General features: G+C 53.7%; 5 protein-coding genes and 1 long non-coding RNA gene across 14 annotated transcripts; 2 read left to right on the forward strand and 4 right to left on the reverse strand.

The window, feature by feature from the left end:
• Positions 1 to 6,000: 6,000 nt before the first annotated feature.
• On the forward strand, positions 6,001 to 20,611 carry Pgap3 (post-GPI attachment to proteins phospholipase 3). 2 transcript variants are annotated; one of them, XM_047547042.1, is made up of 8 exons: positions 6,001 to 6,255; positions 7,544 to 7,641; positions 8,836 to 8,988; positions 17,152 to 17,214; positions 17,788 to 17,849; positions 18,208 to 18,344; positions 18,590 to 18,794; positions 18,969 to 20,611. In XM_047547042.1, exons 1-8 carry the CDS (start codon positions 6,075 to 6,077, stop codon positions 19,030 to 19,032), a joined length of 963 nt encoding a protein of 320 aa, XP_047402998.1. In that variant the 5' UTR covers positions 6,001 to 6,074; the 3' UTR covers positions 19,033 to 20,611. The 2 variants fall into 2 exon arrangements, with proteins under 2 accessions (XP_047402998.1, XP_047402999.1); XM_047547043.1 differs by lacking the exons at positions 17,788 to 17,849; positions 18,208 to 18,344; positions 18,590 to 18,794; positions 18,969 to 20,611 and adding an exon at positions 17,540 to 17,780.
• Positions 20,612 to 21,193: 582 nt separating this feature from the next.
• Pnmt (phenylethanolamine N-methyltransferase) lies at positions 21,194 to 24,308 on the reverse strand. 2 transcript variants are annotated; one of them, XM_047547045.1, is made up of 5 exons: positions 24,184 to 24,308; positions 23,749 to 23,916; positions 22,971 to 23,173; positions 21,835 to 22,042; positions 21,194 to 21,720 (listed from the first exon to the last, which is right to left on the reverse strand). In XM_047547045.1, the coding sequence occupies exons 3-5, from the start codon at positions 23,170 to 23,172 to the stop codon at positions 21,273 to 21,275; spliced, it is 858 nt and encodes a 285-aa protein (XP_047403001.1). In that variant the 5' UTR covers position 23,173; positions 23,749 to 23,916; positions 24,184 to 24,308; the 3' UTR covers positions 21,194 to 21,272. The 2 variants fall into 2 exon arrangements, with proteins under 2 accessions (XP_047403001.1, XP_047403000.1); XM_047547044.1 differs by lacking the exons at positions 23,749 to 23,916; positions 24,184 to 24,308 and adding an exon at positions 23,461 to 23,485.
• A 597-nt stretch (positions 24,309 to 24,905) lies between these two features.
• Positions 24,906 to 26,149, reverse strand: Tcap (titin-cap). Its single transcript, XM_047545814.1, has 2 exons — positions 25,989 to 26,149; positions 24,906 to 25,759 (listed from the first exon to the last, which is right to left on the reverse strand). Exons 1-2 carry the CDS (start codon positions 26,096 to 26,098, stop codon positions 25,366 to 25,368), a joined length of 504 nt encoding a protein of 167 aa, XP_047401770.1. The 5' UTR covers positions 26,099 to 26,149; the 3' UTR covers positions 24,906 to 25,365.
• A 1,635-nt stretch (positions 26,150 to 27,784) lies between these two features.
• On the reverse strand, positions 27,785 to 49,865 carry Stard3 (StAR related lipid transfer domain containing 3). Of its 3 annotated transcripts, none has more exons than XM_047546062.1 (15): positions 49,753 to 49,865; positions 36,729 to 37,001; positions 33,824 to 33,901; positions 33,402 to 33,479; positions 33,226 to 33,279; positions 32,750 to 32,867; positions 32,451 to 32,549; positions 32,188 to 32,243; positions 31,740 to 31,832; positions 31,072 to 31,134; positions 30,824 to 30,919; positions 30,305 to 30,384; positions 30,122 to 30,226; positions 28,953 to 29,046; positions 27,785 to 28,504 (listed from the first exon to the last, which is right to left on the reverse strand). In XM_047546062.1, the coding sequence occupies exons 2-15, from the start codon at positions 36,948 to 36,950 to the stop codon at positions 28,400 to 28,402; spliced, it is 1,341 nt and encodes a 446-aa protein (XP_047402018.1). In that variant the 5' UTR covers positions 36,951 to 37,001; positions 49,753 to 49,865; the 3' UTR covers positions 27,785 to 28,399. The 3 variants fall into 3 exon arrangements, with proteins under 3 accessions (XP_047402018.1, XP_047402020.1, XP_047402019.1); XM_047546064.1 differs by lacking the exon at positions 49,753 to 49,865 and adding an exon at positions 37,277 to 37,298; XM_047546063.1 differs by lacking the exon at positions 49,753 to 49,865 and adding an exon at positions 37,102 to 37,245.
• Positions 29,384 to 35,793, forward strand: LOC124980484 (uncharacterized). Of its 2 annotated transcripts, none has more exons than XR_007107814.1 (5): positions 29,384 to 29,676; positions 32,743 to 32,840; positions 33,379 to 33,575; positions 33,878 to 33,977; positions 34,424 to 35,793. It is a non-coding gene; the product is annotated as an uncharacterized LOC124980484 (long non-coding RNA). The 2 variants fall into 2 exon arrangements; XR_007107813.1 differs by having other exon boundaries at positions 29,390 to 29,676; positions 33,418 to 33,575.
• A 749-nt stretch (positions 49,866 to 50,614) lies between the features above and the next one.
• Ppp1r1b (protein phosphatase 1 regulatory inhibitor subunit 1B) lies at positions 50,615 to 59,563 on the reverse strand. Of its 4 annotated transcripts, XM_047547239.1 has the most exons (8): positions 59,335 to 59,467; positions 58,916 to 59,063; positions 57,241 to 57,301; positions 56,915 to 56,937; positions 56,430 to 56,505; positions 53,000 to 53,200; positions 51,498 to 51,617; positions 50,615 to 51,409 (listed from the first exon to the last, which is right to left on the reverse strand). In XM_047547239.1, exons 2-8 carry the CDS (start codon positions 58,994 to 58,996, stop codon positions 51,360 to 51,362), a joined length of 612 nt encoding a protein of 203 aa, XP_047403195.1. In that variant the 5' UTR covers positions 58,997 to 59,063; positions 59,335 to 59,467; the 3' UTR covers positions 50,615 to 51,359. The 4 variants fall into 4 exon arrangements, with proteins under 4 accessions (XP_047403195.1, XP_047403193.1, XP_047403196.1 ...); XM_047547237.1 differs by having other exon boundaries at positions 58,916 to 59,543; XM_047547240.1 differs by lacking the exons at positions 58,916 to 59,063; positions 59,335 to 59,467 and adding an exon at positions 57,464 to 58,190.
• Positions 59,564 to 66,161: the final 6,598 nt, after the last annotated feature.

The raw sequence follows: 66,161 nt of genomic DNA on the forward strand, positions 1-66,161 counted from the left end.
GTCTCACTCTTTTGCCCAGACTGATCTCAAACTCATGGACTCGAGAAATCCTCCTGCTTCGGTTGTTTTGAGAAAGGGTTTCACTGTTTCCCAGATTGGTCGCAAACTCCTGAACTCAGAGCAATCCTCTTGCCTCAGTCTCCTGAGTAGATGGAACTTGCCACTCCTGAGTACAAGTGCTTGCTACTGCTCAGTTTCTGGTTAATGCTTTAGGATTTGGTTTGAGGGTAGTAACCCCTTAAACCTCCCTACTCATCCCTTGATAGATTCATTGAGCCATCCCTTTCTGAATTCCAGATTCCTTGTTCCATGGGCTCTGAGTCTTCCTGCTCCTCTAGGCCCTTCAGGACCCCAATCTCACCTTCCCTGTTTCCGGGGGTCTAGAGCACTGGGGTACAAATGAGGACACTCTCACCTCTGGCTTTTGGTGTTACAAAGACAAGACTAAGAAACTTTCAGAAACTTACAGCTATGGCAATCCCAAAGTCCTTCTTGGGGGACAATTCCAGTTTCAGATGATTTCACTCACTAAACCTACCTCGTTGATCCTGCTCTTTCCTTGCCCTGTGTACCCAATCATTCCTGGAGATCTATCGACTCCTCTTTCAATACACTGATGCTTTTTCTACCACTGGGCAGTCTAAGCCTCTATCATTTCTCCTTTGGGCTAAAGTACCACTTTTTTGGCCCCTTTCCCACAGCAGCCAAATAAATATTTTGAACTTAAACCAGATCATGTAATTCCCCCTGACTGAAATACCCCTCAAATGGTCTTTCATTGCCTCCAATTTCCACAAGACTCATGAGACCAGAAAGGGCCTGGCCTCTGGTTGCTGCTTCAGTCTCACAGCATGACAGCCACAGAGGCTTCTTTTCTGTTTTTCAAAGATGCCAAGCTTGTTTCTGCCTGAGGGCCTTTGCACTGACCCTTCCCTCAACTTACAGGTAACCGCCCCCGGGGCTTTGCAGGGCTAGTTCTTTCTGGTCATGCAGGTTTCAGCTTAAAAGACCTTCTATGGTCACCAATTCAAAATAGTCTTCCCTTCCCTGCCTGCTGTCACTATTCCATTAACCATCATCTGTCACCCAACACTTGTCCATCCACAAAACTGTTCTTTTTACATCTTTTCTTTTCTCCCCCCCCCGCCCCCCAGTGCTGGAGATGCAGCCCAGGGTCTTGCACATTCTGGGCAGGCACTCTATCACAGCTACATCCCCAGCCCTCTTTTCTTTCTGTATGTATGTATTGGTATTGGGGATTAAACCCGGGGCACTCAACCACTGAGCCGCATCCCCAGCCCTTTTTTGTATTTTATTTAGAGACAAGGTCTCACTGAGTTGCTTAGGGCCTCACTAAATTGCCAAGTCTGGCTTCAAACTCACAATCCTCCTGCCTCAGCCTCCCAAATCACTGGAATTACAAGCATGCACCATAGGGCTCGGCTCTTTATTTTTAACTGAGGGTATATGCAGACCACTGATACAAAATTTAGTAGTACAAGGTTAAAAAGTATCCTTCACTCCCTGTTGCCCAAACACACAGTTCCACTTTTCCCCAAAGACAATAACTATTTCCACTTTCTTATATATCTTTCTAGATATATTCCCTAAAATAACAACTATATATTCTGCTTTTCTTCATGAGTAACGTATGTATGTGACTGTGTGCATGTATGCATGTATGTGTGTGTATGTGTGTGTGTGTGTGTGTGTATATAAAGCACCCCTGAGTTCAATCCCCAGTGTGTGTTTGTGTGTGAAGATCTTTCCATGCCAGTATATTACAAATCTGCCCCATTCCTATTGATTTGTATTCATCATTAATTGAAGGAAATTCATACCCTATTAATGAGCATTTCATTATTATTATTTTTTGTTATTCAAAAATGACGAATGCTGCCACAAATAGCTTTGTACTTACACCATTTGCACTCGTGTAGGTATACCTGGGAACGAAATTGCTGAGTTAGAGAGTGTTCATATTTTCCAGTCTGAGTGCCACGCTATCCTATGGAGTGGCCCTACTAATGGATATGGAGAATAAGAAATTCCAAAAATAATGAGGCCTGAGAAAAAGAAAAGGGAGTAAAAAGGAAGGCCACGCATTGACAGCTGTCATCTCACAAGAAGAATGTTTTCCAGATGCTGGTTGCAGGCACAGAGGATGTTCTATCATCCTCAAAAGAAAACAGTCTCTAGGAGGCCTTATCTCCTCCAAAGCAAAATCCTTTTGGGGCACTGTCCACAGACCTTGACCAAAAGGCACACATTCCTGACTAAGCAAAACTGACGTATGTTCACTAGACCACCCCTCAAAATAACCTGCATAAACCCAGTCCCTTTCTTTGTTCGGGGGCTCATTTTCCACCAGGAGTATGGAACCACGGGCACCATTTCATCCCCCTGAATAAAGAGCTGAGTGACGCATGAGGTTCACATCCTGCCCCATCTTTTTGTGCTAACACCTACAATGTGTCCTTCCCTTAGCAGTGGCATTATCTTGGTCTTTTGTCCGATACCTGTGTCCCTCCTCTTACTGTGAGAAGGAACAGTGCCTTGTTCATCGTTCTGTCTCCAAAGTGTTGCACAGTGCAAACCTTAATAAATATTTGATGTATAAGTATACCTCACGGTAGACAATCACCAGTGTTTGTTCTTTTGCTCTAAGGAAATGGTCAGCTTGCCATTGAACCCTTACCATAGTGTATGATTTGCTTTGTCTATAATGGGAACTATTTCTTTTTTCTTTTCTTTTCTTTCTTTCTTTCTTTTTTTTTTTTTTTTTTTTTGTACCAAGGATTTAACCCAAGGGCACTTAACCAATGAGTTACATCCCCAACTTTATTTATGTATTTATGTATTTATTTTGAGACAGGGTTTAAATAGGTTACTTACAGCCTCTCTAAGTTGCTGAGGTTGACTTTGAACCTGCAATCCTCCTGCCTCAGCCTCCGGAGCTGCTGGGATTACAGGCATGTGCCACCACACCTGGGTTTCATTCATGATTGATGATTGGAGCAGCCTCCTGTCTACAAAATAGAAGGCTTCCACTGGGCAATAGCAGGAGAGTGGATTTTGTAAGGCAAGAACAAGGGACCAGAACTATAGGGGAAAAGCCAATTTGATTAACATCAGATTTGTGTGTGTGTGTGCTGGGAATTGAATTCAGCTAGGGTTCATGCAGGCTAGGCAAATGCTTTACCACTGAGTTATATACCCCCAGCTTATATCAGGTTACTTTTTGGTAAGGATTAAAGCAGTGGGGAATTCCTTACTACACTCACTCAGAAATCTGTTCTGGGGCTGGGGTTGTGACTCAGTGGTAGAACGCTTGCCTAGCATGAGTGAGGCACTGGGTTTGAGTCTCAGCACCACATATAAATAAAAGAATGAAATAAAGATTCATCAGCAACTAAAAAATATTTTTTTACAAAAGAAATCTGTTCTCAAAAATAGCTGATCTGGGGCTGGGGAGATAGCTCAACTGGTAGAGTGCTTGCCTCGCAAGCACAAGGCCCTGAGTTCGATCCCCAGTACCGCAAAAAAAAAAAAAAAAAAAAAAAAAAAAAAAATATATATATATATATATATATATATAGCTGATCTGTTTTGGGATCTATTTGCTTCTCTAATGATTATGTGGCATTTAGCACACACACACACACACACATCTATATTTAGTTACAGATGGACATGATATCTTTATTTATTTATCTTTATGTGCTGCTGAGGATTGAACCTCACACATACAAGGCAAGTGCTCTACCACTGAGCTACAATCCCAGCACCAAGGAACTCCATTTTGCTCTTGTATGCTGGGGTCCAGTGCAGGAGCTCAGTCCAAACAATGGCCTCCCACAATTTCGTTTAACAACTCTATCTCCCAACAGGATAACAGTACAGATGTCTTTAAGAGAATTGTGTTCTCTGTCAAGCATGTAGGCATGTAGGTACTCAGGGGTCTATGAAGTACTTTAATCGTGAACAAATTTTCATAAATGTAACAATATTTAAGTTATTAACAGCAACTCAATTCAACTATATTTATAATTTTTATTTAATACGTGATATTGCTACATTTCAATATAAGATGAGACCTTCAAAATTGGAACCTGAGGAGCTGGGGATGTAGCTCAGTTGTAGAGAACCTGCCTAGCATGTGCAAGCTTCTGGGTTTGAAAAAAAAGTTGAAACTTAAAAGTTTTGAAAGAGTCGTATCTGTACCTAGAAGTTCTCTCAACGGAAGAATACTTATTTGACAGGACTTCATCCTCTTTGATCCCAGATGTCCTCATCTTTAAATGGGATTCTTCATAAAAAGATTTGTCTTGATGGGTGCGGTGGTGCACACCTGTAATCCAGCTTCTCAGGAGACTGAGGCAGGAGGATTGCGAGTTCAAAGCCACCCTGGCAAAAGTGAGGTACTAAGCAACTCCTTGAGTCCCTATCTCTAAATAAAATACAAAATAGGGCTGGGGATGTGGCTCAGTGGTCGAGTGCCCCTGAGTTCAATCCCTAGTATAACCCCCCCGCAAAAAAAAGTTCCATCCCAACACAGTAAGGACAAAAAAAAAAAAAAAAAAAAAAAAAAAGTGTTATGAAAGGACTAATAGGTCAAAGGCAAAGAAGTATTGGCACTTGATTGTTTCCAACCAGCTGCTGAAGGGCTGAGCAGTTTATTCATTTCAACTTCCCAGTGAGCATCAACTAGGCACTTAACTCCAGGGCACATTATTCATGTCATATTTAACTTGAATAAGTGTTATCCACAGAAAATAAAATGTGAATCATGTGTCCTGGCCTTGCTTAGTAGCATAGTGCTAAAGCTAAGGGCTCAGGAAATGTTTGCTAGGTGAGTGAATGAATGGAGGCAAATGTTAACTTCTTGCTTATTCCACCACCTCCCCAAACCTAATTTTCCTTCCAGGATACAAAGGAAAAATTTGACAAGGAGTGAGGAGAGTTGGGGAGGAAGAAAGGCAATCATTAGCTACATGACGTCAATGCTTTAGTGAGTTTTGTGTGGGATGCTGGTGGTCGTTGTGGGAGGTGTGGGGAACTACTAAAGCAAGCATCTGAATTTCAATGGTCCCCATAATTTTGTCCTGAAAATATTACAGTTCTTTTATCTCACTGTGTAAGTGTGCTGGTGATTTCACAGTCCCAGATTAAGTAATGAGTGAGCTTTATGTTGAATTATATTGTTCAGTCAGTAAAAGAAGAACGTGCACTTTGCTCCCACCTTAAGGCTAGTTTTATGCTAGTGCTGGAAGTAGAGTAGTGAGCCAAACAGGAAAAGTACCCTATCCGACCCTCATGAGGAAAACAGACCATCACTCTCCAGATGTTAGCAATCACCCTAGGAGCTGGTGTTTACATTAATAATGGAAGAATAAGCAATAGTGAGAGAGTGATACAAATAAGACAAAGACAGACTTGAGGGACATAGCCCTTTGAAGGATCTGGAGCAAGAGAGTGAAGATGACCAGAGAGCAGGAGCCAGATTAAGCAAGGCTTGTGAAGTTTGTATTCTATCCTGAAGGCAATTATTGGGACCTAGTAAAGAACTCTAAGAAGGAAAGTGATGTGGTCAAGTTTGAGTTTTGGAAATGGATCCCGGACTGGAGGATGCAAAAGTAGAAGCAAGGAAACCCTCTGAGAGGCTACTGCAGTTGTCTCACCGACAAATTATGTCTTTAACCAAAGTGGTGCCAGAAGAGATGGAGAGAAGTAAGTAGACTGTGCCAGGTACATTTGGGAATTGAAATCCAACAGGACAGGTGACAAAAACAGCCCTACTTCAAACAAAAGAGCCCCTAGAGAAGAAGGAAAAAATTCACTTTCTTCTCCTGAACCCACCAGGTGTCCCCTTTCCCTTAACTTTCAACTCTATATATGGAAATGGCAGTGGAATGAGGGGCGGGGCAGGCGAGAAAAATCCGGGAACCTTTATTTAAAGTAGGTGGACGTCAGCGGAGAGTACAACGATGAACACAGGTACTTCCGGTTACTCCGGAAGGGGAGGCTTCATATGCTCCTGAGTTCCTCCCTCGGAGGCCAGCTAGAGTGACGGTATGGCGGGCCGAGCGGCGCGGCTAGTGCTGCTAGCCGGGGCAGCCGCGCTAGCAAGCGGCTCTCAGGGCGACCGCGAGCCGGTGTACCGCGACTGCGTGCTTCAGTGCGAGGAGCGGAACTGCTCAGGGAGCGCACTGAGGCACTTCCGCTCCCGCCAGCCAATCTACATGAGTCTGACAGGTAAGCCCCGCCCACTAGAAACCCCGCCCATTTGGCTGTGGCCCCGCCCATTTCACCCTAGGTGCTCTGCAATCTCTGACTCTTGGTTTCCCCTCAAGGTTCCCTGTGAGTGTGAGTAACTCCAGGGTTATGGGGGTCTCAGCAGCTGTCTGACTTTCCCAGAAGCTTTTACTTTCTATTTAGTCAGTCATGCCGGTTACTTATTAAGTACTTTTTGCATACAAGGCCCTGGATTGACACAGTAATCAGAACAGGGTCTTTTACCTTGGGAGCTTATTAAGTACATCCTACATACAAGGCCCTGGATTGACACAGTAATCAGACAAGGGTCTTTTACGTTGGGAGCTTTCAGTCCCCACGGAGGACAGTAGCCTTCCCAAACAAAGAATGATTTGAGTCCTAAAGGACCTTTAGATTAAGCACTAGATGCATTTGGGAGAGGAAGGAAGAAATTCTGACGCTGATGGGGTGGGGCAGGGATCATTTGGGAATATTTGTGAAGGAGGGTCTTCCAGATAGTTAACCTTAAATTTGGACCCGTGACCATATTGGGCAAGGAACCAACAAACTGAGTATCTACCGTGTGACAGGTGTCACAATAGGTCAGTTAACTTTCACCACAACCCTTTGAGGTAGTTTCTCTATCTTAGATGGGGAAGTTAAATACCCTGCCTGAGGTCATATAGGTGGTAAATATTTACTAGTTTGACCACAAGCTTGCCCTCTTTTCTACTCCTTTCTGTTCCAGACAGAGGGACTAGAGAAAGTGGAGGGCCTGGGCAGACCTGGGCACACCTAGCAGCTTGGTTTACCCAGGGACCAAGGAACATGAAAAGGAATAGTGGTGGTGAAGGTGGAAAGGTGATTTAGAACCTCAAAAGTCAGGGTGAAGGATTTGGGTTCATTTTCATAGCAGGGACAAGACAGCAAGGACTTTTCCTGGTAAGTAAAAGTAAATCCTGTGTTCAGGTAGAACAAACATAAACCCAGTTCTCCATAGATAAGGCTATCAGATGCCAACATCTCCATCTTGGACCAAAGGAGATGAAACATCTGTATTTGCTCACTACATATCTACCCCTAAAATATAGTTACATATATACATATCCCTGGCCATTGAGTCCACTATCTCTCTTCTGTCCAAGTGGGAAGCTAGAATTTTGAGATTTCTTCTGGTTCTCTCCAACTTGCACACTCCCTTGGCCTGCATTTGTGCTTGGACTACATTCACGACCCCTCTGTGCCTCTCTCAGCTGGAGAGTACACAGGCCAAATTTGTCTATTTCAGGCTGGACTTGTCGTGACGACTGTAAGTATGAGTGTATGTGGGTCACTGTTGACCTGTACCTCCAGGAAGGTCACAGAGTGCCTCAGTTCCATGGCAAGGTGAGTCAGAGGGTAAGGGAAGAACATGGTGGTAGTATGGTGGGAGTTAGATGCCCTGCAGTTGGCCCACACTGTCCAAGCTATTTGAGGTATGGGGTGACAGATGTGTATTTAAGTCAGGTACCTGTTCTTCTCAGAATCTGCTGGTTTTCATATAATTTGATGATGTCCTGCTTCTAAATATGGAGTAATGAGTTCTGAGAAGCTTTGGAGTCTCCTCAGAGAGTGGTCCCGAACTTCCTGGGGTGCCCATCCTGCTTCAGCAACAAATTCCTTGACTTCTATGACATGTTTTCTGTTGCTTCTCCAATACATATCTGGATCAATAGTAATATCCCTCAGATTTCTCAGTGAGGCAGCTTTTCTTGTGCTTTTTGATCCAGTATTACCTTGTTCTAACTCATTGAAGTTAACAGAAACTGTTGTCCCCAGTTTGCCACAAAGTGAGCTGATGCTCAGAGTACTGGGTCATTAGCAGAGGAGGGATTGGGATTGGTTTCTGGAGTACTGGGTTAGTAGCAGAGGAGGGATTGGGACTGGTTTCTGGATGGCAGGTCTGTGCTGTTTCCACCATGCCATAAGCCATCTCCACTGCCCCACTGGTATTCCCAGAGACAGGGCTGACATGTTTTCCAGAATAGGGGATCCTGTTCTTAGCCAGGGACTGGAGAGAAGAATTGACCTGGAGAGAACCCGAGGCTTTGGCCAAAGTTCAGAACTGAGACCTATAGATGCAGCATGTTCAGAAAAGGTTGATTGAAGCCTGGTACAGTGGCACTTACCTGTAATCCCAGTGACTCAGGAGGCTGAGTCAGGAGAATTGCATGTACAAGGCCAGCCTCAGCAACTTAGTGAGAACCTGTCTCAAAAGTCCTGCTGAGGGCTGGGGATATAGCTCAGATGGTACAGTGCTTGCCTCAAAAGCACAAGACCCTAGGTTCAACCCCAGCACCGCAAAAAAAAAAAAAAAACCCACTGAGGTTGCACTTTGTGGTAAAGTGCCTATGGGTTTGATCCAGAATACCAAAAAAGATAAAAGAGAAAAGGGCTGGGGATATAGCTCAGCAGTAGTGCACTTACCTAGCATGTATGAGCCCTGAATTCCATCCCCAGAGCCTCCCCCCACAAATAAAAAGATTGGGCCTCTTAGGGGTTGCCTGTCCCTCAGGTCCCCTCCATCTGCTCCTTTTTCAGTGGCCTTTCTCCCGGTTCCTGTTCTTCCAAGAGCCAGCTTCTGCGATGGCCTCTTTCCTCAATGGCTTGGCCAGCCTGATGATGCTCTGTCGCTACCGCACTTCTGTGCCAGCCTCCTCTCCTATGTACCACACCTGTGTGGCCTTCGCCTGGGTAGGTAACCTGGCAGGATGCCTGCTGTGTGCTTCATCGAGGAAGGGGGAACTCTTAGATTCCCACTGACACCCAACCAGGCTTCCACCCAGCCAGCTTCTCCTCTGTTTCCAGGGCTGAAGTAGCAACTGTGGGCAGTCAGGCCTGGAGAGAAGACAGGGAGGGTGCTGAATCAAGCTTTACCTTTCTAGAACAGTCTAGAAGTTTGTTTGGGAAGTAAGGAGGAAAGAAACATTGTTATTGTTCTCAGAGGAAGCTACCAAAAGACCCAGTGGGGTAGTTTATAAGCACAGAAGTGAAATAGATAAAAGGCAGCAGACTGGGACCATGGGCTTTGGAAAGGTTCACTCTGGAGGACTTGGAGTGATCCCAATTCCAGCCCAGGCCTGTAGGCAGCAGCAGCTACAGCACTCTTTCTAGAGCTCAGCCTGTCTTAGTGTATCCCAGGGGAAGCCAAGGTGTGTGCCATCCAAGTACAAAAAGGCTGTCAGCCTCCTGGTGAGGCTGGTCTTTGAAGAACCAGTATCCAGGGGCTGGAATTGTGTGAAAAATGTGAACTAAAGCACAGACAGGAACTGTGACCATGTTGGGGAGGGGTGGAAAGTAAGAGATTGCAATGACTCTCTAGATCAGAGCCACCCTGCTAGACCTTAGGGCAAAAGTCCCCACTCACCTTCCTGCCATCAGAGCCACCACTCATTCACATATTTAGCTTGTACTATATGCCAGGCACTTTGTTGGGTGCTGGGGAATCCAGAAGTATATAAAAACAGATAGATTCCTGCCCTCTGGTACTAATCACACATTCTTACAGTCGAATGTAAAAGTACAGCTATGGAAAGGTGCAGTGGAAGCTGGGCATAGTGGTGCACGCCTGTAATCCCAGCTACTCGGGAGGCTGAAGCAAGAGCATCACAAGTTCAAGGCCAACCTGGGCAACTTAGCAAGACCTTATCTCAAAAGCAATGGGGATGTAGCTCAGTGGTAGAGTGCCCCTGGGTTCAGTCCCTATTATCAAAAAAGAAAAAAAGAAGGAAAAGATGCAGTGGAAGAGAGTTGCTGTAGGGTGTGTGAAGGGGCAGGACCAGTACAGGGCAGTCAGGAGAGGCTTCCCTGAGGAAGCGGCACGGTAGGTAAGATGGGAATGATGAGTGAAAGTTACCAGTACATTTGAACAGAAGACAGAATGTGCACAGGCAGGAGAGGATGAGGGTCGTTGGAGGGCCTGAAAGACAGGAGACCTGACAGATAGGAAGTCAGGAGGCATCTAGTGGAAGACAGGTGGGCAGGTGGGCAGTGGCCGAGCCAGTCCCTGGAGAGCCTAACACTTCAGATCTTAACTCTCAGTGTCAGGAAGCACCAAGAGAGTCTTATTCCATTTATTCATTCATTTAGTTTTGGTGTTGGGGATTGAAGTAAGGAGTGATTTACCACTGCGCCATAGCCCCAGCCCTTTTCATTTTTGTTTTTGTCTTGAGCCAGTCAGTGTCTCCCTAAATTACTAAAGCTGGCCTCAAACTTCTTTTTTTTTTTTTTTTTTTTTTTGTGGTGCTGGGGATTGAACCCAGGGCTTTGTGCTTGCAAGGCAAGCACTCTACCCACTGAGCTATATTCCCAGTCCCTAAAGAACTTGTTTTGTGGTGCTGGGGATCGAACCCAGGGCCTTGTGCTTGCAAGGCAAACACACTACCAACTGAGCTATCTCCCCAGCCCCTGCCTCAAACTTCTGATCCTCCTACCTCAGCCTCCCAAGTCCCTGGGCTTACAGATGTGCTCCACTGTGCCTGGCTTGCTGAGGGATTTTAAGTGAGGGTAGGGAGAGAAATGGTGTCAGAATAGCTTTGCCCTTTGGAAACCTTGTTTTGCCTGCTGTGTGGAGGACTGGTTGGAGGGCAGGGTGGGTGTTGGGGGCCGTGGTAGCATTAGCATATGCCCAGCCACTGGACTAGAGGGGTGTTCTGGGTCTTAGGCATTAAAGAGAAGTACATTTTATCTGTGTTTTGGAGATGACATTAAAACTTTTAAAAATTTTATTTAACAAACACACACATAGCTCTTACTATATGCCAGGCACCATTCTAGCCATTTTATAAATATTAACCGTATTAATCCAAAAAAAATTTTAAAGGTATAGATGCTATTATTATCCCCAGTTTGCAGATGAGGAAAGCAAGGACTGCAGAGGTTAAGGAGCCTGCACTAGGTCATGAGCCAGGGTGGGTCAGTGTCTCCTCCAGAGCCCGCACTCTCGCCTTCTTGGCTGCGGATCAGCCTGGGTAATGGTCAGGTGAGGAGAGGCAGGGAGCTGAGGTTGACTCTCTGCTGCTTCAGTGACAGAGGCTATTGAGTGTAGGCGAGGCCACAAAGGGGAACTGAGACAGTGAGAAAGAAGGGGTCTAGGGCAGAGTCCTGAGGAGCCCAGAACTTAATGGCTGGATAGAGGAGAATGAGCCAGCAAATGGAGAGAGGGGTGGCCAGAGGGACAGGTGGAAAACTTGGAGATTGTGGGCTTGGGGAGCCCCAGGACAAGACAGAAAGGAAAGAGTCGTCTTCTCTCCTGAATGGTGCTGGACAAACAGGTGAGAACTGAAGGGTACCCTGGATCTGGTGGCCTAAGGACCTGAGGATAGTGTGGGCATGGTGAGAAGTTCAGGCTGAGCCCAGGACTTGGGAGATGGGCAGGGAAAGAGGCTGTTAGACTTCTGGGAAGTGCTGGGCCTCCCTCATACTTCCTGGTCAACAAATATTAATAATAATCATTAAGGATCGTGGAGCCCAAGCCCTGTGTTCCATAAGCACTTCACACACATTTCCTTCTGTGGTCCTTGTAATGCACATAAGAGCTCTGAGTGACTCTGAGGCAGGAAGGGCGTGCCTGAGCGAACAGCTACCAAGTCAGTGGCAACGTTTAACCTCCAGCACTGTCTGACTGCAGGGCCTGAGGGCTCAGCCCCTCTCCTTGGTTGCCTCCATGTCCTGTGAAGAATGTTGGTTGAGCGCTCGCTGAGGGCAGAGGCCCCTGCCCCAGGGAGCTGAACATAGTGCGAGGTGCAGGTCCTGCCAGCCTTGGCGGCAGGACACAGGCTGAACCCAGGAGGCAGAGAGACCCCATCCTCTGTCTGAGGTACTGTGCAGGGAAGCCCAGGGAGGAGGTGAGGTGTCACTGGGAATTTGCAAGCCTGGCAGGGCTTAGACACAGGCATGCTGGGGGAGAGGAGACAGGATTCAGGCATTCCCAGCATTCCCAGCTAGGGGCTCAGGAATGACACATGGAACCTAGAAGGCAAGCTTGGGATGCGCAGCCTGGCTGCAGTGTGACTCTGTGAAGAGAACAGAGGGAGAAGAGGAGCAGAGAAGGCCAAATGCCTGGTGGGAGTAGGGATTTTGCTTTAGGCAAGAGCTTGGCATCAGCCCACATGGTTATGGGCATGAGTGAGACAGAGCCACCACTTCCCTGTGTGGTCCTGTCACAGGGAAGGGAATTTGGTCCTGGCCAAGAAAGTAGGAAACTGAGGAGGTCACACCTGTCCCCTCTGGGACTCTTCAGGGACACTGCTTATCTGGGCATCTTATCTGCACGCATCTCCCCTTTGCCTCTCTTTCTCTTGGAGGACAGGGGACAGCCCTGCTGGATGCTCTGAACAAAGCTCAGAGCCTGCGTGGTAGGGCCTCAGGTCGAAGGGCCTTCAGAGGGTCCCTGCCTTTCCCTGACTGACACATGCCAGAAACCAGTGGTCACGTCACATCTCAGGTCGTGATCTCCTTGTTTCTTGGGTCTTTCGTCTCAGTGGTATCAGCAGCTCAGCTTCCATCTCGGCAAGGGGTCACCCCTCCCAGGGATTCCTGCAGTCCGTTGTGACCAAGGACCCTTAGGGAAGGGCCCAGGGATGTTGAGGTTGGAGAGGGCACCCTATGGGACATGGGATTCTGGGTTGTGGGACCCCCCTCATGTCACCCCTTGGTCCTCAAGGGACACATCCGCAGAGCCCACACCTCCTTGATGACCTAGTTTGGATTTTATACTTGATCTTGAGTCTGTGTGTGTTTCTGCAGGAGGGAGGGATCCCAAGCCATTCAGAGGGCGTGACAGTGGACTTTGTCCTGGGCTGGGTCTTCTGGAGCGAGCAGGGCCCCTGATTTCTGTTGGCCGCAGGTGGGAAGGCCTCTCACCCACCCCAGGTTAGTCTTGGAGGAAGGGTGTCTCAGGCTTTTTCTCTGGGAGATAAGGAAACTCTTGTGCCAATGTTCAATCAGGGAGCCCCTGGGCTGGGGCTGAGGCTCAGTGGTAGAGCACTTGCCTCGCATGTGTGAGGCCCTGGTTTCGATCCTCAGCACCGCATAAAAATAAATAAATAAAATAAAGGTATTTTGTCCCTCTGCAACTAAAAAATATGTATATTTAAAAAAAGAGAAGGCAGCTCCTGCCTTTCCCTGTTGGCCTGTGTGTTGGCTGGGCAGCAACCAGGCAGAGCGGAGGAGCCCACCAAAGCTCTGTACACTGTGGCCCTTGGACTTCACAGAGCAGGGGGCCCTGGCTCTCTGCCAAACCCAGACAGGTAAACCAGTTCCTCATCCTTTCATCTAGTGGGGAAAGATCCCCACGAATAAGAGTGAAAGGAAGGATGGCAGGGAATCCAAACTGTCTCTGTTATTATGATTTATGGAGCTGGGGACTGATTGTCATATCTGTTGAAGAAACTACAAGAAAAGATAGGCTGAGGCTACAGCAGAATGATGGGTAGACTTCAGGAAGGACTTCCTGACCATCAGATAAGACAGGGAACAGAAAATCAAGGAATTCTTTTCAGGGATGGAGAAAGCCTCCATCTCTCAGGAGTGAGCTGGGACAGGCTTGTCTTGCCTGAGGCATGGAGCGAGACACTGTGGCCTCGGTGGTGGGGGCAGCAGGCATCATATTTAACATTCTACCTCCCCCACTTCTGAGACACCGAGCTATTTAAAGACTCACTTGTCCCCACCACTACGGTGTCAATGACAGCCCCGAGCACTGGGGCTTAGCACTGGGGTCGAATTCCTGACAGATCTGGCTCACTTGGCATCCAACCAGTTTCACGGCTGTGATATTTTTGTCTCAATTTTCTTATTTTCCAGCAGACTGAAACAGCCTCCTGCTCCCCCCACCAGCTTTTCCTGTCCCCTCATCCCCACCCACACTGGTTCCCTGTCCCTGGCCTCCCCCCTTTTCTCAGTGTTTGCACAGAGTTCTTGGTGCCTTGGGCCCAGCCATTGCCCTCTGCCCGTTACCCTGTCTGCCCACTCCCATCCCATTAGTGCCTGACCAAGAAGACTGAGTGCAGTGGTACATTTGCCTCTTGGGCTGTCCCTTCCACATCTCTCTGTCCCTTTTGCTTGTGTCTTGATTACAAACTCTGAAGAGAAACAGGATCTGTTGGGTCCATAGAGGTGGGATTATGGCTCAGGAGCAGGGAGCATGGGGCTCCTCCCATAACTGAGGCATCTACAATCTGGGACCCAGTGACCCTGGGGCCCCATCGTTTGACCTTGAACCTGGTGACTCTTGAGGAAAGGAGAGTGGGAAGTCAGGTGAAGGGAAGTTGTGGGGGTCAGCCATACATGATGCAGAACATGGACATCTAGGGAGCCCCCGTTTCTAAGCCTGTCTTACAGGTGAACAGGAGCTGTAGCTCAGTTACTTGTTCAAGAACACATAGGTAAGCTGGGCAGGACGCCGCACACCTGTCGTCCAGCTACCAGGGAAGACAAGGCAGGAGGGTCACTTGAGCCCAGGAGTTCGAGACCAGTCTGGGCAACATAGTGAGTCCCTATCCCAAAAAACAAAAACAGCACAGAACAAAACAAAACAAAAGAACACACAGTTATTTAGGGGCTGGAGCAGTACTTGAACTCAGGGTCTGTCTCATTGTAAAGACTCAGGACATTTCTGTCCCAGCCTGGACCTGCGGGGGTGAGCTAGCAGCAGGGGAGACCAACTTCTCAGCCTAGACCTCCTTAGCCTGGTGGGAGATTGAGAGGCAGATTTGTTCTCTTTAGACTTTGGGCTGTGGGAGAGCCGTGAGGGCTCCGTGCTGGTGCACAGGTAGAGAAAATAGCAACTAAGGCTTTACCCCATCCTGGACACCATGCTGTATGCTGTATATGTACCGGCATGCACCAAATCCTGATCAACACTGATATTGTTCCCATTTTACAGATGAGACAACTGAGGCACAGCAAGGCTAAATAACTTGCCCAAGGACACACAGAAAATGCAGAGCCAGGATTTGAGCCCTGGCAGTCTGGCTCTAGGGCCTGCATTGTTAAAGACACAACTTCCCAAGTCTGAGGGAAGGGTCAGAAGAGGAGCCCCCGTAATGGGACACTTCCCAGGGGAAAGGGGCCTTCTCAGGGGTGCAGAGTCCAGGCTTCAGGTGGGTCTCTGTAAGTGGAAGGCACCCTGGGGAGGCGGTTGGACAGGGGACCCAGCAGCCTTACCCTGTCTGTGAAGCCGAGGCCTGGCCTCACTTCCACCCCTGCTTTCGGTGTTGCAGCCGCCACTTAGCTCAGTCCTCTTGTCACCTCCCCCTTCCTGTCTTGGGTGACAAGGAGGCCTAGCTGGCTGCCAGTCCTTGCTGTCCTCCCCTCCTCCTTTCCACACTGGCTCCAAGGCCACTGTCCTCTCTAAGGATGTCCCTGTGCTTGGTCTGCATGTCTGCATGGGCCTTGTCTCCAGCCCGGGGTCGGCTCCTGTCCCCATGCTGACCATACACTTCACGGACTTGTTGGGGCAGTGTCCAAAGAAGCCACTAGGGGTAGCCTTACTTCCTAGCCTCCAGTCTGTGCCTTCATGACTGTCTGTGGGGCAGGGGCAGCAGCAGGGAGGAGCCTTGAGGCTGGTGGAAGGGGCAGAGTGGCCATCCTCAAAGGAGGAAGCCACTGCCCTCAGGGTGGGGAAGGACCCGGAGACCACTCAGGCCAGCTGATGATATGTCCCAGGGGAAATGCTGGGCTGAGGCGGGCAGGGCTTTTCTCCAGGGGAAAGGAGCAGGGGTTGGTTGCCTTGGGCCTTCGGCAGCCCGGCAGCGCAAGGCTGCCTGACTGGCTTTGCCACAGAGCCCGGCCGCCTCCACCCTTGCTCCCGCCACTCTCTCCCGCTCCCCAGGCCTGTCAGGGTGCTCATCCTGCCTCCCCCCCACCCTGCTGCAGGCCCACAGAGTCTTCTTTCCCTGCTCCCTCTGCCCTCTGCCTGGACAGTTGTCCTGGCACCCAAGTGGGCAGCTCTTGACCTTTTCTGTCTGCAGCAGGCCTGGCCCACCCTAGACACCCCTCCCCACCTCCAGGGCATGCCAGGCCTGGCCCCTGCTTTCTTCCTGGGACTGCCTGTCCCTGGCTTCCCTGCCTGCTATTTGTAGCTTCTCAGCCCACCCTTCCCTAAAGAAAGTGCCAGCAACAACTCCCAGAAGACCTGGGGCTCATTTACAAGATGGTTCTTACTCTCTCAATGCATTTAATTTCCAGGAAGAAGGCCTCAGATATTCCCCTGGGCCCTTGCCCACTACAGCCCCTTCATTCCTGCCCTGCTCCTCCCAGGTCTTAGGAGCAGCTCTAGTCTGGCAAGTCAGGCCGGCCCAGCCAGGAGAAAGCTGGGCTAGGTTGCCACTGGAGTCCTTGTCCTAGGACTGGGCCCCAGTGGGATCTGCTTGATCTCCCTCCCTTGCTTGCTTGTGGGACACACCCCAAGCTGGCTCAGGCCTCTCCACTCCACCCACCTCATTCCCGCCCCCAGAGACTGAGGTCACCAGCTCCCCTGGGCCCGGGTGGGGCTGTCATCACCTGGCAGTTGGGGGAGGAGGTGAGGCCCCTGGGGGCTGTTGTCTTAGCGATTGAGTAACCAAGGATCTTGGCTCTGCCAGAACTGGTTCCCAGGCCAGGCTAGAACCTGGGGAGGCTGCAGCGCCCCCCCCTCCTCCATGGCCTGAGGGGCTTAGGATGATGGGAAGTTGACCTGAGGGGACTGCCCTGGGCCTGGGTGAGGGACTCAGGTATGTCTGGGGTGGGGTGCTCCAGGGGCATGGGAAAGCACATTTCTTGCCCCCCAAAGCCCCTCCCTAAAGATGAGGTAGATGGGGGCCCTGGGGTCTCCCCAGCCTTGGAGCAGCATGTTCATTAACCTTCCATCTTCAGGTATCCCTCAATGCTTGGTTCTGGTCTACAGTCTTCCACACCAGGGACACCGACCTCACAGAGGTGAGAGCCCCCATCTTCCTGTCCTGCATGGGGCTGTCCCAGAGAGCCCAGGAGGGTAGCACAGCAGGGCTGTGCAGTACAGCTGCAACTCCGCTGGGGACCGTTTCCTCCTGGTACTGGGCATTCTAGTAATGCACCTGAGCTTCCAAACCTGGCAAGGTAGGTTTGATTTTTGGCTCTAACTGAGCCAAAGGCAGCTGAGCCTTGGGGAGGTGCAATCATTTGCTCAGGGTCACCCAGCCAGTAAAGGGGTGCAGTCAGGATAGCGCACCGCTAACGAACTCCAGGCAGCGGGACTCCCATGGTCTGCTCTCCTGTCCCACAGCCTAAGGCAGAGCCCTCTGCTGCTGGAGCTGCTGCTGAGCAGTTATAAACCATTGTAGGATGTGAGTGAAGGGTCAGTCTGTTCAGCTCAACAGCGAAACAGCAATAGGCAGAGAGCGGGAGAAGAGACCCTTCCGACTGCAAGGTCAAGCCTGTTCCTCCCTGCCTCCACCCCGTGGCTCCTCTGGGCCCTGCCCTCCACAAAGCTGTTCAGTCTCTTCAGCACTCATGAGCTTCCCTTGTCCCCAGAAAATGGACTACTTCTGTGCCTCCACCGTCATCCTCCACTCAGTCTATCTGTGCTGTGTCAGGTATGCCTGTATTGGTGGCTGCAGGGACAGACTCAGGGCCTGGGGTCAGAAAGGGTCACCCCACCCTCTCCCGGCGAGGGGTGCTACCCAGGGCCTTCTTTGGTCTCCCGCACGTCCCTGCTGACCTGGATGGGGGCTTCGCAGAGGACTGGGTGCTCTGGCTCTTCACAGGGAGCTGTAGCACTTGCCCAGGCCCCTGGGGGTCCGGGTGGAGGCCTGCCTCGCTGGCCTGTTTTGGTGGGGGAAAGGGCAGTGGCTTTAGTGAACCCACTGATGTTGGGGGAAGAGATACTTTAGGGAGTGCTGCTCTGGGGACAGGCCACCTGCCGCCACCTGAGCAACTTTGGGTGGTGGGCAGGACCGTGGGGTTGCAGTACCCAGCTGTGGCCAGCACCTTCCGGGCCCTCCTGCTGCTGCTGCTGACCGCACACGTCACCTACCTGAGCCTCGTGCACTTTGACTATGGCTACAACCTGGCGGCCAACGTGGCTATCGGTGAGGCAGAACTGAGGCATCGGGTTGGGCCATCTGTAGAACTTTGGGGTGGGCATGGAGGGTGACCCTTCTCTCCTCAAAGAGAAGGTTCTAGAGAGCCTTGCAGGGAATACGGGGAAGAATTTGAGGTGGGAGAGAGGGAAGGCTGGGAGGAGAGTCTGAGGAGGTCCCAGGGTCAGAGAGCATGGGAGGGGTGACCTGTGTGGGAGGCCCAGCGAGTGAGCTCTCCTGCCTGCGGCACCCAGGTCTGGTGAACGTGGTGTGGTGGCTGACCTGGTGCCTACAGAACCTCCGGAGGCTGCCACATGTGTGGAAGTGCATGGTGGTGGTCTTGCTGCTGCAGGGACTGTCCCTGCTGGAACTGCTCGACTTCCCGCCCTTCTTCTGGGTCCTGGACGCCCACGCCATCTGGCACATCAGCACCATTCCCGTTCACATCCTCTTTTTCAGGTCGGTGCCATCCCTTGCCCAGTGTTTGCCTTCTTTGTGCCTTTCCTTGGCGGCTCCTAGGAGACTGGGGACCCTGTGTACCCACTCGCCTCTCCCAGCTTGCCTGCACTCACCCCACTTGCCCAGAGAGCTGTAGGGCTGGGTGTCTTAGCGGGCTCCTCCCTTGGCCCACAGCTTCCTGGAAGATGACAGCCTGTACCTCCTGAAGGGATCGGAAGCCAAGTTCAAGCTGGACTGAAGACACTGGGAGCCATCTCCTCCCTTCCTGTCAGCTTCTCCTTCCCCCTCCCACCTTGAGATGATTTATTTTCTCCTTTTAGTTTCTTGAACTTGGACATGAGGCGTGTGGGCCCAGAATCATGTAGCTGCCCACCCTTTGCTGGTCTTCACAGGGCTTGGAGCCTGCCCTAGGGATGTCCTCAACCCAGCATCTGGGGTTGCAGAATGGGCAGCCACTCTGGTTCCTGGAGCTGAGCTGGGATAGAACTGTGTTCTTAGTTCTACCTGGAGGAAGACCCTTAGGGATACAATGGGATCCCCTTCTATTACTGGCACCCTGCTTCAGGGCACCACTAGGTGGCGCTGGAGCCCTGCTCTTTGGCTACCCGGTTTTAAGGCCAGTCTCATGCTCCTGGTTGGGATGCAGAGGGACCAAGCTGCTGGGATAGGGACTGGGGAGGGGTTTCACCCTGGCTTTTGCCCAAGCCAGACTCCCAGGAGGCCTCACCACTCTTCCTTTCTGGGCTGGGACTCCAGAGGGCCCAGGACAAGAATGCAATGCGGTTTTGGTTGGGAGCCTACATGTGAATGTGTAGGAGAGCATGGACCAGGCCAAGTACAGAGGGGACTGGGTGGTGAGCATGGTTCCATGTGTGTATGCAAGAGACAAAATGCATGTGCACAAGCTAGTGCACTCGGACCCAGGTGTGCAGTATACAGAGGGTTTGTGTGTGTTCAAGGGGCAGCTGGTGAGTGTGGGTTTGGAGAGTGTGCATAGACTGTAAGTGTACTTGTGGGTGTGTCTGAGATGGGTGTAGATGCAGGTAAATGTGCCAGAAAGGGGAATTTAGAGCAGGATGGGAATCAAGTCACCACCAATCACCTGCTCTGCCCACGGCCTAAGCCAAGATATGCACATGCTCAGAGTGAGGTCTGGGGGTCCAGGCTGTGTGCATGCCTGTCCAGTGCCCCCTTTGCCATCCCCCTCCAAACCTCACAGGGCCCCCGCATACTTAAGATCAGTACTAGCTCCTTGGGGCAGGGTGAAGAAGGAAAAGGGGACTCCCAGGGCCTTCTCCAGCCTCCCTGTCTCCTCACCTAGCATGTTGGGCCTCCCCTCCCCCGTTCCCTGCTCTAGCCCCTTTGCCACAGCCTGGACGTTGGGGGGTGCATCAAGCAATCTGGGGGCAAGGGGAGAGAACCTGTGGCTGAGTCTGGTTTCTGCCATCCCCAGAGGGACTCCTGTTCCACGGTGACCCCAGGAAGGCAGGGACCACACTATGCCTGTGTCCTGATAAAGGTGACTGCCTGGCATTTGCCAGCAGCCCTGTCTCTCTCCTGCCCCACAAGGATAGAGTATGCGGCTCCAGAAACTCCATCCCAAAGGCAGTCTGCAACTGAAGCAAGTATTCTGTATTTATGCTCTGTCCTGGCCCCTTTGTCCTCTTTAGAGGCAAGGGAGCTATGCTAGGACTGTAACCTCAGGAAATTAGGAGGCCCATGTGAGGTTCTTTTGATACTAAAATAAAGCAGGATGGTAGCAAGGAGCATGCTTAATAAACCAATTCCCCAGCCTCCCCTTTTCAGTTCATTTGTGTGCGTAGGGTAGGCTGGAAGGAAGGAGGAGACAGCTGGCTGGAGGTAGCAGACAGAGGTGGGATCTCTACCTAGACATTGGGGGTGGGAATGGCAGGGACCAGATGCGAGCCGGGCAGAACTTAAGTCCAGCCTTGGGGAGGGAGCTGGCACTGGTTTTTTCCCTCTCACTTCCCAGCCCTGGATTGTAATATAACCCCCCCACACACACACCCAACACCCTGCAATCTAATCTCCCTATTTTCAGCTTTGGGTCTGAACCAGGCTCCACTACTGCTTGTTACTTAACCTCTCTGAGCCTCACCTGGAAATAGGCTAACAGGACCCACCACTGAGTGACGTGACAGATATAAGTGCCCATCACAAGAGCCTGGCACACAACAGGTACCAAATGAGCTCCCCTGACCTAGGCCTTCCTTAGTTTGGAAAGAATGAGGAATACAGAAAGCTACCCTCACGGAACTTCTGGAAAAGAAGAAAGGCTAAGGTCAAAGTCTCCCACACCCCTATACTCAAAAGAGAACTCTGCACCCTCGTTGCCTCCCAGGAAAGCCACAGATGGTACTGACACTTGACTGCGGGGAATGATTTCTTTATTAGGTGCCATGTGGTAATAGGGAATCTGGTAGGTGAGGCCCATAGGGCTTTGGGCACACTGGATCCTCACACCTGCACCCCCACCTTCTTCTGGGCCCAGGCAAAGAAGATGCCCTTGACGTCGTCCACGCCTGTCTGGAGGTGGGCAGGCATGGTGTAGGTGCGGAGGTCCCGAACCTCATAGCCACTCAGCACCAGGGCCTCCCTCACTTCCTCCTCACGCACGGGCACCACTGCCAGCCGGGCCTCCCCAGCCAGGTACCATGACTCCTCCAAGGCCCCGATGAGGAGGAGGTGTCCCCCAGGCCTCAGGAGAGTGGTGATGTGGTCCAGGGCCCGCTGAAAGCTGGTAAGGTCTGGGCTCACAGCTTCCAGGCAGAAGGCAGAGACCAGGGCATCAGCAGGCAGAGGTGCCAGGCTGGCAATGCCCAGGGGCTGGGGTTGGTGCACATCAATGGGCAGGACCCGCTTCACCCTGGCTCGTAGCTGGTGCTCCTTCTCCTGCCAGGACTCACTGTTCAGGGGGCACGAGCAAGGCTCAGGACTGACCCACACTCAGTCCTCTGCTGCTCCCTTCCAGCCATTCCACGGGGAGCCCCTCTGCCCGGCCCCCACCTCCAGCCCTTACCCCTTGCCCTCGATGAGGCAGACGTGCTGGCTGTACATGCTCCAGTTGAACGCCCCCGGCTCCTCACGCAGCCAGAGCCCCAGCTCTTGGCGGTTGACCTCCAGGAAATCCGTCATGGTAATGTCTTCAAAATGGGCACAGGCACTGAGCAGCTGGTATATTGTGGGGCCTGAACCAATGTCAATGAGGGTGCGTCCAGACACCTCACCTGGGAGGGCAGTAGAGGAAAAAAGTCTAGGCACCCTCTGCTTTAAACAACCCTCTCTCACCTGCTTCTCCTTCCCTCTCCTGAGCTCTTCTGCCTGGGTAAGAGGGTCTCTGTGAAAGAAGCATTGCCTCTGCAGTTAGACTGAACAGGGCGGTCGTGGGTTCAAGCACTCACTGATTTACCTTGGAAAAGGAACTTGGCTTCTCTGAGACTCAGGTTCCATATTTAGAAACCTACATCCTCAGTGAGGATTACCAGGGGCAATCCTAAGGCACTGGCCTGGCTTTTCTCTCTCTCCAATCACTTCCTCTTTTTTTTTTTTTTTTTTTTTCTTTTTCTTCATACCAGGGGCTAAAACCAAGGGGTGCTTAACCACTGAGCCACATCCCGACCCTTTAAAAAAAATATTTAGAGACAGAGCCTCACTAAGTTGCTGAGGCTGGCTTTGAACTTGTGATCCTTCTGCCTCAGCCTCCCAAGCCCCTGGGATTACAGGCCTGCTCCAGGCATTTCCTCCATTTTTTTTTTTTTTCTGCATCTGCCTTCATCTCAATCTCTCTCCTATATTCCCCAACTGCCCTCTCAATTCTGAGCATTTTCACCCCCACCTTCTCTTTCCACCTCTCTTCTCTCCTGTAGCACTTCCCTTTCTCTTCTCTCCGCCCTTGTTAAAAAATAAAGAAAGAACGAGTTCTCACTATGCTGTCTAGTACTCCTGGGCAGGGTTCCTCCTGCCTCAGTCTCCCCAGTAACTAGGACTACAGGCATGGCCACAGCGCCTTGGTACCTCTTTCTCTTCTTGCACCTGTTACATATCTTCTTGGTCCCTATTTGGTGGTTCTCTTCCTCCCTCCTTCCCCTTTCCGTTTCCTGATGACATGTCCCCAGGACCTCAGTGTCCTGGGTGCCTCAGTGTCTCGGCACTCACCGGTGGCGAAGGTTTGCGCCAAGCAGCGCAGCTTCCAAGGCCCGACGCCGTCGGGGCTACTCAGGTCCCCTCGAGGGGGCGCATAGTTGTTGCGCAGGTAAGCTCCGGGCTCGAAGCGCTGGTAGGCGGAAGCGACCGCAGCCCTGCCTGGGTCCGAGTCCCGAGCCGCACCCGCAGCGTGGCTCCGGTCTGCTTGGCTCATGCTGCTGGTTTGAATTAGCCCCTGTCCCCACTGCCCGCCTTGTCCCCCACTGGTCTGGCGGCCCCTTTATCTACCGCCGGGCCCCCTCCCCAACCCCTCCGCTGCGGGGGCGGGGGCTGAACGATGAGTCGCCTGGGGCCTGCGCGCCCGGTGGTGGCCACCCCATCCATCTCAGTTAGTGTCGAAGCAGCAGACACGCCGGTGGTGTGGGGGCGACCGCTGGAACATCAGTTCCTGCCCCACCCTCGCTCCGCACTTGTTCCAGCAGCCCTCCACCCTTGGCCTCACCTGCCCGGGTCGCCGTGCTGCATCACGCACCCTATCTCAACTTCCGATCCCCTGCTCCACAGCCCCGTCTCCTCTCTTCCCCAGCTCCCTGCAGCCATTCACCCCTTTGCTCGGCATCCCATCCCTTCTCTTTTCTAAGGTTTGGATCAGCTTCTGCCCCCAGTCCCCACCTCTACCAAGGTCCCCTTCCTCTGGGACACCCCCTCTAATCCCCACCCTTTCCTTATTAATGTCACCCCTCCTCCAGGCCCCTATTCCACCCCTGTTCTCCAGCGCCCCTCCCCACACCTAGAAAGGACAGTCCGTTCCAGTCTCTGCCTCGGTTGCCCGGGGGCTCCAGAGTCAGGTTCTTTCCTTCCCGTCCGATGGCAGCAGCGATAGGGGAGGCGAGCGGGGCTAATGCACTTAGCAGGCGAAACAGTCGGGCCTCAGGGATCCCAGTTCCTTATCTGGGGGCTGCGAAGGGCGAAAGGTTCGGGATGTTCCCGCCACTTCCCGGGATACTGGACACCGGTGAGTGCCCTGACACGTGGAGCAGGCTCCCGGCCATCTGGCCACTAGGGGGCGCAGCCGGCATATTTAATTTCCTGTGGGTCTGGGGTCTGGGCCCCTCTCCCAGCCCACACTCTAGCTCCTTCTGGGATGCTGACCAGGCCAGGCCTGCAGGTTCTATTTGGTGCTACAGGTATCCGGTCGCAAAGATGCTACCGTCTTCCCTCCTACCTGGCAAGTGGGAAGCCATTCTGCCCTCAGCAGGTGCATGGTCTTTCTGATATGGGACTTCTCTGGATCAGTAAGGTGCCCTCTGCCCAGGGTAGGCTACTAGTCTCTGCCAAGATCAGTCCTTGGCCTCCCTTGATTCAGGCCTCTTCTGTGCCCCCTCCTTGTCCCAAGGGGTAAGTCTCCTTGTTGGGTCAGACAGCTGGGATAGGACATGAGTCATCACAACAGCTGCAGGGGTCACAGACAGGAACCCGACCCCTGTAACCCTCCCACACAGCCCACTCAGGCCAGAGAGGGTGGCACACCTGACCCCAGGCAGGATTGATTCTGTCTGAATTTGCAGTTGAGTGGCCTTGGGGTCACTGACCCCATCCACACCCTGAGGCACAGCCAAGGACAGTCCTGGTGCCAGCCCCTCCATATTCTCCATGAGATATCATTTAAACAAACCTGATGCCAGCTGGCGTGCTGGGCACTGCCCAGCGCCAGGGACTGAATTCAGAAGCCAGGACTGGGCAGTGGAGTTAGGGCACAGGAAGGGGACTGGACAGACTGCAGCCCTGTTTACAATTCTGCCCTGAACCCCACCCTCAAGTATGGGGTGTACCCACGGGCTTTACCATATTTAGTTCAGATGCAGGGCCGGTTCCCAGACAGAGGGTGTGAGGGGGGACATCAATGCGCTGACCCCAACAACCACAAGGAAAGAGATGAGACTGGAACATGGTTGAGCATTTATTGCGCGCTAACAGAGGGTGCTGGGGGTCCTGCCCTGCCTCTGCCCTCTTCACGTTCCCTCCCTGCAGTCTTCTCTGTCTCCTTCCCAGAGCATTCCAGATCACTTGCGCTTGTCCTAGTCCTCCTCTGAAGCTGAAACCTGGACCAGGGAACTGCTTCCAGGGACCTCTTGCCCTCACCAGCATCCTTTGTCCCTTTTCCTGGTGCTGAGGGTGCTAGACTGTGCTGGCGCCCAGCTCTCCACCCCTAGTGCCCACTGTCTTTGCTCCCCTCCCTTTGGGAACTCAGGGGACCCAGGCATCCAGGCCTCTGGCTCCCTCTTCCCACAGCCCCCAACTCTGGGCAAACTACAAAGCATCCGTGGCCAGCAGCTCCCCTCCATGGTCCTAGCCAGGAAGGGCCCAGTCCATGGTGGGCACAGTGGAGTCTGAGTCACAGTCCCTCTCAGCCTCTCTGTGCTTCCTGGGACATGGAGCGGGACAGGGTGCGGCGAAGGGTCCCAGGCTTGCTGACGGGCACCACAGGGGGCAGCTGCTTGGTGATCTCGGCCACGTCCTGGCGCTCCATGCACTGGCCACCCAGGGCTGTTTCCAGTGCCAGCAGCTCCCGAAGCTGCACTGGAGTTTCCTCGCGCTCCTCCTTGGCAGCCCCCACCTTGGTGGGGGTGAAGATGGGCAGCGGCAGCACCCGCTGGTAGGGCAGCTGGTACTCCTGCAGCCCGCGACCCAGGATGCCCATACGCATCACCAGCCAGGGGGAACGCTGCACCAGCGCCTGGCACTGCCCCTGCCGGTGGTAGGTCTCATGCCGCTGGGTATCCTCCTCATGCAGGGAGCAACTGGAAGCAGAGGGGAGGAACAGTGAGCTCCTGCGGGAGGCTGTGTAGGGGGCTCCCTGGGGCTGTCAGGACCTGGCGGCAGGAGGGGTGATACCACTCTACTCTTCCCAGTAGGCACTCTTCTTGCCCCACCCCCAGAAATTTCAGGGGTTTGTGCTTTGGCCTCATAGGGCTTGGGGAGGAGGCTTTGGGGGCGCAGAGGCAGGACTCCCCGCTGACCCACACTCACCCCTCCTCAGGTCGTGTGGACAGAGTCAGGTCCTTCCATTCAGCCCAGAAGGCCTCTCGGCGCTCGCGGTTCTCTTCAGACACCTGGCAGCACAGCTCTGAAGTGGCCATGATCACTTGTTGCTCCCTATGCACTGCCCTGCGCCTCCCAGGTCCTTTAAATAGTCTCCTTCTCCCCTTCTCTGGGGGCTATTTTTGGCCCCTCTGGCGTCAGATGCTATAAGCAGAGCCAAGGCTCACTGATGGGGGTGGGGGGCTCTGAGTCTAGGATGGGGTTGGGGCTTCTGGACTCCGGCTGCCCCCAGGTCAGAGGTCAGCTTGTGAAGGCAGCAAGGGGCTCCAGTGGGCACAGGGGTCTTCAGATCAGCACCTCCAAGCACCCGACACTCTGTGCACACTGTCTCAGACCAGGCACGTGCCCAGCCTCGTGCTACCTTGGCACTGCCCTCTGCCCCGCCCATTCCCCTTGCCCAGGGAGGACAGCACTTGTCTGTAAACAGCAGGAGACAGCAGGGACTGATGCCCCTCACGCTGTTCCAAGACTGCCAGGTCCCCCACCCCCACCTTCTCCTCTCCTGGGCTCAAGGGCACATCCTCAGCTGGGCCCCTCGACCAAAAGGAACAGTGCAACGTCCTCAGGCATCTGCACCGAAGGCCTGGTTCCCAACCACCGTATCATCAGTAGGGGTGGACACCCCCCACCTGGGCTCCTGCAGCATGAACCCGTCAGGGTTTTCCTTCCCTGTGGTCAGTGGCTAGAGAATGGTCGCCCTAGGCAGATCCAATCAGGGTGGAGAGGGCATGCAGCTGGGTGGCCCTCAGTTGTCACTGACACCCCATGTGAGGAGAAATGGGGTGAAGTGGGAACATAGGGGCGCTGATGAGGGGCAGGGAGAAGACCTGGCTCCTGTCCCAAGTCAGCCATAAATGGGCTGTGTGACATGGCTCAGTCCCTGTCCTCTCTGGGCCTCACATTCCCTGCTTTCTGGTTACAACAGGATGACCAAAAGAGCTCTGGGGACGGGACCGGCAGCCATGCATGGGAGCAGGGGCAAAGCTGCTGCCCAGCAGCCCAGGGAGCAACTCATAGTACCAGAAGCTGGTGTCCAGGGGGTGGGCACAGAGGGATGAAGAATGAGGAATCAGGGCACTGGAAAAGGCAGTGACAGGAGCTCAGGATGGGGACCTGTGGCGACAGTGGAGCTCTGAGCTGCTCTGGGCACAGACCCACATGCCGACTGCTGGGGTGCTACGCCCCGTTGTGCACATCTCATCTCACAATCCTGGCGCTGCTCCATTACTGTGACGTAGGAAGTGGAGGTTCAGAGGTAGATCTGCCTGGGTTACACACCTGGCTCTCAGCAAAATGAATCCTTCCGAAGACAGCGGGGCGGGGGGGGGGGGAGGTCAGGAGGAGGGCAGGGCCCAGCTCCAAGCTGTCCCTAATGTGTGTGTGGAGGGGGAAGAGTGTAGTCTGAGGGGCCCAGGGTCCTGGGATCCCAGAGGTGTCTCAGGGATCCTGAAGCCCAGTCCCCACCTCCAGGACCCCCTGGCTCAGGACCCAGGACAATCAAGGCCTGCTGTGGTGATGAGGGTGGCTCCTCCACCTCCCGCCCTGGGCCCAGGGGACCAGGGCTCTCCCACAGTGTACACGGTTCAGCTGGGCTCATGAGGGGTGGCATTTCTGCATCCTAGTGACCAACTTCTTCCCCATCCAAGGGCTACCCTTTGAGGTAATCATGAGTGAGGAGACCCAGGACCAGGAAAAGCAGCAGGAAGCAGGAAGAGCTGTTTTTGTTTTAAATTCTTGTGTTTAATTGGCTCAAATTACAAAGGTCCCCAAGGAGGCCCTGGGAGAGGGGGACAACTTGGGAGAGGCAGAAAGTCACTACCAGCACCCACTGCCCCTTCACTTGCCCCCACTCCTCCCCAAGTGCATATGGAAAAAGGTCCCAGACCCTTTAAATAACCCTAAAAAACCATGATGACAAAGCAGGCAGATGAAGGCTCCTTCACTTTAACACTGGTGACAGGCTGCTCTGCCTTGCTCTGTCCTGCCCAGGGACCTGGCCCTCTGTAACCTCGTCTGAGCTTCCATCCCAGCTCTGTCCCCGGCAACGTAGGGGACGGCAACTTCTTCAGAAGGTAGGGACGTCATGTAAACATCAGCAGGACAGACCCCACTTCTTCAGCCAGCAGCCCCCAGAGTCCAAACGCTCAAGCCCACACCTGCTCAGGACCGAGGCCCCAGGCACTGTGACTCAGGGGAAGGCAGCAGCTTGGGACCAAAGTGCTGCCCAGTGCTTGGGGCCAGGTTCTCTGTGGGCCATGGAAAGCCCAACCAGCGCCCCTTTCTAGCTCTGAAGGCTGCGGCAACAGGACCCCGACCTGCAGGGTGGAAGAAGGGCGTGTTCACACCCGGGCCCCCAGCTCTCCAATGCGCTGCCGCAGGTGAAAGGCGAATTCAAACATGGTGGCCGCGAGGCTCTGGTGGATGAGGTACCGGGGCAGGCGGCCCTGGGGGAGGCAGGAAGAAGTTACACCATGGCTTACCCTCAGCAGGGCCTCCTGCTCGCGGCTGGCGCCAGGAGAAGTGCTCTGGGCCAGAATGCAGGTGCAGCTCTGGAATCCTGCCTGGGCCCCCTCTCCCCGCACTCCCTGCGGGAAGAACACGCTGTGCCTGGGGCTTGGCAGCAGCCACACAAACAGACCCGGTGGGTCTGGGCTGGCAGCCAGCCACCCCTCTCCAGGGCCTTGGATCAGAGGTAAGATGGGGGAGGCCTGTGCCCTCCTGCAACTCGGGGCTACAACACCATCTGGACCCTGCCCCCATCCTCAAGTCAGAAAGGAGGCTGAGTAGGGGGCCCTGAGCACAGCAGAGAACCCCCGAGGCCACTGAGCAACCAAGCCAGGAGCAGAGTCCCCTCCACCCCACAGGGCCCGCCTCACAGCCCCAGGTGTCCACCTTGAGATCTGTGTTAAGAATCCAGACAAAGGTGCAGACTCGGGGGTTGCTGGCCGACTTGAGCACGACGAAGCCCCCCGGACCATTTTCTCCCCTGAGGACAGAGTGTCACTGAGGGAGGGGCACACTGGAGCCAGCAAGGCCCCTGCCCACCCACTCCCTGCTCTGGGCCCAGTTTGCATTGGGGTGGAAGAGGGAGTGCAGATGCTGGTCCAGGAACTGCCCGTCTCCGCAGCTCAGACCTGGTGTCCAGAGGCTGGGGGATCAGCCCTCGGTGCTGCCCGCTCAGTGACCCTCCTCCGGCTGCTGCAGGTGCTTGTGCACCCCCAGTGGCAGAGAGCTCGCTACCTCTTCAGCCCTCACCCACTCTGCCCAGAGATGTGAGGCCGACTCGGGCTGTGAAAGGCTGCCCCCCACCTCTGCCCAACTCAGGGAGCAAGTGGTGCCGTCAGGCTCCAGAAGAGGGCACCTTCCCAGGAGGCCCTCAGGGCCGGGGCGCAGGGTTCACCTCCCGTGGCCTCTTCACTCTCCCACAGGTCCACTGAGCATGCTTAGGCCCACTCCAGAGATAAGGAAGCTGGCACGCAGAGTGGAAACCAGCCTGCCCTTCGCCCAGCAAGTCCCTCGCAGGCCAAGAGCCCCGATCTCACATTCCCAGAAGAGTGACCTGCTGGGAAGCGCTGGGCCCACAGGAGGCCTGCAGCTCTGCAGTCAGGATTAGCCGGTAGGGAGAACCAGAAGGAAGCCTGGGGCAGGCATGGGAAGACCTAACTCCTCTCCTCTGAGGGGACTCCTGCACAGTCCAGGAGAAAGGTGGGGCAGCGGGGACGGGGGAGGAGGAGGAGGAAAGGGGACCCGCAGGGGACCTGAGTCTCCTGAGGCAAGAAGACCAGTGACCTCATGGCTCCCAGCCCCACTTCCTGGACTAGTTCCCACCCCCGTCTATCCCAGCCAGCGGCCCACCACACATGTCCCTCCAGCCCTGGTGGCCTGGTTCCAGTCAGCGAGATTAGCAGGATTAGGGGCTGGGAGGGGCAAGGCCCCGCAGGACAGGGAGCAGGAACAGCTCAGCAGGAGAAGGCGCCCAGCTGCACACACTGTACCCTGGGCTGCTCCCTGCTCCCAGCAGAGGCGCTGGCCAGGATGACCCCAGGCAAGGCTGGGCTCACCTGACGTATTTGTGCGTTGGAGGCTTGGCGCAGTGTGTGGTGGCAATGCCTGATGACAGGTACCGGTCTCTGCGCCGCTCTATGCGCCGAACGTTCACGAAGTCCCTGGGGGAGGGAGGGTTAGAACTGGGGGCACAGAGCCCAAGGAGACCTAACTGGAAGCAGGGGTGGGGGGACACTCACCTGGGAGAGACCACACCGCCTGCCGCCCCTGCAGACACGTCATAGGAAATGAGGGTGTTGTCTTCCACCCGCTGCAGGATCTGAGGGCCCATCAGGGAGACGTGAGGTGTAGCCGACCCCAGGAAAGCCCCAGGGAGAGTTCAGCATGTCAGGAACCTCCCAAACCAGCCTCCTCCCTGTCTGGGACCCAGGAATAAATCACCCGGGCTGGGGTCGTGGCTCAGTGTAGAGTGCTCGCCTAGCAAGCATGAGGCACTGGGCTCAATTCCCAGCACCCCATAAAAATAAATAAATAAATAAAAGCCATCACCCTTTGTGGGCCCTGGGCTGGGCACTCCCTGAGCACATTCCTCCTACCCGCCCTCCTGCCCTGGCTCCGGGGACACCAAGACCATCACCCCATTTTATAGAGAGGGAAGCAAGGTACGGGGTGGCTTGGCAATGTGGCCACATTCCCTTGTCGTAACTGGCCACTCTGGGACATGCCTGCCCTAGCACACAAGGTGAGGCAGGGCTTACCTGGCAGGCGGTCACTGTCTTGTTCCACAGCACCATCCTCTCAGGCTGCAGGATCACCTCTTGGTACACCAGCTCCGCAGGGCAGGGCAGGAAGGTCTGAGCAGGACAGGGACAGGTCTGGGTGGTGTCAGAGGGGCTTGGGCACATCAGCCCTTCCCTCTGGTGGTAGGGTGCTGCCGAGGGTCCCTCAGCCCCTTCCTAAAGCCCCAGATGAAACAGGAGGCTCCACATCCTCTCCCTTCACTCACCTTCAGGATGAAGGTCTTGCCATGAAAGGGAACCTCAATGCTGTACACGGTGTCCCCATACTCCTGCAGTAGGGACAGAAGCTTGGTAGGGAGGAGCTTGGGGTTGGGCTGAGGGCACAGGAACAAGTGACAGGCAGGACAAGTTTCCCAGAGCTTGGGGTGGAAAACTCCAGGATTTTAGGGCTATGTGAGCAGCCATTAAACAATGGCGGTTCTGAGGAGAGCGTCTGATCTTGAGTTGAAAAAGAGGAGCCCAGCTACAGCTGCGGCCAGGAAGATCCACGTCTCCAAGTTGACAGGGGCCACCAGAGGCGCTGGCTAGCGAGGGACTGGGGCCTGTTTCCTCTTTTCTATGCTCTCTGTAATCTTTTTAGATAATGTTGTTTTGATCATGAAACAAAACACCGGACACAGGGCAGGGCCTGGCTTCCCCTTCAAAGTCGGAGCCCAGGCAGAGCGGCAGGGAGGTGAGGTGAGGCTGAGGCTGGGAGTGGGGGAGACAGGAAGTGTCCAGTCTAGCCCGGCCTCCTGGGGCCCCCTCTCCTGGGACAGAATACGACTCCAACCACGCAGTCCTCACGTGTATGCCTGGGGCTTCAGGAAAGGAGTGAAAACTCGGAACCTACGGAACCTACGTAGGAGGGGCAGGTGGGAAAGGGGCTTCTTACATTATTCTTCTCAAACTTCCAGTTCTCCTCCTGGGCCAGGATCTGGTCCACCACGGCAGTGGCCTCCTTCCCCTGGCGGAGGTACTCTCGCTCCTGGTCAGGGGGTGGGAGGCAGGAAGGGGTTAACTTGGAGCCTGAACTCGCCTTGCTCACGGCCTGTTGTCTCTCCAGACACTCCACACTCCACCTAGAGGGGCCTGATCCAGTCAGACACAGGGTCTGGGCTGGTCTCCCGGGGTCCTGTGGGCTTCCTGAGGCCTGAGGCTGTGCCAGCACCTCCTGTGATCCCAGGCATGGGGCACACCAGGGGCTTGTCTGGCCCAAGGAGCAGCAGACACTCAGATGGGTACTGACAGGCATTTGGGCAGCCTGAGGTCCACCCTGGCTGAGGCCAGTGCCGGCCCTCTCTGGTGCACACTGAGAATGGCTTGGATGGGCAGCCAAGTACCTGGGCAGAGAAACTTTTCTTCCCGGTGACTTCCTCCTCTGATTCGTTGTCAGACCCTGTGGAAAACAAGCACCGATGACAATGGCAGGGGGTGGGGAGTGTGGGAGGGGGTGGGGCTCAGGGACGTGCAGTGCAGGGATGTGGGGGAGAGGGTTGCTGGCTTTCCCCAGGGAGCCTGAGGGAAGAACAGAAAAGAACAGACCCAGCCCACCCGGCTCCTCACACAGCCCCCCCCTGTAAGCTCCCCACCCACCAGCCCTCACCTGCAAAGGATTCTGGGGGTGAGTAGAACTGGCCCTCGGACAGAGCACCAGAGAACAGCAGGGGTCCACGTGCAACAGCAGCCTGGGCAGCAAGATACCCTGGGGGAGCAGACATGGGCAGCCATCATCCCAGATCAAGGATAGTCATGCCAAAGCAGCCTGGGGTCCTGCTCGCCACCTCAGGCTCTGGGAGCTGCTCAGAGGAGGCAGGATGGCTCAGCACTCACTCTCATGCCTGAAACTCTCCTCTCTCAGGGCTGGGCTAACCCTTACTGTCCCCCTCTGTCCCCAGGACTCACATCGCTCCTCCTCAGCCTCCTGGGGTAGGACTTTGAAGTCAAGGAACCAGGTCTCCAACCAGGCAAGGACAAAGGAGACGATGGGAAGCAGGTAGCCAAATGCACCTTTGCTGAGCAGCTAAGATAGAAGGAGGGGGCTGAGTTCCATGTCAGGGGGTCACCCCAAACCCAGCACCCCTTCCTGGGGCTACCAACTCTGGTGTCATACACCCCATTCCCGGTACTATCTGCTTGGACACCCTCTGTGACACATGCCTCTTAAGTGGATTAATTGAGTCTGCAGCAGGATATACCAGGGTTAGGCTGCAGGAAGAATTTTGGTTTCCGGGGCGGTAGGGGGATAAGATCAGGAGGCAGGAGTTGGAAATATCAAAAGACAGGAGTCCCCCTCATTGCAACCCTCACAACAGGAGCAGACACCTAAAACCAGAGAAAGGGCCCTTTCTTAGGAGAAGCCTAGACCCCAAGTCACTGACCTCAGACAGGATGACCTTGACAATGAGGAACGCACTGGATACTAGTGTAGTGACCTGCCCGGGGAGAAGGAAGGAAGCCAAGAGGGAAGGCAGAGGCTGGGGAGTGAGTCCGCCTCCATCCCGTGCCCTGCGCTGCTTCCCTGCCACCCCCAGCTGGTGGCAAAGTGGCATCTTACCGCAATCACCCACCAGTGGCGGAGCCGCAGCACAGCATAGCCCAGGAGTAGCCCAGAGAAGCGGAAGAAGGCCAGGACCTGACAGGAGGGCATCAAACCATCAGAGGCAAGCTGCATCCCAGCTCAGCTGCAGGGTGACCTGCCCCAGCCTGCTCTTCCAGGATTCCCTACGTGGTGAGTCCTCAGAAGGTGCTCAGCATTTCCTTGAGACAATTTGGATTGACTTTGGACAGAGGTCTTGTCCCCTCATTCCCCTTGGGGCTCTCTGAACGTGGGGCCCCACTGAGGATCTTTTGGAAGACCGAGGATGGGAGCCAAGACCCCTGTGAGACTGGATGTGTAGCAGAAAGAAGGGAACCAGTCAAAGGCACCTCACCACTCCATCTGTCCCCAGGGCCCTGGGGTCTTCCAAAGTCACTCACAAAGATGTCAAAGAAGGAGGTTTTGAAGTTGTAGTGGATGATCTCCTGTTCCAGGTTCTTGCGGATGCCTGTGTTGGTCTGGGAGAGGAAGAACAGAGAGAACTCTGCAGGCAGGCGAGCCCCTAGGGCTGCCCCTCACCTCCAGAATGGGGAGGTAAGAAGGGCAGGGGAACCTGGAGGAGAGGCCATAAAGGCTAAGCCACCACCCAAAGCACCCAGAGAACCAGGCAGAGGTACCAAAACTATTCCTCCAGGAGCAAGACAGCCCAGATGGGCAGGGCTGGGTTCGAGTGCTCTGGCGCGGAAGGGGCAGGCCTGGTGGCCATGGGCAATGCAGGAGAGGTGATGGGCCTGCGCGGGCTGGCACACAGGTGCTGGGAGCCTGCCTCTCACATGATTCTATTTTCCTCCCAGCACCGTTGCTCCATCTTCCAGCCAACAATCCATCTGGGGTGATGGGGTGCGGGGTGGGTGGTGGTGTCAGACAGAGCCCCAGGTAACAAATCAACTAATTAGGTTTAGGCTTAATGGGCAAAATCTATCACCCTGCTGGAGAAGATGGAAGTTAGTAGACCCGTCCTCCTCCTGTCTCTACCCCAGTCCACCGCACATTTTCACCAGGATCCCTGAGACTCCAATGTCCCGGGGATGGAAGATGAGCAGCTGTGTGGACACTGGGAGCCAGACTGAGGCATGACTTCTCAGAAGGGATGGGGGTGCCAGCACCCCTGGAGAAAAGGGGGTATGAGGTGACACCTAGGAATGGAGCCCAGGAACCCCACTGAGGGGTAGATTGTAGATTGGGGCTTCTGGCCTCTGGCAGGTCATCTGGATTTGGGGGGACTTATTAAAGACACTGATAATCAGGCCACTGAGTGTGAATCTGAGGCTGAATATCAGGAATCTTTATAAAGCTTCCAGGAAATCCTGATGCTAGGAATTCTGGGCAGCAGTCTCGATGCTGATAAACATCACTGACACTTGATGCCCCTCTGTGTCCCCACCATGTGGTTTGACCTCAAGACCACCCAGGGCCTCACGAAATTTGACACCTCTCCTTTGGCCTGTCTGGAAGGTCCCAGTCTGGAACCCCACCCAGCCCTCCTCATGCTATCCTTGGGCTCCACAGCCCCTCTCTGTGGCTCTAAGTGCCAGGCCAGGCTCCTCTGTCACAGCATGGGGACCCACCAGGACCACCAGGATCAGGACTCAATAGAGTCCTGTTTCAGTCCCTGCTTTGCCAGTCTCTCTGCTGGTCACACAATTGAACTGGGGTCCTTGTGCCCACTGGATAACACAGTCTGCCAGAGAACTGAAAATACACACAGTCCAAAATACAAAGATGAATACGAAAATGAAAATTAATAAAATTTTCATTAAGTATCTGCGAAGGGAAACATCACAGATTCTATGAATAGTTAAATCCAGGATTCTGAAATTTTCATTACATTTAAAAACAATTTGTAGTTAGATTCTCTTTGCAGGAATCTCAAGCACACATGAGGACTGCTAAGCCATCTCACCTGACAGCCAAATAATCTCAAAAGGAAAATTATCAAAAAATTTTTTCAGCCCTTCTCTGGTTATAAAATCTGGATCGAATGTGGGCTGTGGGCGAATTTCACTCTTTGTTTTGTATTAGTTTGAACCTTGGAAAGGAAGGATTCTGAGACCTCAGAAGCTCTGCAAACGGCCCTGAACCTTGCTGGGTCTCAGTTTTTTCACTGGTAAGATGCCCCGGGGCCCTCCACGGCAGCCACGCCAGCTCACTGATGGTGCCATCTTCTCTCCAGTGCACAAAGGACAGTCTGGGCCCTGCCTTTCCTTCCAGTTCAATATGCCCAGAATAAAACTTGTTGTCTCTGCCCTACACCAGCCCCTTCCCCAAACTCCACTTCCATAAGAAGGTGTTGTCAGCCGGTGTGGCAGTATGCGCCCACCTCCCAGCGACTCCGGAGACTGAGGCAGGAGGACCACTTGAGCCCACAAGCTCAAGGCCAGCCTGGGCAACACAGTGAGACCAAGGAAGAAAGGAAGGAAGGGAGGGAGGGAAGAAGGAAGGAAGAAAAGGGGAAAGAAGAGAAGGACAGAAAGAAAGAAAAGTAAGAAAAAGAGAGAGGTACTGTTTTCCTGTCACCCAAGCTGAGACCTGGCCACTGCCATTCAGAACTGTGATGGAGAGCCGGCGCTGTGAAGGAAAGCAAAGGGGGCTCCAAGGGGCTGAGGTCACGGTTAACAGAGAAGGAGCTGGGGTGAGACCAGGCCCGGGACACCCTGCTCTCAGGGCTCTTGCCTCTGTGGGTGCTGAGGTCAGACGAGGCCCCACCACCAGCTAGACTGTGATCCTTCCAGCAGGAAGCACCGTGTTGGGGGGTGGTCAGGCAGTTCTGTCTCCCATCGCGTGGCAGCATCTCACCAAAACCAGAGCACCAGGAACTGAGAGTTTTTACTGTTTTCTTCCCCACTGTCCCTCTGCTTTGAGCACAATGCCTGGTCAGAGCAGGAGCTCAAGAACTGTTCTTGGAATGAATGAATGAATTTAGAGCCAGACAATAAAGCAGGGCAGAAAGAAGACCAGATAGTTTCACCAGCTCAGCCAGCTCCAGTTGTCTTCTGCCTCCACTAGGGGGCAGCAGGCACGGAGGCAAGCGCCCAGCTCTGCACCCAGAGGTCGGTTCAACCCCCTCCTTCACATCCTTGTTGAGGAGCTGGGGCCAAAGCACTCAGACCACTGTAGCCCCGCATTCTTCATGCAGATGATGACAGCTGTCCTCGTCTCCTATTCTTTACTTTACCCAGATAATCAACCCCATGGAACAGAAAATCCCCCCGGTGTGGTAGATGGATGAACTGAGGCCCAGGTAACTCCCCAACAGTTTGTCCCCCAAGACTTGCCCCTACTCACATTCAGCTCAATGATCCACAGCAGGGATATAAAGAGCAGGTCGAAGGTGACAAAGAGGCAGAAGGTGCGGCGGACATCAGAGATGGCCCTGCGCTTCTCTGGAGGTGGTGGGAGGAAGTGTGATGAGAGGCTTTGGCTATGGGACAATGACGAGCCCAGGGACGCCACGGCTGGCAGGCTGCGCTCCAAGTCGCAGGTCAGCTCCCCGGGCAGTTTGCTCATCCTGGTGGGCCCCCACGTCACGGTGGGGAAGGCAGGTCCTCAGCAGCAGGGCTGCGAGAGAGGGGGATAGCTGTCAGGGTCCTGAGAACTGCATACATCCCCTGGGCCCTCATTGGCTCCAAAAACATCTGGTGCCCCATGCTATCCCTACCCCACGGCCCAGGGCGATCTCTGCCCAGATTCCCTCCGTGGACCAGGCTTCCCAGGCTGAAGAGGGCAGCGAACATCCCTCTCACTCTCTGCCCTTCTTTGCCCTCCCTGCCAAGAGCCCAGCAGCCCCATGGTTCACCCTGGAGGGCCCTGGGACTCCTCAGCTGGGCACCTACCCGCTCCCAGATGCCCAGGGGCACAGCCTGTTCCTGCCAAGCCCTGCCCTGTGGTCAGCCTCTGGTCCTGTCAACAGCCTCTTGGCCTGCCCCACCCCCAGGAGAAGAGGCCCCAGGCTCTGTTCTTTGTTTTCCCAGCACAAAGCCACTTTCCCTCCCAGCAGCCAGCCCTCCCCTCCACCCCTAATCCATGGCAACTGGGAGGGACTCAGCAGTGTCCATGCGCTCTGCAATATCTTGGACCTTCTCTCTAGCTCCACAACCCCACCCCACCCCTGGCCCAAGTGCCATCACCTCCAGCCTGCACGCTGCTCGCGGATCTCCAGGCCACCCCCAGCACCTTCAACCACTCCTTGCCCACGCTGTGGCCAGAGGAAGTTTTGCAAAGTAGAAACCAGATCCTGCCATTCCCTCACTTAGCACCCCTGGGCTCCTGCCACTCAGGAGGCAGCAGGCCCTCTAGGAGTGGCCTCTGCCCAGCTTACCAGGGAACCCCATCTCGCTACCACCACCACGTGGGCCTTCTTTCAAGTCCCTCAATGTGGCAGCCCTGATCTGCCCTCTGGTCCCCAGACCTGACTCTCCCTGTTGCCTGGAATGTTCTTCCACAGCTCTTCCAATTGGCAGTTCAAAAGACACTCAGAGCACAGTATATCATTCTGCTTTAACTTCTGCAGCCAACGCCTCATTGTCTGAAATCTCTTCTTTACTGTTCTACTGTATGGTCCATCCTTTCTCTTAGTAGACTTTCTGCAAACTCCGTGGGTGGGTGACATGGTCAGTGCAGTCTCCCTGGTGCTCAGCACAATGCGTGGTTCATAACTGACTGCTGCATAAACAAGCACCCCAGAGGGTCTCCAGGCCCTCAGCTCCAAGCTATGCAGCAGAAAAGAACAGAGCAAATTCTAGAGGGAGTGATAGCCTGCCATTGCCAAGGCTAGCCCAGTGCTCTGCTGCCCAGAGCCTAAACTTCTACCATCACGTCCATGTTCATGTGGGGAAGGATGGTTCCTTCTATTTTGCAGATAAGACCATCAAAGCCCAGAGGGATTCCTTACCATCCCTAGGGCTCTCACAAACCCTTAAGACAAAAGGAACGCCAACGCACTCCCTCCCCGCTGTGTGGCCCTAGGCCTAGGGTTCCTGGTCCACCAATCTGCTGGTAGTCCATGCCTATATCCCAACGACTCTGGAGGCTAAGGCAGGAGGACCACAAATTTGAGATCAGCCTTAGCAATTTGGCAAGAACCTCAGCAATTTAGCAAGACTCTGTCTCAGGATAAATAAAAATAAAAAGGACTAGAGAAGTAGTTCAGTGGTAAAACACTGTGGGCTCAACTGTCAATACTAAAAAGAAAGAAAAAAAATTATTTTCTTTCTCACAGTTCTGGAAGCTAAAGTCTACAATCAGGCCCTCTGAACCTTTTTGCCTCTTCCTGGGGTCTAGCTGTCACCAGCAATCTCTGGCATTCCCCGCCTTACAGCTGTATAACTCTAGGCTGCTGTCACATGATGCTTTTCCTGTGCTGTCTTCACATGACTGTCTTCTTATAGGGACACCAGTTGTACTGGATTAGGGGCCCACCATGCTCCAGCATGACCTCAGCTTAACTGGTAAATCTGCAATGAACCCATTTCCAGATAAGGTCACCTTCTGAGGTTCTGGGGGCAGCACTTCAATGTATCCTTTTTTGCAGGGGTGGAGGTGGGGGGAGGGACAGAACTCAAACATAATTGTAATCTATCTTTTAGTGTCTTGATTTACACTCCTGTATTTCTTTGTACCAAAAAATACACATATATAAGTATATCTTGTATCCTTTCTTTTTTATATGTAGCCTATTACAGATGCTGTTTCAGATGTTATTCTTTTAATGTATCTTAGAAATCACTCCCTATCACATCTCCCTATAGAAATCTTCCTCATCTTCCCCATTCATTTACAAGGTTGTTAAGCACCTTTTTTTTTTTTTTTTTTTTTTTTTTCTTTTTGGTGCTGGAGCATGGCCTTGCACATACTGAGCTACTTCCCAGCCCCAGTACTTCATTCGTGATAAGCCACAGTTGAGCCAATCTACCTCCTATAAACCAACATTTAGATTTGTAACCATTAGAAACGCTACAGTGAAAAACAGTCTGTAGTTACTTTCGTGTTGCTGGAAGTGTATATTCAGGCAGATTTCCTAGAAGTGGACTTGCTGGGTCAAGCTGCATGTGTGGTCTTGTCAGGCGCTGCCAAATTCCCTTTGCAGCATGCATTCCCACCAGGAACGGATGAGGGTGCCCAGAGCCCACAGATGGGACTGTCCTGCATGTCCGTCTGCACCTTCCTCTTGACCTCTCTACCCTTAGGAGTGGTTCTCCCGCCTCTGTCATCGCTATCTGTGCCTTTCTCCCTCCCTCCTTCCTCACCAGCTTCTGTGCTGTGGCTTCCCTGCTCCTGGGCTCCTCCTGGTTTCCTCCTCCCTCCCTGGGCACAGGACTTGGGTGGAAGCAGCTTGGGTGTGAGACACACTTGGGAGAGGCAACTGCACTGACACTCACACACCCAGATATCCCTGTTGAATCAAGAGACAGAGACGATGGGGCTGAGAGCAGAGGTGTTGGGCACCCGAGAGCACTGAAGACGCTAGGGGCACAGCAGCCAAGCCCAGGGGCTCCGGCAGGAGGGGAAGTGACCAAGAGTCAGAGGAAGCAGTTCCACATCAGCTTCCCCACCAAGCAGCTCCAAGTCCATAGAGAGCCTGTGAGTAGTCAGGGCATGGGTCCTGAATTAAGAGACCTGCACCTGATCTTGGGCAGTCACTGATTCTGAGTGGCTTTTTAAAACTCAGAACCTCAGTATATAAAACATAAAAACCTGACAGCTGCAGGTGTAGCTCAGTGCTAGAGCATGTGTTTAGCATGTGCAAGGCCCTAGGTTCAATCACCAGCACCAAAAATAAAGAAACAAAAAAATGGACTTCTATGGGTGATGGTGGCTGCAGGGTCCAGGTTGCAGTGTGAAAGTGTGGCTTGTTTGCATCACTTCAAAAAGTCTTTGAGCTCCACCAGGCTATAAAGTGAAAACGGCCTTGGCCTGGAAGTAGCCCATCAGTTCCCCAAGCACTGGTTCTCTAGCTGCTTCCAGACCCCGGCCCCGGCTGGCAGCCGCCTCCAGGATAGCAGTGGAGGCTCGGCCAGCCGGAGTGCACGCCCTGGCCACGCAGGGAGGCACGAGTGAGGACGGAGACAGCAGGGCTGCCACCCAGGCCCTGGGAGCAGCACTCCCCTGCCAAGCCCACTGCCTGCTGTCACTGGCCCCTCCCAAGCACCTTCAGAGGTGTCAGGAGAGGAACAGCACTTGTGGCGTGAAGCAGTCCCTGGGACAGCTGCAGACTTGACACTGCGTGCGGAAGCTGAGCTGTTAGGCGTGGGGAGGCAGGCAGGGAGGAATCACAGTTCCTGCTGCCCCAGACTGGGCGGGGTGGGGTGGGCAAGTCAGGTGTCTGGGTGCGGGGAGTTATTCAGGTTCCTGCAGCTCCTGAGGCAAAGGGAAGGGATGGCCACGGGCCTCAAGCCCCTTCCCAAGTCTTCTCTTACTGGCCCCCAGGACACACTAGTACCAGTTTGGCTCTCGACAGGATTTTGGGTGGGGCAATGGACTCAGGCAGCAACAGATACCTTGGAAAAAGAAATGGACTGGGCCTGGGGATGTAATTAGTGGTAGAGTACTTGTGTAGTACACCCGAGGCCCTGGGTCCCATCCCCAGCACCAGAGAGAGAGAGAGAGAGAGAGAGAGAGAAAGAATGGACCCTGAGGTCAGGGTTCAAACCTAGACTTCCCCCTTCCTAAACGTGTGACCCTTCTGAGGCTGTTTCCTTGTATGTCTTGTATGTGTGTGTCCGTATGTGCGTGCATGCACGTATGTGTGTGTTTTGCTGAAGACTGAGCCCAGGGCCTCAAGCATGCTAAGCCCCTATTCTACTGCTGTGACTTACACCCTCAGTCTTTCAGCTGTATTTTTTTTATTATTTTATTTTGCAGTACTGGGAATTGAACCCAGGGATACTCTGTCACTGAGCTACATCCCCAGGCCTTTTTATTTTTCTTTATTTTGAGATAGATAGCACTAAATTGCTGAGGGTCTTGCTGAGTTACCCGGGCTGACCCCAAACTTGTGATTCTCTTGTCTCAGCCTCTGAAACTTCTGGGGTTACAAGTGTGCACCACTGCCACCATGTTTAGCTTAGCTGTATTTTTATTTATTTTATTTTATTTTATTGCAGTGCTGGGGATTGAACCTGGGGCCTTGCCTTTTTTTTTTTTTTTTTTTTTGCCCATTTTTAAAAGGCAACAATACTCTTAATGTTCCTGATGTACATTAGAAGACTGTTACATCGGTAAATTTCATGTTCTGTATTTTCCTCTCTTCTGCCTGCCTTCTTCCCTCTTCCCCCAAGCCTCAGCAGCTCAGCTTCCACAAACATACCACTCAAGAATTCCAATTTATGTTCAGCAGTAAGGATGGAGAGGGCTTGGTCAGTGGTGGTTGAGATACACAAGTAGCTGGCAAGACCCTTCAGGCAAGAGGAAAATGGCAGGAGCAGGTGGGATACGCGACAGGAATGTGTGATAAGAACCACCTGATCAGCCTCAGTCAAATCTGAACTCTAAGCTGCGGGCCGTGGCGCACACCTGTAGTCCCAGCAACTCTGGAGACTGAGGCAGGAGAATCACCAGTTCAAAGCCGGTCTCAGTAACTTAGTGAGGCCCTAAGCAACTTAGTGAGACCCTCTTTCAAAAATAAAAAGGGCTGGTGATGTGGCTCAGGGGTTAAGCATCCCTGGATTTGATCCCCAGTACAAAAAACAAAAAACAAAAGAAAACAAAAAGCCTGAACTCTACCATTCACCAGCTGTGTGAGCCAGGGCAAGTTCCCCAACCCCTCAGTCTGGTTCCCTCCTCATATGGAAGCCAGGTTAATCCATCTCCAGGCAAAGGTGGATTCCCACATTGGGGTAGGGGCAGAATTCTTTACTGTGAGGCGGGAGACTGTCCTAGCTCCCTACAGAGGACTCTGGGAATGGGGGATGTGCCAGGACTGATCTCCCACTCTACCCACTCTGTCCGCCACCTCTCCATGAAGCAGGGGAGGGTGCCGTGATGGCAGAGCCCCCTTTCCACCCCCACACGCCAGTTCCTCATTTCCACAAGTTTTAGGTGGTGAGGGCACAGAGAGGTTCTAGCCAGTCCTCTGGCCATAGTCCAGAGGTCCTGGCCACCTGTCTGTAGCCTGACAGACTGCAGCTCCCAATGGGCATTTCCTGGTCAAGGCAAATCTGACCAGGATGAATCATCTGACGTGATGAATGCCACTTACTTGTTGGCAGCTGCAGCTGCCACACCTGCAAGGTGGGGAAACCTCTCCAGACCCTGGGCTGCTGGACATCCAGGAAGACACCAAGGCCTGAGTGCCTAGAACAGCACCCAGCAGCACAGGCTCGGTCCCCACAGATGCCCACTCCACCACCTGTGTCTTCTCATCCTTTCCCTTTCTGGCCCCCAACCTTATTCAGAGGGCTGGGCCAAAGTGTCCAAGAGCCAGAGCTGGTCCCATAGTGTGACCTGAGTAAGGGTCAATCTCAGGTCAATCTCACCCACATTTCTGGACAGTGTGGATTCTCCAAGTCCTCTCAGGGCTCACAGGAAGAGCAGAGCAGTTATCCATGCTGAGTGGCTCTGAATTCCTTCAGAAATGACCACAGTGTGTACGGTGGGGATGCCCAAGGGGTCCCTAACCCAGTACGAAATGGGGGAAATCAGTGAAGCCAAGTGAGTACTGGACTTCAAGCCAAGAGAAGGAAGGGTCAAACTTTGAATTCCCACCTTCCTGGCCACTTAATCTCTCTGTGCCTCAGTTTCCTTTGCTATAAAATGAGGTTAACAACAGCACCTAACTCTTTACTGTAAAGAGTAAATGACCCACTCAGTGCAATGGCTGAGAGCATCCCTGACACAAACAGTCACTGCAGTCCCTACCGCCCTGCCTGGTCTCCAAAGGAAGACAGTCTTGAGTGCCCATTACCCCAGAGATGGCTGCAGGCTGGGGGTGGGGGTGGGGTTCTCAGTCAAGCAGTCGCTGTTGATGCCAAGGTTAATGGAGGGTCCACAAAGGTAGAAAGCAAGGGTCTGCAGTGAAGGAGGTTGGTTTTGGCCCATGTCCTGCTATTGGCCAGCCCAGCAGGGAGTTGGCAGCAGCCTATGGTGGCACCCTACAGACATCATTTCCTTTAATCCTCACATGTTCTGCCAGGAGCTGCAGGGATGACCCCATAGAAAGACAAGCGCCGAGAGCTCTGCCCACAATCCCCCTCCAAGGACGCGTGGGCTTCTCCCAGGGCTGGGCTGGGACCTGTCAAATGCAAATAAGCTGCTACCAGGGCCTTTGGCTGTGGGGAGGGTGTTATGAGACCCCAAAGAGCTAAGGAACCATCCAGTCAATGACTATGGACAGCTCGGCCTCCATCCCCGACATTCAAACCATCAACAAATTTGTGGGTGCTTCCTTCCGAATCCAGCCAGTATCCACCTGCCTACCTACCTAGGTCCTACCTACGTCTAGGTCCCCTGTCTAAGCCATAATCTCTCCTCAGCTGCAGTCCTGACCTCCTCCTGTCCTGGTCCCAAGTCTATTCTCAACACAACCGTCTCAGGAATCCTGTTAAAAGTCTGACTGCAGGGCTGGGGAGATAGCTCAGTCGGTAGAGTGCTTGCCTTGCAAGCACGAGGCCCTGGGTTCGATCCCCAGTACCGCAAACAAAAAAAAAAAAAAAAAAAAAAAAATGTCTGACTGCATCTCCCCAATGCTCCAAACCTTCAGTGGCTTTCAGCTCACCCAGAGTAAGGGTCAAAGTCCCCACCCTTGGCCCACAGGTCCTCCTCTGCCCTTGTGTGAACCCTCCACTTCAACCACACTGGTCCTTTGTTGTCCTTGGACACATCAAGCACACTCCAATCCCAGGGCCCTTGCACTGTTCGTCTCTCACTCCTCCATTCTGGTCTCTATGCAAACATCCCTATGAAGAGAACTTTCCTGACCCCACATCCCTTCCCCTGCTTTACTCTTCACAGCATTTGACGCTCCTGATGTATGAAATCTTCATTGGTCTGCGTCCTTTGGTTGGTTTTTGTTTCTGCAGTGCTGGGGATGGAACCCATGCCTTGCACATGCTGGGCATACCCACGACTACCCCCAGCCTACTGGTCTGTGTTTACCACCCATTTTCTCCCACTGTAATGCAGGCACACCGCCCCCACCATCTTTGCTCACTGCTGAGTGCCCAGTACCAGATGCACACCAGGCTCACAGAAGAAGTTCCGGATGTGAACCAGGATGTACACCCTTCCCTCCAGGGGCAGGTGCACAGGTGCACACGGACACTCACACCTGGCCCCTCCCTGTCCTGACAGCCTCTCCTGCAGTTGGACTTTGCCCTCATCTGGTGTCCTGCCCTGCCCAGAGCCCATGCAGCCCCTCCACAGCAGGCAAGGGGAACAGGTTCTCTGGGTACTCAGAGGCAGGATGGCTGCTCCTCTCCCTCCCCTGGGTCCTCACATGCAAGAAGAGTCAAGCTGAGTTAAATTCCTTTGATGATGAGCAGCAAGGAGGAGGGAAGCAGGCTCAACCTCGGCAGGACCTCAGCACTCCTCCATACTTTCCTGACCACTGGCTGCTCCCAGGACATACCACAGCTGTCCTCCCTGCTGCTCCCTCATTCTGGACAGACCTCCTTCTACTAGGGGACAACTCAGCCCCTTCAGAGACTAGTTCAGGGTTGGGGATATAGCTCACTTGGTAGAGTGCTTGCCTCGCAAGCATAAGGCCCTGGGTTCAATCCCCAGCACCGCAGGGAAAAAAAAAAAGAGAGAGAGAGAGAGAGAGAGAGAGAGAGACTAGTTCAAATGACACCTCCTGGGCAAAGTTTTCCCTACCACCCAGGCTTCCCCAACCTCTCAGGACTCTGGGTCAGCACTTCCCTTATTCACAGCCACACCTGATCCAAAAAGCCATCTTTCCTCAAGCCCTTGAAGCCCAGGTCACAGTGCGTGGCCACAGGATACGTCTGGTAAGTTAGCTGGTGTGTGTCCACAATGTAACAGGAGAGGGTGCAAGTCTAGGGGTCAGCACCAGACCTGGAATCCAAAGCCCAAGCTCATTCCTTATTAGGCTGTGTGCCCTTGATAAGATCACTGAGGTTCTCTGCACCTCTGTGTCCTTATCTGTAAAATGGGGATAAGATAGTGCCTAATTCACAGAGCTTGAAAGAATTAGAAATTGCACATGCACAGCGTCTGTGCTTAATTATGGGTAGCTATCACTATTACTGCCCTCCATGGATATGAAGTGAGAAGCAGGGCCCTGGATCAGGCATGTCCAACAGAGCACTTTGCCCAAACTGAGGGTCCACCAATCTTGCTGAAGGAAAGGAAGGGCCCCAGCCTCAGCAGCTGGCCAGGGATGGCACGTTTTGAGTTTTCCTGTAATTCAGGGTTCAGTGGCTCCTGCCCTCAGCCTGGGGTCAGCTGGTCTACTAGCCCCTACCTGCTCTCCCATATAGGGTTTGAAAAGTCCCCAGAAAAGTGGAAGTTTAAGGAGAGGAGGGCATGGCAGCAATAATAAATAAGACCACAAAGCTAAGGTCTGGCTCTGTTTCTTCTTCCTTCTGAGAAAGCGGAAGAAGAGTCAAGTAGAAACAGAAGCCAGATTCTTCACCGAACACCCCTCGTCCCTAGGCAGGGAGGTTCTGACAGAGCCATTCACTGAAAAATCCCAACAAGCAGATCTGCTCAGCCCTCCCACCTATTCCCATGCCAGGCCCTGCTGAATGTTGGGGATGCCCCCAGCTCAGTGACTCCATGACCCTAGGCCTACTCAGGGGCCAGTGTGTCAGGTCCAGTCTCACTCATAGTGCTGCTGGGTAAAACTGGGGCTGAGGAGGTTCATTTCCCAACATCAGTCTGGAAAGAGCTGGTCATTCAGAGGGCAGAGCTCTCAGTCCTCTCAAGCAAGTGTGGTCTCACCCACACTACCCTCCCAAACAAGACTAGTTGGTGGCAGGGGGCCTCTGGTCAGCACAGACTCCTCTCAGCACAAAATACAGGATTAACCACTTCCCAGCCAGTGAGGAAGTTCAGAAGGACACACAACTGGCCGTGTGGGATAGCCGCCTTATCCTCTGTTCCACAGACATGGCAGCTGCCCCCTTCAATAGTGGGACCTGAGGCAGTTTCTGGGAGATGGACATGGACCTGGAGTTAGGAGACAGTTCTTCAAATCCCTGTTGAGTGACCCTTACCTTATGTCCCCTGATTCCCAGCATTTTCATCTGTAAAATGGAGCCAATAAGCTCTACCACTCAACTGAACCAGGGGGAGCTGCCAAAGGTGGTCTCACCCACACTACCCTCCCAAACAAGACTAGGTGTGTCGGCTCAAGTGAACACAACCCCCGTGTATGGAGAACCTATAGTGTGCTAGACACCGGGCCAGTCTCTGGGGCACAGGGCCCTATTCTGTTCTGTCAGGGGCTCTAATTTGGTGAGGAAGGCTGACAGATAAATGTATAGTACCACACTGCGATCAGCATTTTCAGGGAGGAATGAACAAAGGACTGTGGGATTCCAGGGCTGGAGTTGGGGAGGTCAGGAGAGCCATAGGGAAGAGAGGACATCTTACCCAGGACTTAAGAATCAGCAGCTATCAGCCAGATGCAAGGAGGAGAGGCATCCCAGGCAGGAACAAAAGCCCTGACCCTGGCCTAGACAAGACACAGCCCAGAGGCAGGCAGAGTGACCCCACCCCATGAGGCCTGTCTTCAAATACCAGCTACTCCAGATTTCCCCAGGGTATGGTGCCCCTGGATCCTAAGCCAGGGGATACCTCCTCACAGCAAAGTGAGAAAAGGACTCACTCAGCAGAGGATGTACCTTTGTCTTCCTCAGCTCACCTCCCATCTCCCCTCACCCTACAGCACCCACTGGAGCTCTCTTCAAGGACCCAGCTCTCCCTTCTCTGAGCATGCTCCAGCCTATGCCTTTCTTGTAAACTCATACTCTCACTTTAAGGATCCCTGCTAACTGCCAGCTCCTCTGGGAAGCTGCATCTGGCCTTTCTCTCCCTTGCTCCATAAGCATTTCTGTAGAATTAATGCTTACCACGTAACATTTTCCCTTTCCAGGTTTGTTTTCCTGAGCAGTCTGATGTCAAGTCTAGGTCTTTTTCACCATTGAATCCTCACTTGATAAATCCAGATCCTGCCCCCAGTGCCCTCCACCCCAGCATTTTACTTATTGACAAACAGCCAGGCTTTATGGCCCTGGGAAAGAATGAGAAGCAAGTCACATCAATTGTCCTCAAACTGCTTATGAAATTAAAAATCAGAGTCAGTGAACTAGACTTGAACTAAACTTTTTTTTTTTTGAACAGTACTGGTGATTGAACTCAAGTCCTCCCACATGCTAGGAAAGTGCTCTGAGCTACATTCCCAGTCATTTTTATTTTATTTTGATACAGGGTCTCACTAAGTTGCCCAGACTGGCCTCAAACTTGTAGATCCTCCTGCCTCAGCCTCTGAAATCACTGGGATTACAGGCATGTGCCAACACAACTGGAGAGATTGTTCTTATGTAAGTCATAATAACTAACATTTACTTATTTAGCACTCATGTGTCTGGCAGTTTCAAGCCCTACGCATACACTTCCAATTAATCCTCACAACAACTCTATGATGAAGACACATGTACTTTACAAATGAGGAAACTGAGGCACTGACTTCAACAAGGTTACAAAACAGTATCAGAAAAAAAAAAAAAAAACAGTATCAGAACCAAGCAGTCTGATTTAGGAGTCTGTAATTCTCAACCACGGTGCTACTATGGCCAGTGTGCTAAGGGGACTCATCTTGCTGAGTGCAGGCAGCAGTGATCCAGAAATGGCACTCTCTGAGCAAGTCACTAAAGGACAAGTAGAGTAGTGTGCAACTGCTGGTGTGTGCAATGACAGAAAAACATAAATAGCAAGGAGTGAGCAAGGCACATCCAGTAGCACCATGTTACTGAACCCTGGGATGCACACAGGAGATTACTAGCGAGGAGGTCAGATTATAAAGAACTCTTTTTAAAAAAATTTTTTTAGTTGTCAATGGGCCTTTATTTATTTATATTATATGTGCTGAGGCTTGAACCCAGTGCCTCACATATGCCAGGCAAGTGCTCTACCACTGAGCCACAACCCCAGCCCCCTATAAAGAACTCTTAATTGTGCTAGGGATTCAGTCTTTTTCCACAGGCAGTGGGAAGCCATAAAAGAGTTATAAGCAAGGAAGCAACACAATCAGACTTGTATTCTAAAAGGTTTGCAAATTTGGAGACTGGGTTGCAAGTAGTCATGACTGGAAGCTGCTGGGAAGCTAATGCAGTCAACTTGGTGAGAAATAAATCAACAAGGGTGGCAACAGTGGAGATGGAGGAGGAGGTTCAGGAAATTAGCTGTATCAGGTCACTTCTTAGATGCAGGAATTCAAAGAAAAGAGGAAATGAAAGATAATCCCCAGGTTTCTTGCTAGGATAGGGTAGCAAAGAAAGAATGAATCCATAGGGAAAAGATCAGTTCAAAGTTTAGAGCCAGTGAGCTCCATTTGAAGCAGAGATGTCCTGCCGGCAACTGGATAGCCAAGTCTGGAGCTCCATAGAGGTGCTGTGCAGTGATTTAAGTACTGAGCTAGTGTAAAGCTCATGCAATAGGAGTACTAGAGACCAACCAAAAGCAGTGCATAGAGAGAGAGGGGCTGGGCAAGACAGAACATGAAGCGGTATTTCTGACCTCAAGTTAGAGGGATAGAAGGAAAAAATGAAATGCGCGGGAAGCCAAAAGTGCGGGGGAGGGACATTTGCCAATTAGGAACGATTGCCAACGATATTGTGACCCCTAAGAACTCAAGAAAGATACTTTAAAGGGCCCTTTTAATACAGGAAGTTATTCACGACTGTTTCCAAAGGAAGTTCGGGAGACAGCGGATGACAGTGAGACGCAGACCGCAGACCTAACGGAGTATGTAGGTTTTTCTACCGATTCTCCCCCTCCCTTCCCCCCCATACCCAGATACAGTCCCCTCGCCTCTCCCCTCACAGTTAAGAGAGAGGCTCTGGAAGGCGATCCAGAAGGCGACCCGAAGGCATTCAGGGACGCCCTCCCGGGTCCCTCTCCTGGCCTTCACGGGTAGGCGTGTCTGCCGAAGGTCAAAGCCCGAGACCCCCAACCCTGCGCGGGGAGAAGCGGAGCCGAAGGCAAGAAGGGGGCGGAACCTGGAGCGCGGGGGGCGTGGGAAAGGTCGGACGGAACCAAAGAACGGACACCGGGGAGCGAAGCGGTATCCGCCAGCAAGAGACAGCCTCTCGTACCACCACCTGGACCCAGTGACCTCTGCAGGACCCACCTGCTCCATGTCAGCACAGCTTCACTCTCCAGCCCCAATTGTAGTCCAGCTCCGGGGCCACCGCAGCGCCTCAGAGCGGAAGGAGATCCCCAGTCGCGCCACTTCCGCTGCTGAGCCCGCCCCCAAGAGCAAACTGGGAATGGTGTTCGACTGCAGCCCCGCCCCCGAGCCCCGCCCCCGAGCCCGCGGTCCACAGGGAGAAGGGCCGGAAGTGGGGTTGCAGTCTGTTAGATTTCAAGGCGGTCTTCCAACCCGGCGAGGTGACCCACACCGGTAATCCCAGCGACTCTGGAGGCCGAGGCAGAATGACTGCAAATATGAAACCAACCTGGACAACTTAGACCGTATCTCAAAATAAAACAATAAGGGACGGGGATGTAGCTGTGTTAGAGCACCCCTGGGTTCAATCCCCAGTACCAAAAAATAAAATAAAAAAGACTGGGGACATAGGATCCTCTCCCCCGCCACCTCGACTCAATCCCCAGTAATGGGGGTGGGGGTCGGTGAGGAGTCTCCCTAAGGCTGGGAGCATGGGAAATACCATCGGTATTGGACCACAGCTCTGGCACTGTGGAACTGCCTGTGGGGAGATCTGTGAGGATGAAGAGCCAGTCCCTTCGAGAAAGCCACAGTTACTCTTGATGGACTTCTATTCTCCTCCACCCCACCTCTTTCAGCCATCATAACAGGAGTCAGAACTTCTGTGGGCCGTCCTGAGTGGCTCAGCCTGCCAGAAAACTCCCAGAGGACTGGACACTAGAGTGAAGGTCCTGACCTTTGGATGACTGCCAACCTTCTATATCAGAATACCCCATTACTTCCCTTCTTCTGCTCCCTCCCCTGAAAGAGGAGTCTCAGCACAGTTATTTACAAAGATTTATTACAGCATGGGGGAGATTCAGGTCGAGTCAGGGAAGAAGGAGAAAAGGGACAGAACAGCTGGAGGACAAGGAAATCCTGGCTCCCCCCAACGTGTGCCCCTCTAAGGACATATACTAGGTGGCATTCCTGGCATCAAAGCACAAACAAAATGCAACAAAGCAGCCTCTGCCAGTCCATCTTCCAGGCACCCAGGAGGAGCAGGGGTGACAAAAGGAAAAGTTCCAAAATGTAGAGGCTGTAGAGAAAGATTTCTTGTCCTGGGCCCTGGTAGAAGCCAGTGAGAGGAGTAGTGACTTGGAGTTCCCCATAGAAGAGGGGATGGAGAAAGATCTAAGGGCACCTGCAGGTTCTTAGTACCTCCTTTCCCCAGATCCTAGGGTCCTGCCCTGTGGGTCTCCTGTGCCCAGGGGAGAGGATCTGAGGAGTGGAATTGTGAAGGGGTCCTTGTTTTTGGTTCCTGATTTTTCCAGTGTGGGCTCACTCATATCCCACCTCCCACTGGGTGAATGGAGGAACAACTGGCAGGGGGTAGGCATCAGGGACTCTGGGCATTAGCCAAGGGCGGGCAAACAAGCAAACACAGACCAGCCTTAGTCTTCTAGAAGTTAGAAGCCGCAGCCCTAGCAGGTGAGGGAAAGGGTACAAAATAGGATGAGGACAGAGTGGGCTTTTAGGCAACAGCGGTGCCCCCTCCACTTCCTCCTGGGAGATGCGGGATTGGGAGTTTAAGTGCCAGGCTCAGAAGGGCTGGGGCGCTGAGGCACCTCCCCCGGCTCTGCAAAGCAAATAGAGAGGAAATCAAGGTCTGGCCACGCCCACTGAGTTCTCAACCCCGCCTCCTCGTACCACACTCCAAGCCTCACCGTTTAGTGCTGCGTCTTCCTCTTGATCCTCGGAGCTTCCATCTCTCTGGGGCTCATCCAGAGGGGGTGGGCGCTCCCAGGGCCCCTCCAGACCCTGGCCATAGGTTATCTTCTGCCCGGCTAGGGTTGGAAGACAGGGAATCAAAACACAAGCTTTGATGAGCTGGGGGTGTAACTCCTTAGTAGAGTGCATGCCTAGCATATGTGAGACCCTGGGTTGCATTCCCTCACCACAAACCTACCAGTGCAGGCTTTGAGTGTCTGTCTGACTGTCGTGGAGAGGAGCTACTCTAATGACTGAGGCCAAGGTTTCTGAGTCATCATGGCATAGTGGAGAGAGCACTGGACTAGGACAACTCTTCCAGTGACTCAACATATGAATTAGTCAGTTGGTACCTTTCTGAAGGAGATGTTGTGTATGAGGGACATTATGTAGATTACCTCAAATAAGACAATGAGATAATGCCTGCAGAGCCCAGTGCCAGCACAGAGGAGTTCTGGGGGTGAATGTTGTTCCTTGGTAGTCTTGTTATGTGACCCGATGCCCTCCTACTTGTCCTGGGAAACTGGTCCCCCTCACCTCCTTTTACCTGCTCTTGGGGTCTCAGTTGGAACTGAGTTCATAATTCCAGCCCTCTGGTGCCCTCTCTGCCAGAAATGCAGACAGGTAGCCTATCTTGTTTGGGTGTAAGGGTTGAAGGCTTCAAGCAGGGCTGGTTCACTGTTTGTCATTCCCATCAATAATGGTACCACAAAGTTTAGTGTGAGCTAGGAGGAACCTGGCATGGCCAGGCCTGGGAGACATAACCATGGGAGGGACTAGATCTTTCTGCCCAGAATTCTCTGGGATTTGGCACCTTCTGTGGAGATTTTTGGACCCAAGGCCTCTGGCTTGAGACTCCTCCTATGGAGGTTTTAAGTCTTTTTTCCCCCAGGCAGCTGAGCTTAGAGGTGCAGAGGACCAGATTGGTTCTTAAATCCTAGATTCTCCATCTGGACACTAGAGGGCACCCTCCCACCCCATCCTAGGAAAAAAAAGGGAGGAACAGTCACTGACTTGGTCCTGGAGAGGGCAAATCAGCCGGTCCCCTGCATCCGAGCAGAGACCACATCCCAGATTCAGAAATGCAGGCACTCTCAGGCTCTCTCAGTCTGCTATCCCTGAATCTCCTCACACCCTCTCATTGCTATGTGTGGAAAGTCCTTTTTTAGTTCTAACCTCAAACCCTCATGTGGTGTTGCCTTAATTCTTAGGGAACAGAGGAATTATTAAGGAAAAGCTGATTGAGAGAGGGAAAAGCCAAGCCTGGAGGAAGCCAATGTCTTCGGTGAGGTTGAGTGTGAGGAATCCTACGGGGTGGGAGGATGGGAGGCCGCTGTGGTGGTGTTGCTGTGTACCTGTAGGAGAAACTGAACTGGGAAAGGTGTTCCAAGACAATTGAGGAGAACCCACACCTAACGCATGGTGGTGGGACCTGGGCAACATTGTCGCTTCAGCTTACCAGACCCCCTGCTGCTCTTGAGGACTTCTGCCTGGCTGTCTTCTTCTTCTTCCTCCTCTTCATCCTCCTCCTCATCCTCATCCTCCTCCCTTGGGTAACCCAGCTCCCGCAGTTCTCCCAGCTCATCCTCCTCCTCTGAGGCCTGGTTCTCACTCAGATTGCTGATGGTCTGCAGGTGGGACTCAGCAATGCGCTGCACAGCTGGCACAGAGGGGACCCCAGAAGGCAAGGGTGAGTCAGGCCCAAGATACAGCCCACAGAGCTCCTCCCCATGAGTCTGAGGTAGGGGTAACTTTCTCAGGAGTCTCAGTTCAAGGGCCAAAGGCTACAGGCCAGCCTGCTGGGGGCCAGGCCAAGGCAGAAGCAGCAGGGGGTAAATTTGATCATGTTTGGTTCATAAGTTGTTCCAAGATATTGGCCCCCCAGAGACTGGCCCTACAAAGCAGTCCCACACCATAGGGTGCCAGGCTGGGCAAGACCAGACCAAAGGACACAGAAGCAGCTTACCATCCCCTGGTTGGGGCGCTGGCCTTGCCAACTAGCCAGTGCTAGAGACAGTATCCACCAGGCAGAAGCTGCTGTCGGTGGGCTGAGGCCTGGGGCCTTGCTCCTTTCCATTTCTGGGAGAGAACCTGGCCTGCTTAGGGCTCACAGCTCACCCCAGTCCTGCCCCTCATGCAGTACCCCACCACCACTGTACCACCCAGTCTTAGATGTCAATCCGCACGCCCCTGCCCCAGGCTCCAAGGGTAGGAATGATCGATTCTGGGATTGAAGATACAATGGTCTGCAGCCAATGTAGTCCGTGCCTGGGGAAGTGACCTGTTCAGATGAGGCCCCCACAATCTTGACCCACATCCCCAAGCTCCCAGCTCCCTCTGCAGTGACCTAGAAAGCAGCAAACACACCCCACCACCACCAAGACCTGCTTGCATAGGGCTTGAGAAGGGAACAATGTGGGTGGCTGGAGGAAAGTTTCGAAAAGATGGAAAGGAGCAGGGGGCTGGGAGAAAGGGGCCAGGCTGAAGGTTCTGAAGAGTGACAGGGATTGAGGAAACAGCGTGAGCTGAGACTGGGCAGAGTCGGCAGGGTTCAAAGGCTAGTGGGATTTTAAAGCACATGGGACACTCAGTTCAAGGCCCCCAGGCCAGACGCTGCCCAGCAGGGCAGAGTTGAGCAGTTCCTTGGTCTGCCCACCGCCCCTCCCCTCAGAAAGTCCAGGGAGTAGATCCTGGCTGGAAACCTCCGGTGCAGTGAGCAGGGCCCCGCACTCCTGCCAACTCAGGGACAGGCACAGAGGGCGCATTGTGTGCCCGCTGCCCCACCCTGCCCCCAGCAACCAACCCAGCGCCTCCCGCTGACTCTGGGCAAGCTCCCCAGGCAATAAAAGCACAATAAATCATAAATCGCCCTGCCCTGGCCTTGGGGACTCAGCAAAGCTACCTCTTGAACCAAGTGTGAGAGCTCTGACCTTGGAGCGCCCCCACCAAGACAGTGTTGCCCACCTCCTGTAAGGTCTTTGACTCCTTCCCTACAACCCCCCATGCCTGCCAGGCCCTTTCCTTTGCCCAGAAAGGGGCAGGAGCCTACCAAACAGTGCCCTTTGGGTACAGCAGGGCCCCTGAGGGAGTGGAGAGAGAAGGTGGCAGCTGGGGCAGCTTCCTTTCCCCCAGCCGGGGGAGGAGACTCCAGTTCGTGAGCTGCATCAAAATAGGTGTGTGCAGCACCTGTGCTGGCTCCCGTGGCCTCCCTCGTGCCTCACCTCGCCTGCCTCCCTCTTCCTCGTGCCTGCCTCCTCTAGCGTCTCCATTTCTGGGACCCTGAACTCCCCTCACCCAGCAAGTCTCCCTTTTTTAGCTGCAAGAACCCCAACACAGTCCCAGGGATGCCCACCTCTCTCCTGATCCCTTTTCCCTGCCTCTCCCCACCTAGACTCTTCAAGATGTGACCCAAAGGGGAGTGGGGGCGGAGACACATTTTTGGCCACTGCCAGGGGCATGGGAAACACCCTGGCCTCAGTCTCCTCACCCCACTTGCCCATGCTCACCATCAGGGCCCAGGCTGGGATGAGGCTGGGAAGTACAGTATGTGTTTAGCATGCACGAGGCCCTGGGTTCAATCCCCAGCATACCTCCCACCAAAAAGAGCCCGGGGACAGTTCCCCCTCCCCCTTCACTTCCTGGAGGAGGCAGATTCTTACATTCTTTGCGGGGAAGATGCCACCTCTCCCTCATGCCTGCTTTGTGGCCCTTCCACATGACCCTACGAGTGGGGAAGTCCTTCCACACCCGCTTGCCACAGCTCTGTCCCTTCATCTTCCTGTCCTAAAGGAAGAGGAAGAAGCTCTGCCCTTCTCCTGTACTCCCAGCCCTGGCTCAGGCAGGCTGGCAGGTGTACCTGTTGACCTTGGCTGGTGCCTGGGCATGTATTAAACCCACCCTAGAGAGCTCTCAGCACACCTTTCCAGACTCCCTCCCTCTCTTCAGGGGAGGAGGGGGCTGACCAGGCAGGAAGAGCCTCTGACTGGAGTGGAGGTGGGGGTGAGTGGGCGCCTGGCCCTTAGCTAGGAAGAGCCCTTTGCATACCGGATCTGCACCCCTTCTCCTTCAAGTGCATCTCGCACAGCTCCCTGGACAGAATTCCAGTCTCCAGCTGGCCCTAAGGCTCCCCGCGATGCACACCTCCTGCCCTTCGAAAGCTTCTTCCCTCTTGCCTGCCTTGCTGGCCTGTTGGATTCTATATCCTTCCAATCCCAGGCCATGCACCCTGCCCTCTTCAAACTCTCGCTGACCTTGGAGGCAAAGGACCCAGGATAGCGGGGACCAGATCTTACTCATTTGTTTCCAGTGCTGGGGAGGAACCCAAGGCCTCTGCATGATAAGCACGCACTCTACCACTGAGCCACACCCTAACCCCCAAATCTTACTCATTTTGCCCAGTGCCCACCAGCAAAGCCTGGCACACACTAGGGGTTCAGTGTATGCTACAGGAATGACTTGCCTATTAATACGGAAAGGAAAAGCAGGAGGGGGAAGAGTCCTGGATGCAGATATGTTCAAATGGGAGAGGAAGGGGAGGGGAGAACAGGGGACCCACGGGAGAAGGCACCCTTTGATGGGGGGTGCAGCCCATGCTTGCACAGCACAGATGCTGAGTCTCTTTTACTGCGACATCCACTTGTCATTTTGGGCCAACCATCTCTTCTTTTGACCCCCTACAACCTGTTTTTAAGGGCTGCAGCTGCCCTTTCCAGCCTCTGGTCGCCTTGTGTTTTGAAAGAAAGAACCGGTCTCCAAGCCGGGTTGTGATGCAGGAAGCAATCCCTCCTGCTTGACAAAAGCTGACATTTCCCCTCCCTCCCCCAGTGCCAGCCCAGTTCCAGGGCTCAAGGCACAGCCAGGCGACAGGAAGGACAGGTGGGGGATAGTACCTTTCAGCGAGGGGGGTGTGTAGGCACAAGGGTTGGATCTCTTCGACTTGAGGTGGTGTCCCTCTCCTGAGGCTCTCTGCAGGGGAAGAGCCAGCTTAAGTGGACTCCCCAGAGGCCCCTTCCCCTCACCTTCCCTCCATGTCACCCCACCTTGGCAACCCTGACAGACTGATCTAGGCTCGGCCAGTGAACTCTGTGCAGCAGAGCCTTGTCCTCCCTGCTGCTTTTTTTTTTTTTTGGGGGGGGGGCACCTTCCAGAAGCTCTGGCCCGGCTTAGGACCTTAGGTCTTGGGGATCCCACCCTGAGTCTGAGCAGCAGAGGATCTGTTGGGGCACCCTGGCACCAGGACCTCTCAGAGGAGGTACCCATTACATGCCAGTGTCCTGGGTGGCACCCTCTCTTAGTTGACTGGCAGCGCAAGGGCAGGTCCACTCCACTCTGAAGGGCCCAGGCACCCTCCTTCCAGCTGCCCCAGGAAGCTCACCTGGTGGGGGGAGGCCTCCTCCTCTGAGGAAGCCACCAAAGGGCACCAGCATCAACAGAGGAGGAAGAGAGAAGAGGGGGAGAGAGAGAGAAAGAATCCCAGTTACTTTTCCCAAAGTCTCAGTCTCTGGGGAGAAGGAGGTGCCCCCTCCCTCCTGGGGTCGGGAGGTGCCCTGCTAACAACTGAGTTGGGCCGCAGAGTTGGGCTCCCAGACCTTATCTGTTCCCCAGTCTTCACTCGCTCACCTGTCCTGGGACTTTGGCAGGGCCCTCAGGAAGGCCTCAGAGTTAGGGTGGGGCTGGGATGGGGAGGGAGAGGGGGCCTACCTGGCGAGGAGTGCTCTGAGAGCCGGAACAGCATGGCAGGGGTTGGTCTCCTGCGCCGGATCTGAGGAGATGGAGGAAGGAGGGGCAGGATAGACACCTGCAGGATAGACACCCTAGGTCCCACCCCACCCCCACCCCCAGGCAGCAGGGAACAATGCTTTGGACTCCCCAGGGAGCCTTTGAATCAAAGACAGTCCTTGCTAAAAGGAACTCTGTAGCTCACCCAATCCCTTCGTTTTGCAGAGATGAAAACTCTGAGGTTCGGAGAGGTTCAGCAATGTGCTCAAGGTAACACAGCACACAAGTCCAAAGAACTAGTGAAAAACTAGTCACTGACTCCCAGCCCAGGCCTCTCCCACCCAAGGCTACTCCAGAGCTAATACTTCCCTTTTTATCTTCTCTCCCTGAGGCCCTTCCTCTCCCCAGTTTCTGAAGACCTTGGGAGACTAAGCTGTCTGAGGTTCCTGATGTCAGGGATGGTCCCTCTGCGGGAGATGCCCATGGGCCATGGCACCCACATGGCTCTGTCCACCTAAGAACAGCTCAAGGTCTCCAAGAAACTGGATCCAGTTACACAGTGAGACTGAGCTAGCGTACTGCGGACTTCTAGACCTGATGCTGAGGCTCAGGTGTGAGTCCAAGCCCCAGATGCCCAGAGGCCTGCGGGTATCTCTGGAGGCAGAGAGGGGTCTGGGCTTCTCTGGGATCTTTCTCAGGCTGTAGAACAATTCACCCAGTCCCCGTGAGAAATGAGAAGTTGCCCTCCTTGCTACACCAGCCAAGCTGTATCATGAGGGTGGGGGAATGAGCACTCCCAGCAACTGCCCCCCCCCCCACTGGCTTGGCAATCAGACCAACTGTCAGTTAATTAGGTCCCCTTTGAGCTCCAGGGAAATGCACAAAGAGAACCAGGTGAGTTAAGCTGAAACTGTCACTTACCCCTGCCAAGCTCCCAGCACTGCCCTCCAGACCTCAACCCCCAATGTCCCCCCAAAATGACTTGGCCCCCCGCACTGCTTTGTTGGAAACCAGTGGCGTCTCATCAACAAGTGCCCCCTGCTAGGCTATCGGCATCGACCTCTCTCAACACCCTCCCCCCACACACACACATTCACATTTGGAGGCCTCACAGCTGTCAGGAGGGAGTGACTGGTCACCTCTCCCACCTTGAAGTTAGGGCTCCAAGACCTGACAGCAGAAAGAGTCAGAACAAGGTGCTGGTGACCCCAGGTCAGGCATGCAGAGCGGGACTGGAGGCCAGCAGGGCAGTGGGGTACCGAGGTGAGGAGGCTCAGACTCCTGCGCTGTGTAATAGGGTCAATGTTTGATGTACGGGCTTTCTCACGTGACCAGCTCTGGAGCTGGAATCGGGACCGAGTGGTCGGGGTGGTAGCCTAGAGAAAGGGACTAGCCTAGGGTAACTGTGCAGGGCCGAAAGGACAGTCTCCCAGGAACCAGGCTGCCCGGACGCTCACTGCCAGAATTCTCAGGCCCTGGAATGGGCAGCCGGGAAAAAGTTGCGGAATCTCCAGCGAACTTCACGCGCTGCCCGGCGCCCCCGCCTTGGCCGAGGCTGAGTCTGGCTCTCCGGGCACCCCATCCCCAGGCGGGCGGACCCGGCAGCGCCCGGGGAGTGTGCGGGGGGCGCTGCCGGGGTGGGGCGCGGCCCCCTTACCATCTCCACCTGGCGGGGGTCGAGTTGGCTGGGGGGTGCGGGCACCGAGAACTGGATCTTCTTGCGGTCCTTGGGGTCCATGGCGGGCGCCTCAGGATCTCGGGCTGCGGTCCCTGCTCGGCTCCCCTGTGCTGCTCGGGCCGCGGAGCTGCCAGCGAGCGCGTGCGGCGAGGAAAAGGAGGAGGAGGAGGAGGAGGAGGAGGAGGAGGAGGAGGAGGAGGAGGAGGAGGAGGAGGAGGAAAAAGAGGAGGACGAGGACAAGGAGGAGGCTGCTCCCGCACAGATAAAAATACCGCGCCCGGCGAGGGGAGGGCGAGCGAGCGCCAGGAGGGCTCGGCCGCCGGGCTCGCCTACCGCGCCGGGCTCGGCGCGCCCCCCACTCCCCGGTCCGCCGCCGCGCTCCTGCTGGGGGTCACCACCTAGGTCCCCGCGCTCCCCCGCAGGCTGCGCGCCTCGGGCTCTGCCTCCTTCCTCGCGCTGCCCGTGTCGCCTGCTCGCGGGTCTTGGCGTCTCTTGACCTGCCTCTGCCTCCCTCCCTCTGCCTCTCTTGGTCTCCGGGTCTCCCAGTCTCTGCTGGGCTCCCTCCTCTGGTCCCAGCTCTGGGGTCCCGGCCCGTCCCCTCCGCCTGGGACTGGCGCGGGGCGCTGGGAGGGAGGGTCTAGGAGAAAGTAGCCAATGAGCATCGAGAACCGTGCTCTCCTGGGGCTGGGAGGAGGGTGTGGAGTGCGAGCCAGGGCCCGGGGAGCGGGCCGGGGGCCCCCTGCCGTCTCCCCAGAACTCCGAGCTGCATTATTGATGGAGTCCAGCCGGGAGGATAAAGTGAGGAGGGAGAGGGGAAAGGGACAACGGGAAAACAGGGACTCGGGCTTTAACCACTTAGTGGCCCTGATATTTGGAGTTTCATGGAAGGTCTGCGAGACCGAGGAGAGAGTACCAGCGTGTCACGCTGTGAATGGGGGTGTCCTAGAAAGCGAGTGCGTGTGAACGAGGTGTGCGTGGGAGGACACGTGTCAGTCACATCGTGGCAGGGAGTATGTGCAAGTGAGTGCCAGGGGCCTGTGGTGCTGTAGCTCAGGAATAGGGGGGCAGTGCGGTGTGAGTGTGTGAGTCTACGTGAGTAAGTGTGTCAGAGTGTTAAAGATTAGGGTGTGAGTGGCAGGGCGTGGGAGGGCTGCGTGTGTGCGGGGGAGGGTGTGGGTGTGGGGGCGGACGTCAGAGGCTGTCAAGGTGATGGGCAGGGGGGTGCCTGCTTGGGGGTGGGAGCAGTGTCCACAGGGCCTGTCCTGTAGAGGGGTTCCAGGCTGTGAATATGAGCATATTCTCTGGGGGAGAGGGGGATGTGTCCTTACCATGATGTACCCAGCATTCACGTGTCTCCTGCCTTTTCTCCCCAGATCTAATGGTGGAGGGGAGAGAGTCAGCCCAGGGGGCAGGTGGGGGGCTGCCTTACCAGTACACGTGCCATCACATGTGAGAGCTTGGTGCATTCAGCAACAGAGCTGGGGAGAAAGGTGCTTATGCTCCTGAGGTGTGAGCCTCCTTTCTACAGAGGTGCTTGTGTTCTTCTCTGGAGGGGAGCGATTGTGGGGGGGCACCCTTTGGACTGGAGAGTCCCTGTTTCTCTGTCCAAGCCATTGGGTCTTTGCAAGAGCTGGCTTTCCCTCTTCAGGGCTGTTCACCAGGGTGGGACTGCCTCTCTATAGTGCCCAAAAGGTGTGTGTGTGTGCACAGGCGTGTGTCTTCCTGAGGCCCTGTTTGTGTTGGCTGTCTTCTCTCCTGGTCACTCTTGGGCCTGGAACAGCAAGGAGCCCTCCCTACCCCTCAACCCACCAGCAACTTTTCCATTGCCAGCCCCAGCCTGCTAGCTTTTTGGCCCAGTGAGAGGCCAGAGCAATCTTATGGAAATGGGGTCAGGGGCATGATGTTCTGTCTCAGAGTCAGTGTCCACTCTGGGGGTGAGAGTGGCTGGAGGGGCAGAGCTCTGTTCATGGGAATGGGATGTCCTGGCCGCTCAGCTCCACATCCTTCAACCCCAGGCCTGGCTCAAGTCCCGGTGTGTTTGTTGACTTATGTACTTGTTGGGAAACAGCCGGATACCAGGTTGCTGGCCCAGGGGTGTGGACATCTCTGGCAGCCCCTGGCTTGGCCCAGAAACCCTCTTCCAGACCTGGTGGGGTAGGGAGTGGTAAAGACAGGGTTCATGGCGCCTTAGGAGGGTAAACAAGGAGGACCTGAAGTCAGAAGGGCACGGACCAGGCAGTAACAGCTATGGGGCCGATGTGGGAGCAAGGGGTCTGTGGCTTCCAGTGCTGGGTGCATGGTAGGATAACAGGGTCAGGAGACAGCGGGGTAGGTGGTGAGAGGGCAGGGGTGGGGCACAACCACTAGCAGCTCCTCGGTGCCCATGAGGGCTTCAGAGGACTGGGGAGCACACTGTGAACCTTGTTTGAACCAGCAGGACTTGTGCCTAGAGGATCTGCTCTGGGAGACCCCAAGTCAGGAAGAATCCCCTGAACCCAGGCTGCACCTGGGAAGGGAGGTGAGAGCAGAGAACCTATCAGCCAGGCCTGGAAGATGGGGTCTTTTGGGGTAGAAGGGAGCTCTTTGCCCAGTTTTTTTTTTTTTGGGGGGGGAGGGTACTGGGGATTGAACTCAGGGACACTCACCCACTGAGCCACATCCCCAGCCCTGTTTTGTATTTTATTTAGAGACAGGATCTCACTGAGTTGCTTAGTGCCTCACTTTTGCTGAGGCTGGCTTTGAACTCCCCATCCTCCTGCCTCAGCCTCCCGAGCCACTGGGATTACAGGCGTGCGCCACTGCGCACCGCTTTTACCCAGCTTTTGCTAGGCACCTGAGCCTCTGACTACTGAACCCTGGGGCCTTGAGAGGTGGGGAGGACAGGCTGACAGAGGCACAGACATGAAGGACAGATAGGAAAGGGAGGGAGGATAGGGACACAGCTAGGAGGTAAGAGAGAAAGGGGAGGAGGTAGGAGAAAGCAAAAAGAAAGAGACAGAAAACCCATGTGAGAGATGGAGAGACAAAAGGAGGCAGAGAGGAGAAAGCGTCACGACAGAGAGGCAGGAGACAGAGATGGAGAGAGAGTAAAAATAGCTCAGCATTAAGATAATTGCAGCTCACAGCTCTGCCCTCCGTTAGGAATTAAATGAGGTTTTATTACTTTGATTTTTCTCTCCTGGATCCTACGCGACTTCTCAAGAACTTGGGGAAAAGTTTTTCCGGTGGGCGGCCAGGTGGCGGGGGCTGTGTGGGTGACAGAGGAGGAAGGGAACTGCACTTCTGGGAGCTGGGGGAGGGGCGGGCAGGGGCAAGGCGTGCGACTGGACTGGTGGAGGCAGTGAAGCCCAGCAGGAGCTGGAGGAGGGGACTAGGGCCAGGCACAGGTGGTGGGGGGCTGAGAAGCTAGGGGCCACAGAGTGACCTCCATTCACTTTGACTTGGGATTAATCATATGCAAATAAGATGTAAAAATAATATGCCACTCCCCAGTTATTATTCTTGAGTTAGAAGCACGGGTGGTTAGGTCCAAGGAACAAATTCAAGACCTTGTTTGACTTAACTCTCATTGAACTATGGGTGTTCTGCTTGGACTGGTTAAAAAAAAAGTTTACAGTAGGTGTCTATTATTGCATCAGAGATCTGAGTGCGGTGTTTTGAGGCCTGTTCTTCCCCCACTTACTTTCTCATCATCGCCCAATGCCTGCCACAGAGCCTGGCACGCAGCAGATACTACACTCACCTTCTTTGGTAGGTGACTTATGGAAGGTGCTGTGAGACTTCTGCCCTTCTTGGGGGAAGGTAGAGGGGACAATCCAGAATATTCCTTCCTGCTCCCCAAGTAAGATGTAGTCACATGAACAGAAAACTGGAGAGTAGGAATCTCAGATTTATAGTTTACTGTGTGAATCTGGGTAAATTCCTTAGCTTCTGTGTGCCCCCATTCTCTTACATTTCAAAGCCCAGTTTGCACGGAGACTGTGATGATTCAATAACATAAAACTGAAAACCCCTAGTCTGGTTCTGGGATAGTCTTCAAAGATTCCATCTCTCCAGCAGCTATAGGGGTGCAGTTCTGAAAAGGGCCAGCAGGTGGCAGAATCAGCCAGGGTTTGGGCGTTGAGCTGTTGGCACTATCGGTCTGTAGTTGGGCAGCATACCCTGACCTTGGCACCACTGAAGTGAACTGGAGCTGGCAGAGTTGACATGTGGCAGCTGGAAAGCAGGCCCCGGGAAGTCCTGGGAAGCAGCCTTGGAGGAGCTGGGGAGCGCTGGCTAGGCACTCAGGGGCACCTTTCCTTGCCCTCAAGGAGAAGCTGGTGGGATCCAGGAATGGAGAAAGGAATTCCAAGGCCCATCTCTGGGGAAACCCACAGACAAGGGAAAGGAGAAGGCAAGGGTACCATAAGCCAGGACAATGGTGCTACTAGGACAGGTGGGCAATCATCTGAGATAATCATTCATTCATTCATTCATCTGTCCCTTTGCCCATTCAATATATTCATATTGGGTGCTTAGGTGCTATTTTATTTTGTTTTAGTGGCACTGGGGATTTAATCCAGGGGTACTCTACAGCACTGAGCTACATCCCCAGTCCTTTTTATTGTCCATTTTGATAGAGGGTTTTGTTAAGTTGCCCAAGCTGGCCTCAAACTTGTGATCCTCCTGCGTCAGTCTGGAGTAACTGGGATTACCGGCATGCACCACCAGACCTGGCTAGATGCTTTTTTAAAAAGCCAAGCTTGTAGGGGAAGGATTGGATAACATAGAGATGTAGGGAAAATCAGTGGAGTAGAAGGAGATTGAGAGGGAGGGAGGAGGGACAGGAAACAGGAGGAAATGTGGAATCAATATAGCAAAATCACTCTATGTGCATGTATAAATATACCATGGTGAATTCCACCTTTATACACACACATGTGATATATATATATATATATATATATATATATATATCCAATCAAAAATAAATAAAACAAGTGAAAGGAACACCAGTAGAATAGAGGAAGGAGAATAGGGGAAGGCAGAAGGGAAGGAAAGGGGGGGGGCACATTAGGGATTGAAATGAAGTAAATCAAATTCCATGCATATATGATTCATCAAAATGAACCCAACTATTCTGTGTAACTATAATGCACTAATTTTAAAAAGAAAAACAATCAACTTTGTTCAGTTGGGGTTTACATACAACAAAATGTACCAATTTTAAGTACACATTTTGTAGTATGTGACCATCACAACACAGATACAGAATATTTCCATCACCCTAAAACATTCTTTTTGTCAACTCCCACCCCCACACTGGATATATCATAACTCTTAGCATGCCATCTTGAAACATGTCCTTCCCATCATTTACCTTTACACTCGAAATATAGTAGGCACTACATAGAGAGGCTGGATTGAGGAATGAATGAGTGGAGGAACAAATACTTCATAGAAATTGACAACAGGTGACACATTTACTCTGTGCTGGGCACTGGACTAAGATCTTTAATACATGATCTCATTTAATCCTCACAAGTATCATTCCATTCTACAGATGAGGCAAGTGAGGTTCAAAGGACTTCAGCAGTTTTTGCCTAGAGCCTGGGTTCAAATGCAGTCTGACTTCACAGCCCTCATTCTTTACTGCTGTCTTTAACACATTCGGGATGAAAGCGGACTTGGGCTCAGCTTTGGATCTGGTCTCCCTCTCCCGCCTAGCCCAGTTTGGATCGATAGCTGGAGAAGCAGAAATCGATGTGCCGAGGCTGCCCTCTGGTGGCAGGAACGAGTACAATAGTATCTGCGCTCTCTGGCGCCCCCAGGTGGAAGCTGGGATGTTGTTGCGAAGACAGCAAGCTGCAGCCCACAGCGGGGGCAGTCTCAGCCCTGGGCACCTGGAGACCCCCTGCTCTGGCCACTGCCTGGTGCCCCCCGAGGTGCCAGCTGAGGCTGCCCCCGAAGAATGCCAGCTGCCTGATCTCTCCGCCTCCCACTCCCTCCACCAGCTTCACACACACTCCAATCCCGGTCCAGTCGGCTGCTTCCATTCCCTGAAGAAGAGGCCCTAAAGTTAAAACAGCTGTTAATTTATAAACCAATTTTTCCGTGACTGCTTAATAAATCGCCAGCAGCTGCTCTGCCCCCTCCTCCTGCCCAGGCACCCGGCCCCGGGGGCTGCATGGAGAAGCTCAAAGCAGCCAGCCTGCCCCTTCTGCCTCCTTCCCCCAGCCCCCACAACCTACCCCCATTCTCCCAGAAACTGGGCTTGTTTGGGGGAACCCCGAATGAACCCAGCATCTCTGGACTTCAGTGGAGTACTGAGATGAAAATGGGTTTTCTTTCCTATTCGGCTGCAGCCCAAAGGCCACTCCTCCAATGCCCCACAACCTGCACCCCAGACTCCCAAGCCCAGAAGGTGGATGGCAAAGATTTCCCTAGTTCTGAGAACACGGGGGTGTCCAGATTCCCTGGGGAAGATCCCCTGAGCCCCTGGGAGGTAAGGGGATCTTGGTCTGGCCCAGGGCTCATCCCTGAGAGCGCAGGAATCTCAATTTCCCCTATCAGGGTGGTCCCCCTGACAGATGCTAACCGACTCCCTGACCCTGCTGTGTTCTCAGGGGTGGGCTGGGAGGGGCAAGGGATGCTGGGATAGCATCCCACTCTAGGGAAATGCCCACACACACCACCCTCAGGATAGTGGAAGGGAGGGATTTGGGCCTCCTGAACATTTACTTTGTCCAGCTTCTGCTAGCATATAAAAGGCAATGTGAAAATCCACGTGGAAATGGGGTCCGTGTGAACGGCAGGCATGGGACATGTTCTGCACCCAGGGTGCAGATCTGCTGCTACTGTGATCCCTGAATGCCAGACATGGGAGTCAATCTAGCCAGACCATAAGTTCAGTAAAATAGGGGAACCAGGCAGGGGTGTCAAGCACACCGGTTCAGGAGTTCAAATCCTGGGACTTCCACTTTACCAGCTGTGTGACCTTGTGCAATTCAAACCCGTCTTTCTTCCTTAGGGTCTTCACTTACAAAATGTGGGTAACAGAATTGTGAAAATGAAATGAGATGATGCACATAAGCACATAGGGAAAAAAGTGATTATAAAATGGTACTTAGGGGCTCCAGGCGTGTGTCAGTGATAGAGAGCTTGCCCTGGCTTCCATCCCCAGCACGCCAAAAAAAGTGATATTTATTTTCAACTCCCCTGCTGGGAGAGCCCTCTGGAGTTCCTG

Source organism: Sciurus carolinensis, chromosome 3 (assembly GCF_902686445.1).
Source record: "Sciurus carolinensis chromosome 3, mSciCar1.2, whole genome shotgun sequence".
NCBI classification, from domain to species: Eukaryota; Metazoa; Chordata; class Mammalia; order Rodentia; family Sciuridae; genus Sciurus; species Sciurus carolinensis.

What these genes read in the sequence shown, in the direction of transcription:
- Pnmt (XM_047547044.1), bottom strand. Translation starts at nt 23,483, where the DNA reads ATGCAGCACGGCGACCCGGGCAG. An exon ending in CAGCACGGCGACCCGGGCAG is followed by an intron (nt 23,174 to 23,460) that starts GTGAGGCCAAGG and finishes TCAAACCAGCAG; the next exon opens with CATGAGCCAAGCAGACCGGA. An exon ending in TGCCTCATCGAGGGCAAGGG is followed by an intron (nt 21,721 to 21,834) that starts GTAAGGGCTGGA and finishes CCCCCTGAACAG; the next exon opens with TGAGTCCTGGCAGGAGAAGG.
- Stard3 (XM_047546062.1), bottom strand. Translation starts at nt 36,950, where the DNA reads ATGAGCAAACTGCCCGGGGAGCTGACCTGCGACTTGGAGCGCAGCCTG. An exon ending in GGAGGCTGAGGAGGAGCGAT is followed by an intron (nt 32,550 to 32,749) that starts GTGAGTCCTGGG and finishes CTGCTCCCCCAG; the next exon opens with GGTATCTTGCTGCCCAGGCT. An exon ending in GCAAGACCTTCATCCTGAAG is followed by an intron (nt 30,920 to 31,071) that starts GTGAGTGAAGGG and finishes TGTCCTGCTCAG; the next exon opens with ACCTTCCTGCCCTGCCCTGC.
- Pgap3 (XM_047547042.1), top strand. Translation starts at nt 6,075, where the DNA reads ATGGCGGGCCGAGCGGCGCGGCTAGTGCTGCTAGCCGGGGCAGCCGCG. An exon ending in TGCCTCAGTTCCATGGCAAG is followed by an intron (nt 7,642 to 8,835) that starts GTGAGTCAGAGG and finishes CTCCTTTTTCAG; the next exon opens with TGGCCTTTCTCCCGGTTCCT. An exon ending in GTCTATCTGTGCTGTGTCAG is followed by an intron (nt 17,850 to 18,207) that starts GTATGCCTGTAT and finishes GGTGGTGGGCAG; the next exon opens with GACCGTGGGGTTGCAGTACC.
- Tcap (XM_047545814.1), bottom strand. Translation starts at nt 26,098, where the DNA reads ATGGCCACTTCAGAGCTGTGCTGCCAGGTGTCTGAAGAGAACCGCGAG. An exon ending in TCCACACGACCTGAGGAGGG is followed by an intron (nt 25,760 to 25,988) that starts GTGAGTGTGGGT and finishes CTCTGCTTCCAG; the next exon opens with TTGCTCCCTGCATGAGGAGG.
- Ppp1r1b (XM_047547237.1), bottom strand. Translation starts at nt 58,996, where the DNA reads ATGGACCCCAAGGACCGCAAGAAGATCCAGTTCTCGGTGCCCGCACCC. An exon ending in AGGAGGCCTCCCCCCACCAG is followed by an intron (nt 56,506 to 56,914) that starts GTGAGCTTCCTG and finishes CTTCCCCTGCAG; the next exon opens with AGAGCCTCAGGAGAGGGACA. An exon ending in GGAAGACGCAGCACTAAACG is followed by an intron (nt 51,410 to 51,497) that starts GTGAGGCTTGGA and finishes TTTGCTTTGCAG; the next exon opens with AGCCGGGGGAGGTGCCTCAG.